This window comes from Bos indicus x Bos taurus, chromosome 9 (genome assembly GCF_003369695.1).
Source record: "Bos indicus x Bos taurus breed Angus x Brahman F1 hybrid chromosome 9, Bos_hybrid_MaternalHap_v2.0, whole genome shotgun sequence".
NCBI classification, from domain to species: Eukaryota; Metazoa; Chordata; class Mammalia; order Artiodactyla; family Bovidae; genus Bos; species Bos indicus x Bos taurus.
In genome coordinates this window covers 53273428-53334375 of record NC_040084.1, presented here as the reverse complement: position 1 = coordinate 53334375, position 60948 = coordinate 53273428, and the positions used below count along the sequence as shown (strand labels likewise).

General features: G+C 37.9%; 1 protein-coding gene across 1 annotated transcript; it reads left to right on the top strand.

Annotated features, from left to right (window-relative positions):
• The first annotated feature begins 336 nt into the window (after positions 1 to 336).
• On the top strand, positions 337 to 56986 carry FHL5 (four and a half LIM domains 5). The gene is made up of 6 exons (XM_027551374.1): positions 337 to 544; positions 38656 to 38826; positions 39617 to 39791; positions 41587 to 41756; positions 46218 to 46404; positions 52542 to 56986. Exons 2-6 carry the CDS (start codon positions 38668 to 38670, stop codon positions 52703 to 52705), a joined length of 855 nt encoding a protein of 284 aa, XP_027407175.1. The 5' UTR covers positions 337 to 544; positions 38656 to 38667; the 3' UTR covers positions 52706 to 56986.
• Positions 56987 to 60948: the final 3962 nt, after the last annotated feature.

Sequence of the window (60948 nt, the reverse complement as noted above, 5' to 3'; positions counted from 1 at the left end):
ACAGCAACCCATAAGAAGGATTCTGTCACTGAAATAACAGCAACAATAACAACCAAAAGAAAAACAAAAAACAGGAAATACATCATTGTCTATAGAAAAAATGTTTTAATTTAAATATACCCTCAATTTAGCCTAGGCAGTGGGAATTTCTTGAGTGTATGTGAATGTCTGTATGTGCACTTTATACTTAAAACTTTCTGGAGATTATCTAGACGTTTCATGTACTAATTCTGGCAGGATTTCCCTTTAAGGATGTCCTGCAGAGAATTTGCTACTCATAATTTTAAGTAAAAATTGACGAGTACTTTTTCAGCCCAGTAGGAGTCAGCTATGTACATGTCACAAGACTTGGAGGAAACCCACACACCCTCCTATTTTCTTCCACAAAGTTAAAAAGGCTGCAGTTGGGAGGGACCCTCAGTTTTGGTGGCCCATTCTGTACCTCTTGGAGGTAACATATGAATGTGTTGGAGGGGAAAGTAAATCATTATATATTCTCCTTTCATCCTGTTTAAACTGTTGGAAGAAGCGGCTTTAAGAAAAAGTAAGTTTTGTTTTCTTCTCCTTAATGTTGTCTTTGCATTTCTAATTTTTTTTTTAAGTGCAGGAGATTCTTATAAACTTTCTCATGGCTACTTAAAGGAAACTTTGTGGTGACTTGGTTTTACTTGGCAAGCAAGTATATATCTTGAAGTTTCTTAGAAACTTTTTAAAAGGCATTTGAGCCATCAGTTATCAAACTTTATATGCTGAGCTTTTCAGATTTCTCAATTTGATGCCATGTGTATAAAGGCAACGTAGTAGCCAGATAACTCTTTTGCGTTGTCTCCTGAGTTCTGAAAATTGTCTATAATTGGAGATACAACTTCATTGTATTCATAAAAAAGGGAATGACTTGATTCTAGGGTTTTAATTGGCTTAATTTATTTGAATGACTAACTTTATCACTAAGGATATTTTATGGCTGGATTTATATATCCAGAGCACAATTTAAAGTCATTTACAGATTTTGAGTTAGTGAGATTCCTGCTATTAAAAAAAAGAAAAACTGCCTATTTTTCACAAGCAGGCATAAAGACAATTCCTAATGTTAGGCTTTCTAAGATTGAATTAAAATGTCTGTGTGTCTGACCCATGTGTAATATGCTGAATGAATCTAAAGCACTGCTTCTTGAAACAGATAGTATTATGAAAGCAGAAGTATGCTTCCCATATGTGTTTATACTTTTTCCCTCTCTAATCAGATTCTTTTTGGTGTCTGTTATCCATTTGAAAACCAAATGCAACTCAACTTGTCAATTTGGGTTTTGGAAATGTGGGAACCAAAAAGAATCATTAATAAAATGTGTAATTCTTATAAATAAAATGTAACAAGTCATTTTAGCTGTCATTTCACATTCACAATATTATCATGTATAGGTTCTAGGATTTTTATTAGCAACATATATGGGTTAAAATTTAGCACAAACAATTGCAGATATACACATCGCACAGGATATTTCTTAACATATTTGTTATGGTATGTGCCTAAAGCCATAATCCAAACTGCTTGGTGGGAAAGGTAAACTCTGACATCTGTTTTCTACACTTGTTCTATTTATTCCCATGTGTTGTCATTAGCTGCCAATTCCGGGACTGTTCTACCTAAATAAGAGCAGCAGATTTGTGCTTTAATGTAACATCACCTCACTGACAAGTCTACCTCTTATTTTTATTATATTTGCCAACAACATTCTGAGTAAAGTTGGATTAGTTTGGGTTGCTTAAGCAAGGCTAGCAACTTTCTACTATAATTTTGAAAATAAAAATTTTTCTAGAACATGCTGCATAAGCTTAGATTTGTTTTTTCACATTTTCAATCTAGGAAATGACCTCTTTAGAATTGAAAACCAAATACTTGGGTTCACGTGGAAAGTTCTGAATCAGATGTCAGTTAAACAACCTTATATTTCCACGTTCTTGTAACTCTCTTTATCCTTTCTGATTGTCATCATTTTTCTTGGTTACCTTTTGGCCCCCTGGAAGGAACTGTGAATAGGAAGGGAAGGAGAAGGAGGATACGGGACTCCTTCCTGCCACAACAGCTCAAATCCCTCCAAAATTATCAGCTTGAGCACTATCTCCACAATAGACTTGGGATCACAGATTCTCTTAACAATCTGAGAATCAATGGACATGTCTCAGAAGAAAAAAGGCACATGGTATATAGACTTTTTATCCTTAACATTTCTGGGGTTGATACACTCTTGAAACCTGTTCTTGAGTATTCTTGAGGTGTCCTGATTATGAACTACTATTCTCTATGAAACCTGGAGTTGGGTTTATGCAATCTTTAAATGGATTAAGGTGGAAGTATGTCTGACTCTCTCAATTTACCCAAGGACAGGAAAGGTTAAGGCAAAGATTTTAGCTGAAGATGACATTTAAGGGTTAATTTTTGAAGTAGATACATAGTCATACTTGTTCTGGACAGCATGTCCACTGATATAAAAGTGGAAGATTCAAATATCAGAAGTTTCTTCTGTGGAGACTAATGCTTAGAAAGGAAAGGTGATAGGACTAAGCCTCTAGAGACCCCAGAATGTGGAACAGGTGACTGAAGGGGGACCTACCTATTCTCTGGCCATTCTCCCAAATCCCCATACCGACCTATTGGTAGATTGGGGCATAAAAGAAAAGATCTAAACCAGTGCCCATTATCTCATATCTTCTACTTCAGGGTTCACACACTTTAATCTTTCCTTCTTTATTGGCTCCTCTCATCATCATATACTTCTGCACACAGTATATCATCTATGAGGACTTGTCTAATCATCGCCCAGAAAGGGTTCGGCAGGGCAAAGTCTGGATGGCTCCTTCCAGCTGGTTTATAGATTGTGCGATGTCCTCTGAGTTGCTCCCTCTTGACAACTGAACTCGCACAGTGTGATAACCTAGTGATTGCACTGTTTTCATCAGTCACGTTTTTACAAATGGGTAGACTCATTCATCGGAGAAGGCGATGGCACCCCACTCCAGTACTCTTGCCTGGAAAATCCCATGGATGGAGGAGCCTGGTAGGCTGCAGTCCATGGGGTCGCGAAGAGTCGGACATGACTGAGCAACTTCCTTTTCACTTTTCATTTTCATGCATTGGAGAAGGAAATGGAAATCTAATCCAGTGTTCTTGCCTGGAGAATCCCAGGGACAGGGGAGCCTGGTGGGCTGCCGTCTATGGGGTCACACAGAGTCGGACACGACTGAAGTGACTTAGCAAAAGCACAAAATCATCATTTAAGCATATTCAAATCCCCCATCTTGAAAAGCTTCTGCTTCATTACCAAGCTTTTCCAGTTTACCCTCATTCCTAAGCTTTATAGATCAATGTCCTGAAAGTATTGTCTACACTCTGTAAAGAATCCCCATTTTCTTAGCCCTCACTTCTCAATCTATTGCTGTCTGGCTTTGATCCTCATCAGTTTTCCCCAGCTCTCACTGAGGTGATCAATCGCTAGTGTATTGCTAAATCCAGCAGAATTTCTTATTCTCTTCTTACTGTTTCAGAACCATTTTACCTTAGTCTCCACTTTTCCCATCTTGAAACACTCTTTACCCAGAGCTTCCATCATGTCCAACTCCTAGTTTTCCTCCCACCTCTAAGACCACTACACTCAGTCAGTTTCACAGATTCTTCTTCCTCTTTCCTTTATCCTAGACTTCTTTTCTCTTTCTGAGCAATGTCACAGCATCAGTTACAGTCTATTCTATATGCTTAGGTGTCTGAAATCTTTATGTCCCGCTAAGATATCTTTCCTGAGCAACAAACCTCTATGTCTGATTGTCTGCTGAATATAGGACTTCCCAGAGCAGGTGTAGACCTTAGTGAATACAATGGAGTAAGTGCAGGGACATGAAGGGCAAGCCGGGTAGAATTTTGACCTAGAATTTGCCCTGGGATCCCTTTCAAAATGTCCAAGGAATTTATGTGGTTTCCTCACTCACTCTTTGGACCTGACTGAATAGCTCTCCTTGACTTTCCCACAGTCCTCTCAAGTCTCATTTTAATCTAAAAGTAAACTCATCAACCAACCGCCTCTCATACTTTCCACCCTCTTCCCCCAAGTATCCTCGTACAGAAAATGACACCATGATACAACCAGTTGCTCAAGCCAGAAACTGGAGGTGAACTGACTCCACCTCTCCCTCAATTTATATGCCCAAAGAATCTCCAAATTCTGTTCACACTACCTCATCCACTCACCAGCTTCCCTCCTTCGTCACTGCCATCGCCCTATTTCAGGCTGCCATCCTCCTTTATTTGGTGAACAGTAGTCCTTTCATGGGTCTCCCTGACTCCAGAATTGCCTTCTTTGGCTTCACTCCCCATACTGAAGCCAGAGTGATTGACGTGAAACTATTGGTCTAAAAATAGATTTGATTTTGACCATCTCTTACTTCAAGCCTTTTCCTGACTCTCCACTGGCCTTAGGATAATGTCCAGATTCCTTCTCAAAGTTAAAGAGAAGCAGCAGAGTTCAGTGGGCTACAGCAGAAGTTCCAAAACTTTAAAGTGCTCAGGAACCACCTTGTTAAAATGTCTATTCTGATTCTGTAGGTCTGGGTTGGTGCCTCAGTTGTTGCATTTTTAACAAGTTCCCAGGTGATACTGATAATACTGGTTCATGGACCGTACTTTTCATGCTAGATTGGCTGGAGCTCAAGTCTCTGTTGTATTCCTCACTAAATCTGATAACTTAGAAGAGTCACTTAGTGTGCACACGTGTGTGTGTGTGTGTGTGTGTTATTGTCCTTGTATATGAAATGAAGATCAGGACAGTATAAAATTTTCTTAGGTTTAAAATGAGGAATAAATGTGTTATATTAAAATTACAACAGTGTCTGGCACAGAATAAGTATTAAGCACAAGTTATTTTTCTTACTAGTTAAGACTAAACTGGAGAAGGAAATGGCAACCCACTCCAGTATTCTTGCCTAGAAAATCCCATGGACAGAGCAATCTGGAGGACTACAGTTCATGGAGTTGCAAAGAATTGGACACGACTGAGCAACTGAGCCCTGAGCACAAGACCCTGAATAACTTAGCCTCTATAGTCTTCTCCAAAACAGTTTTTACTGTTGCACTGACGGGCACACCCAGGCATGCACACATGTGCGCACACACACACACATAACACACACATAACACACTCTACTTCTCAGTCACAGCAAATGACCTTCAGCAAAGTAGGAATTGAGCAAATGCCTCTTTTCTGCCAGGCCTCCATGGGCACTTCTCCACAGAGCTCTCTGCCCACAGACCTAACTCACCTTAGTCATATCCAGGTGCTCCTTTCTCTGGAAAGAACTTACAGACCACCCTCTACCCAAATCTATGTTTGGTACCACTTCTTCATATTCTCAAACTGCCAATGTACCCTCTTGGGCTCACATTATAGTCTCATTTATTTCTCTTCTATAAGACTGTATGCTTCATTAGAGCAAGGGACTACGGCAATTACTGCTGAATTTCTAGCATTCTACACTCTGTTGCAAGTTTCTGATGATCAGTAAGAAAGAATGCATTTTATAGACACATTTTCAAAGACCATAAAATGAGACATGGAGACAGGGAACAAAGATTTAAGATCTGATGTAATAGAATGAGCTTCTCTGCAAATGCTGCCTCTGGGTTGCACTGTTAACCCACTGGAAAGGGGTGGGGGGAGTTTTAAATTCATTAAATAAATATGCAAGGCTAAAAAGTCAGTGCAAGAGTGATAGTGTGATACAGAGGAAAGAGTCAAAGCTTTGAAGTCTGGTCCATGTTAAGTCCTCTGTGAACTTGAGCAAATTAGTTCGCCTCACTTCCTTAAATGGAATAAAAATACCCATCTTGTAGAATTTTGTTTTAGAACTATGCTACCCGTAAATTCTGCTTATACAATTCTGCTGCTCCTGGACCTTAAGATTTTCCTTTGCTTATTCATTTTGCCAGAGCAGAATTATCAATGGACCTTGAGTTTTATTTTGCAGTAGACCATTTGGATGTATCAGGTTCTCCCATCTCATTATTTAAGAATACACTTTAGGTTTTATTTTCAATTTAATTGCAATGAGAACATGCACTGTAGATGATGGGGAAATCAGCTTCTGGGATTCTTGCTTTCCAGCTTGATTCTGTTCTCTTTAAAGATCTTTTATATTTAATGATTCTTGCTGACAATTTAAGTAAAATGCCATTATCATGCAATTCCTAATACTTTTTAAAAGTCTATTAATAGCTGTCCTGGTCAAGGTATCAAACAATTTATCATTTTCCTGACAGAGTCAAAAAGTCATGTTCATTCCTTCATGTATTCACTTTCATTCAAGTAAAGTCAGTATAGTATTAATATCTATAAAAATATTGGTCAAGGTTATCATGAATCTCTCCACTGTGCTGATAACCTTTCATGGGTGAACAAGGAGATGCCTATGATAAATTTTGACCAAGGCTTCTCAGTATAGAACAATGCTTTGACTTTATGTAAAAATTTTTTCTTCACATTAAATTCAGCATTTCTTTAGCAGTTCACAGATGTAATTTGCATGCAGGGAGAAAAAATGCATCTGACACCAAGCTATCATGTCACCTAAATGAAGTTGTAAAAATTATTTCTGGCCTTGTAATTACAATCATTCTATTAATTTGATGCCTTAAACATTTCTACACTTACACTATTACAGAAGATTCTAATCACTGAGTTTTTTTTTTTATAAAATGTATTACTACAATCTAATTTTGTTCAATATTTTTCCTTATTTTCAAAGTGTATATTATGCATTGTACAATTTAAAAAGTAATGAACAGTAAAAAATTTTTTTAAAATCTGTAACATTAATCAATAATTTTAACATTTGAGTATATTTTCTTCTAAACTTGTTTTCTACTCTTCAAAAATATTTATGTGGTCAAGATCACATTGATTATTTAATTCCTACTTTTTTTCCATTTAAAGCAATATTAGGAGCATTTTGCCATGTCATTAAGTAATTTTCCAAACACCATATTAATAATTTCTAGTGTTATTTTAATACTCTTGCCTGGAAAATCCCATGGAAGGAGGAGCCTGGAAGGCTGCAGTCCATGGGGTCACTGAGGGTCAGACACAACTGAGCGACTTCACTTTCACTTTTTACTTTCATGTATTGGAGAAGGACATGGCAACCCACTCCAGTGTTCTTGCCTGGAGAATCCCAGGGACGGGGGAGCCTGGTAGGTTGCGGTCTATGGGGTCACACAGAGTCGGACACGACTGAAGTGACTTAGCAGCAGTAGCAGCAGCAGTGTTATTTTAAAAGTCATTTAGTAAATAATTTTATATTTTTTAAGCAGTGTGCAGAAGTTCTTTTCAAACTCTCCAGGTTCGATGCACGATACTGGATGCTTGGGGCTGGTGCACTGAGACGACCCAGAGGGATGGTATGGGGAGGAGGGAGGAGGGTTCGGGATGGGGAACGCATGTATACCTGTGGCAGATTCATTTCGATATTTGGCAAAACTAATACAATATTGAAAAGTTTAAAAATAAAATAAAATTTTTTTAAAAATCTACAAAAAAAATAAAAAAACACTCAACAAAATATAACAAAAAAACACAAAATGTATTTTATGTTTTCTGTAAATGGAAAAGACAGTAAATATTTTAGATTTCAAAAACTATTCAACTCTGCAGTGAGAGTGCAAAAGTAGCTACAGACTGTAAATGAAAGAGGCTGTGTTTCAATAAAACTTTATAGACCCTGAAAATTGAATGTCATATAATTTCACGTATCAAAAAAGTTATCCTTCTTTTGATTTTCTTTGATCACTTAAAAATGCAAAAGCTATGTTTAGGCCTCAAGCCATGAAAACACAGATTGTGGCTGGATTTTTGTTCTTGAGATGGAGTTGGCAACCTGAACTCAGCAGCCTAATACCAAGAACCTTGGCTTCAGCAAGTTTGAAAAAGTTCCATGAACACAAAAATGTGAATATATTCTTAAGGAGAGGTAAATAATTTTTATTAGGTGCTAAGATATTCTTTTGAAAGGATCAAATATTTGTCTTTATTTAAGTAAAGTAGTATTTATCTTTTTTTTTCAAAATTTTTTTTTATTTTTAAACTTTACAATATAGTATTGATTTTGCCAAATATCAAAATGAATCCGCCACAGGCATACATGTGTTCCCCATTCTGAACCCTCCTCCCTCCTCCCTCCCCATACCCTCCCTCTGGGTCGTCCCAGTGCACCAGCCCCAAGCATCCAGTATCGTGCATCGAACCTGGACTGGCGACTCGTTTCATACATGATATTATACATGTTTCAACGTCATTCTCCCAAATCTTCCCACCCTCTCCCTCTCCCACAGAGTTCATAAGACTGTTCTATACTTCAGTGTCTCTTTTGCTGTCTTGTATACAGGGTTATTGTTACCATCTTTCTAAATTCCATATATATACGTTAGTATACTGTATTGGTGTTTTTCTTTCTGGCTTACTTCACTCTGTATAATAGGCTCCAGTTTCATCCACCTCATTAGAACTGATTCAAATGTATTTTTTTAATGGCTGAATAATACTCCATTCTTTAGCTAAAAATGTTTAAAAATTACTGCTGTAGATAATAGACCCGAAAGCACTTTGTAAACCACATGTGTGTGTTAGTCGCTCAGTCGTGTCCAACTCTTTGTGACCCTATGGACTGTAGCCCGCCAGGTTCCTCTGTCCATGGGATTTCCCAGGCAAGAATACTGGAGTGGGTTGCCATTCCCTTCTCCAGGAGATCTTCCCAACCCAGGGATCAAACCTGGGTCTCCCGTATTGTGGGCAGATTCTTTACTGTCTGAGCCACCAGGGAAGCCCTTGTAAACCACAAATCATTATTAAAATATCTATTAGTACTTTGCTTATGATACTTTTCATTCAGACACCAAGTGATCTGAAAAAAATTGATTAATGAAAATAAATGTAGGCATTATCAGAATTCAATCTGAAAAACTGATACTCAAAATTCAAAAATCTTATAAACTGTAATCTAAAGAGGGACTAGATAACAAGTTAAATTACTAAAGACATTTAAAATAGAATTAATGGTTATTCTAATCGAGGTAATTAAAATATTTATTGTTTTTTGACTGAGTCAAGAGCTTAGAAACACTATTCATTTCTTCACTTAGTTTTTGTTAAGTTTTAAACTACAAAGTTAAAATAATCAGAGAATCCTAATTTACCATTCTGATTAATAAAAACTAGCCTGTGTATGGAGAAGGCAATAGCAACCCACTCCAGTACTCTTGCCTGGAAAATCCCATGGATGGAGGAGCCTGGTAGGCTGCAGTGCATGGGGTTGCTAGGAGTTGGACGTGACTGAGCAACTTCACTTTCACTTTTCACTTTTCACTTTCATGCATTGGAGAAGGAAATGGCAACCCACTCCAGTGTTCTTGCCTGGAGAATCCCAGGGATGGGGAAGCCTGGTGGTCTGCCGTCTATGGGGTTGCACAGAGTCGGACACGACTAAAGTGACTTAGCAGCAGCAGCGTGTGTGTGTGTGTGTGTGTGTGTGTGTGTGTATTCTGTCTTTTCTCCTCTCCTGCCACATGCATATGCACACAGCACAACAAAAGGACTTAGGAATAAAGCCACCTTTATTGGAATGTATGTATGGATTTGAAAGTCCCACTTACTCATGAACCTCTCCTTTCAGAGTTCTAGGACAATTGTGAAATAGATACAGTGTCATATATGAATCAATTTATCATCAATGTTTTTATTGTTAAGGCTGGGTTAGAAAACAGAGCTATTCCCTGAGACTGTGCCTCCCAGCCTGAACTGAGCTTATTTGCAGAGAGGTAGAGAACTTGGACTCAGTGCTCCTTCCTATGGCTGGGTGGCTGCAGTGGGCTCCCTCCAGAAGAGCAGAGTTCAGGGCTATGCCTTGGCAAATCCCACTGGAGGGAAGTGGGAGATACTTGAGTGGGGTCCTTTGCCCAGTTGCTTCTCGGTTAAGTGACTCCCCAGGTAGAACAGAATCAGCAAGTGAAGGGACAAACATTTCACCTCCAAAACTTTCCAAAGACAAATTCCTTTACATGGCCAGTATAGAAATCTGAGAGAAATGAGAGATTCCTTAATATGATTTTTAATTCAAAAAATATTCCTGCTTCTTTGTATAAATGTAAGCTCTGCCAGAATTCCAATAAGGATGATGCTATTAAAGTGTTGCACTCAATATGTCAGTAAATCTAGAAGACTCAGCAGTGGCCACAGGACTGGAAACAGTCAATCCTCATCCCAATTCCCGAGAGAGTACTAAAGAATGTTCAAACCATAGGACAGTTGTACTCATCTCCCATGCTAGTAAGGTCATGCTTAAAATCTTGCATGCTAGGCTTCAGCATTACTCAAACCAAGAACTTCTAGATGTCCAAGTTAGGTTTAGAAAACGAAGAGGAACCAGAGATCAAATTGCCAACATTTGCTGGATCATAGAGAAAGAAAGGGAATTTCAGAAAAACATCTACCTGTTTTATCAACTACACTAAAGCCTTTGACTGTATGGATCATAACAAACCGTGGAAAGCTCTTAAAGAGGTGGGAATACCAGACCACCTTATCTGTCTTCTGAGAAAGCTGCATGCGGGTCAAGAAGCAAGTTAGAATGTTGTATGGAAAAACTGGTTCAGGATTGAGAAAGGAGTATGACAGGGCTGTCTGCTGTCATTCGGCTTATACCTATATGCTAAGCACATCATGAGAAATGCTGGGCAGGATGAGTTACAAGCTGGAATCAAGACAGGTGCAAGAAACATCAACAACCTCAGATATGTGGATGATACCACTCTAAAGGCAGAAAGTGAAAAGGAACTAAAGAGCCTCTTGATGAGGGTGAAGGAGGAGAGTGAAAGAGCTGGCTTAAAACTAAATGTTAAAAAACTAAGATCATGTCATCTGGCCCCATTCAGTTCAGTTCAGTTCAGTCGTACTTCAGAAAGAGGAAAAGGTGGAAGTAGTGACAGATTTCCTCTTCTTGGGCTCCAACATCACTGTGGGTGGTGACTGTAGCCATGAAATCAGAAGACAATTGCTTCTTGACAGGAAAGTTATGACAAACCCAGACAGTGTGGTGAAAAGCAGAGACATTACTCTGCTGACAAAGGTCCATATAGTCAAGGCTGTGGTTTTCCCAATAGCTATGTATTGGTGTGAGAGCTGGACTGTAAAGAATGCTGAGAGCCAAAGAATTGATACCTTCAAACTCTGGTGTTGAGAAGACTCCTGAGAGTCCCTTGGACTGCAAGGAGATCAAGCCAATCAATCTTAAGGGAAATCAACTCTGAATACTCCTTGGAAGGACTGATGCTGAAGCTGAAGCGCCAGCAATTTGGTCACCTGATGCCAACAGCTGACTCATTGGAAAAGTCCTTGATGTTGGGAAAGATTGAGGGCAGAAGGAGAAGAGGGCGTTAGAGGTTGAGATGACTGGATGGCATCACCGATGCAATGAACATGAACTTGGGCAAACTTCGGGAGATGGTGAGGGACAGGGAGGCCTGGCCTACAGCAAGCAGTCCATGGGGTTGCAAAGAGTCAGACACAACTTGGCGACTGAACAACAGTAACAATTGTAATTTTAGTTTAGTATAAATTTAAGTCATCAATGTAAATTGTTGAAATGCCAAATAAGAGAGATTTTCAGTTGAAGGTATACGTCCCAGGCCTGCTTAACAGTATGGTCTTCAGTTGACCAAGAAGAAAACAGTAGGCTAAAATTATTCATAGCGATGTGTAGCTGAGTTTTGAAAGTTCTGACGTGTAACAGTAAGTGCACCTATCCAGGTATGGACTACCCTCCAAGTGTGGTCCCTCCACAGCTGTAGCAATGATCTCTGGCCTAGTCCACACCCCCACCTACTGCTTCCCTCACAGCTGTGTGGAGTCCTTGCTGCTTCTCCCCACCTTTACTTAAAGACTCGTTTTTATTCCACCTTCAAGCTACAGATCTAAACATGCACATGGGTGCCCAGTTGTGTCCGACTCTTTGCAACCCCATGAACTGTAGCCTGCCAGGCTCCTCTGTCCATTGGATTCTCCAGGCAAGAATACTGAAATAGATTGTCATTTCCTCCTCCAGGGAATTTTCCCTACCCAGGGATGGAAACTGCATCTCCTGCATTGGAAGGCAGATTCTTTACCACTGAGTTACAGCTCTGGAAGAAGCTTTAACTGACATTTTCTAGAAATTTCCTAATTCCAGGGCATCCTGTGCCTACATCCAAGTATGTCCAGATGCCCTCTCCTTTCTCCTTTCACTGCCTCTTATCCACAACATTTAGTGAGTGACCAGCTCGTGTTGATAATATGCTAGACACGAGCTAGTTTGGGGCCAACATAGCATCTGTCCTGCCTGAAGCTCCGCTGAGCAGGAAGGACAATTAACTAGGGCTGTGGTGCACAGTGTGTGCTGACATACGGAGAGCCATGGAGTTTTAGAGCCAGGACTCTGGTCTGGTGGCAGAGGGATGGAGTAAAGTGCTTATTTGTAAGTCTCTCCCATGCCAGAGTAGAAGTTTTGCACAAGGAGAGACCCCGTTTTACCTTCACTGCCAAGCACTATGTTAGGCACTCAAGAGCTCTTTGTGAAAACTATAGAAATAAAGTTCACCATGTTCAGAGAACCGTTTGATGTTGTTGGGTTTAAAACTGAAGAAATCAGGTCAACGCAGATGCCAGAGTTTGAAAGGTCTGAAACTCTATGCTAAAGAACTTAGACCAGGGATAGGTCACAGAGAGCAATGTGATTCAGACAGTCATTTAAAGACTCTGGCTCAGTCTGATTTCTAAAGTGGGAGGGGAGTGGCAGTTTGACCCTAAATAGTTAAGATCCTATGGCCAAAGCTTCAGCTTTCTTCCTGCATTCATTCAACACATACTTAGGCCAGGCTCTCTTTCAGGTGCCAGGAACACAGCCTGAACAAGGCAGAGGGCTCTGCTACGGCTAGTGTGACAGGTTGGCAGGCCTTAAAAATTCACACATCGAGTGAGGCCTGGGGTGAAAATGAAAATAAAATCATAACCAGTACTTGTCAACTAATACTGTGAACATTTGGTTTCCAAAGGAATGACAACAGGTTTCCCCTTTGCTTTATACACAGAATTAGCACAAGTAACCTGAGATCCACACACTGTATTGCCAAAGCTGTAACCCACAAGTGCTGAGTGAAGGTGTGACTACTTTGGGTCCAATCATTTTCCTTCGACAGATACCAAGAACTGACTCTGGTTAAATCTCTGAGACTGAGAACAGATAAAAATTAAAGCTGATTTTAAAGATTACCCTATAACTATTTCAGTGGCCACCCACTCCATCACCAACAAATTTGAAACTGTCAAGAGAGTAGCTTGTAATTACTGATTAGTGTTATCAACAAAGTATAGGATATAACCCTGCCTTGTATCTTTTTAAATCACATTCTGGGTAGGAAGATTATTTTGCTTCAGGTATAAATACTAGGAAAATTAGTTAGCCTTAATCTCCACCCCTTCTCCAACCCAAACCTAAACTCCCTCTTCATGGCACATAAACTCACACATACATACACACAAACACACACACCACACATGCACACACATCATTACCTCAATTTTTTAGGTGAGGATGTGGAAGATAAAGCTTTTCTTCCCAACTGCACAGTTAATCAGTAATAACTATAACAAAGGGCTTCTCTGGTAGCTCAGAAGCTAAATAATCTGCCTGCAGTGTGGGAGATCTAGGTTTGATCCCTGGGTCGCGAAGAGCCCCTGGAGGAGGGCATGGCAACCCACTCCAGTATTCTTGCCTGGGAAAATCCCATGGGCAGATGAACCTGACTGGCTATAGTCCATGGGGATGCAAAGAGTCAGACACGCTGAGCAACTAACACACACAACTATAGCAAAAATCAATAGAAATTGAATTGTCTCGAATGTTCGGGGGAACATGTACTTGCTTTTGAGGCTAATGACATGGTTTTGTACAGCTAGTGGCAGCTTGCCTTGAGGCATGTAATGATCGTCTCTCTTCATGCATGTGAGGCTGTAACCTGGACACAGTGAAAAGGTAGAGTGCCAGATACAGATAGTGCCAGCACTAAAGAGCCTCTTGATGAAAGTGAAAGAGGAGAGTGAAAAAGCTGGCTTAAGACTAAACATTCATAAAACTAAGATCATGGCATCTGGTCCCACCACCTCATGGCAAACAGATGGGGAAACAGTGGAAACAGTGACAGACTGTATTTTCTTGGGCTTTAACATCACTGCAGATGGTGACTGCAGCCATGAAATTAAAAGACACTTGCCCCTTAGAAGAAAAGCTATGACAAACCTATACAGCATACTAAAAAGCAGAGACATTACTTTATCAAAAGTGTTTCATCTACTCAAAGCTATAGTTTTTCCAGTAGTCACGTAAGGATGTGAGAGTTGGACTATAAAGAAAGCTGAGTGCCAAAGAATTGATGCTTTTGAACTGTGGTGTTGGAGAAGACTCCTGAGAGTCCCTTGGTCTGCAAGGAGATCAAACCAGTCAATCCTAAAGGAAATCAGTCCTGAATTCATTGGAAGGACTGATGCTAACGCTCCAATACTTTGGCCACCTGATGCTAAGATCTGACTCATTAGAAAAGACTCTGATGCTGGGAAAGATTGAAGGCAGGAGAAAGGGATGACAGAGGATGAGATGGTTGGATGGCATCATCGATTCAATGGACATGAGTTTGAGCAAGCTCCGAGAGTTGGTGATGGACAGGGAAGCCTGGGGTGCTGCAGTCCATGGGGTCGCAAAGAGTTGGATGTGACTGAGCAACTGAACTGAAGTGAACTTCACCTCTTCTCTTTTTTAAAAAAATCACAGCAGTAACCAAAGCTGTCATTTCATACAAAGTTTTTGCCTGTGTTTGTATGAAAACAGCCATAGCAAATGGCTTCTATAATGAGCCTGGAGATCTGAATTCTGGATGAAGTTTTTTCAGTGACCACTCTGTAAGCTTAAAAAAAGTCAATTTGCCTTCCTGGACTTCAGTTTTTCTCACATGATAGATGAGAGGAATAAAGTAGAGAATTTCAAAAATCCCTCTCAGCTCCTAGATCTAGTGGTACTGTGAAATGGGCTGAAATCAGAAGCATTTTTTAAAGAGAACAAAAAATGTCAAAATGACTGCAGTACTAGATGCTTTCTCTCTAAATATCTTATTGTATCTATAGGGGATTCCTTTCTCCAAGTTTCTCTATAAATCTTCTACGTCTCCACATCTTCCTTCCTTCTTTCTCTATCTTTCCTCATCCTTGTCGTAATGACTGAGATTTAATTATTTTAGTAAACTATTGAAGTAAAGATTGGCTGGTTGTACAACTAATATATTGGAAAGTGGAAGTCAATTCTTTCTCTTTCTTTTAGAGAAATGAGATCATGCAGAGCAAAGTTGAGAGACTATTTGTGAAATTACCAAAACGGTGGTACATGTAAGACTCTTTAAATGGGTCACAAACTGACATTAAATTTTGGCTGATTTTAAAGAAAATCTCATTTCTATTTAACAATTTGGTCCTAAAGTTCAATCTTTACTAACTAGTAATTTAGTCTGAATTTTATTAAAATTTGTTTTGATTAGCAATGTGGGTATTTCCTTTTAAGTATTTACAAAATTTTATTTGGAAGATACATTCCATTTTTCCAGAAAAAATACTAGATCTATAAACATCCTCTTTGGAGTTTAGTTTCTATCCCTGTAAAATAAGGAGCTAAAATTCATCTATCTCTTCTAGTCCTTATGTTCTATCATCAAAAACAAGTGACTTAAGTAAGTTTAGTCTTTTGATTTGTGTTAAGATTTCATTTAGTTTTTAAAATAGGTCATTTGGTACAAAATTCAAAAGGTACAAAAGACTATATACAAGCAGAAAATAAATCTCACTACCTTCCCAGTCTCTTCATCACTGTTTTGAGTTTCTTCAAGAGTGACTAGGTATTTTTAAGTTAAATGTTGATTAATGAGAAGGTAAGCTTTTTTTGATCAGTACCAAATGTTATAGCACTATTAGGATAACAAATTATATATATTCTTAAATTTTTCTATCTACCATTAATTCCTATATATTTCAGCAAGGTTTAGTTTTCCATAACTCATAATGGTTTTAAGGTATTTTGATATATATTATCTAATTTGCTTCAAAGCACCATCTATGGGTATGATTTACAATATTCTACCTTATAAGGCAGAACACAAATGTCATATTTTTCTGCCATATATGTATTTAGATGCTGCCAAAATGCCAAATGGGATGATTTAGGGTAGTTTTATAAACTGGTTCTTTGACTTGTCCATGCAAAGGTCATGAAAATGATCAACTGAGAGTTAAGAATTTCGAGAGTGAGTGGAATTGTATTCCTATGAAAAGGGGCACTTATGCCTTACGGTCAGCCCTCAGTGGCGGACTCCTGGGATTGCCACCCTCACCCATGGTCTGTGAAGGACCAAGGAGAATCCCTACTAGAGGTTCACAGGAATATAAAGGCAGCAGTGACTATTACTGTTGAAAACAGAATTAAAAGGTCTAAAGAGGCATCTACTCCAAACCTGTATCCATCTATTAAACTGTTGGTAGACTTGCAAAGACAAGACATTTGCTACCCTCTGACTTGCCCTACCAGTTCAGAGGAAAAGAAAGAGTATCCAGTGTCTCCTCCTTAGAAATTAAGGGAAGATAGTTTATACCTGGCATGCTTCTAGTCTCTAGAGATTCATAAGGATGCCTTCCAACAGAATATTCAAAACGGGAGGTACTTCAGCTTATTTTCTTGATCTTGAGTCATCATCACTTTCAGTAAAAAGTGACTGTAAGTTTTATCTGAGACACTTTAAAAGATCATCCAGTAAGTGCTGGACACTTTCAGGCTCCATGTGGAGTGCAGAAATGAGTAAGATAAAGATACAAACTTAAGTGGGTCTCTGGAAGCACTACTAAGAACAAAACTAGTGAAGGTGATGGAATTCCAGCTGAGCTAATTCAAATCGTAAAAGATGATGCCGATAAACTGCTGCACTCAATATGCCAGCAATCGGGAAAACTCAGCAGTGGCCACAGGACTGGAAAGGATCAGTGTTCATTTCAATCCCAAAGAAGGGCAATGCCAAAGAATGTTCAAACTACTGTACGATTGTGCCTCATTTCACATGCTAGCAAGGTTATGCTCAAAATCCTTCAAGCTAGCCTTCAGCAGTACATGAATTGAGAACTTCCAGATGTACAAGCTGTGCTTAGAAAAGGCAGAGGAACCAGAAATAAAATTGTTGACATTCATTGGATTATAGAGAAAGCAAGGGAATTCCACAGAAATGTCTAATTCTATTTACTATGCTAAAGCCTTTGACTGTGTGAATCACAACAAACTGTGGGAAATTCTTAAAAAGATGGGAATGCCAGACCATCTCACCTGCCTGAGAAATCCGTGTGCAAGTCAAGCAACAGTCAGAACTGGCCATGGAACAACAGACTGGTTCCAAATTGGAAAAAGTGAACATCAGGGTGTATATTGTCACCTGCTTATTTAACTTATATGAGGAGTACATCATGTGAAATGCCAGGCTGCATGAATCACTAAGCTGGAATCAAGATTGCCAGAAGAAATATCAACAACTTCAGATATGCCACCCTAGTGGCAGAAAGTGAAGAGGAAGTAAAGAGCCTCTTGATGAAGGTGAAAGAGGAAAGTGAAATGGTTTAAAACTCAATATTCAAAAGTATTCAAAAAAAAACTAAGATCATGGCATCTGTCCCATCACTTCATGGCAAATACAAGGGGAGAAAGTGAAAACAGTAACATATTTTCTTTTCTTTGGCTCCAAAATCATTGCGGACAGTACTGTAGCCATGAAATTCAAAGACACTTGCTCCTTGGAAGGAAAGCTATGACAAACCTAGATGGCATATTAAAAAGCAGAGACATCACATTGCCAACAAAGGTCCATCTAATCAAAGCTATGGTTTTTCCAATAGTCAGGTATGGATGTGAGAGCTGGACCATAAAGAAGGCTGAGCTTCTTTGATGCTTTCAAATTGTGATGCTACAGAAGACTCTTGAGAGTCCCTTAGACTGCAAGAAGATAAAACCAGTCAATTCTAAAGGAAATCAACCCTGAGTATTCATTGGAAGGACTGATGTTGAAGCTCCAATACTTTGGCCACCTGATGTGAAGAACTGACTCATTGGAAAAGACCTCAGTGCTGGGAAAGAGTGAAAGCAAAAGGAGAAAGGGGCGACAGAAGATGAGATGGTTAGATAACATCACCAACTCGATGGGCATGAATTTGAGCAAACTCTGGGAGACAGTGAAGGACAGGGAAACCTGGCGTGCTGCAGTCCATGGGGTAGCAAAGAGTCAGATATGACTTAGTGACTGAACAAGAACAAAGATACAGTGCTTGCCCTCGGTGAGCCCACATTATGGTCGTAAGGAGTACAATAACCCCTCCTCCTCCTCCATAATTTACAATAGGAGTTAGAATATAAAAATTATCTAAGAGAAACACAACTTGTAAATGTAACTCATGTACTTTACATATACATTATAATGTAAATTCATATATCTTAAAATGCAAAAATGTCTGCAGCTTTAAGTTAATACTTGAAATAGAACTGTTGATAGATTCTATTTCAGAAGGCCCAGAAAAGAGCTCCTCTTCCATCATTATGTTTTATGAATTAGAAGAAGGTCATAAACCAAAAGAATCTATAATACACATTAATGCCAGGATACATAAAAACCAGTATATTATATGGTTAGACTTGTCTTATTGTCAGAAAAGAACTGTGTGGTTGATTGTGAACTCTTACTTAGTGCCCTCAGTTAAATGACTGAAAGTTCTTAATTTGTTTAACTGGAGTTGTCATTTTTAAGCCGTTTTTTGACTTAGAAAACTACTTTATAGGGTCTATTAGATAAAGGATACATTTATCATTTTATATTGGCCACTTTCCAAATAAAGCATACTCTTCACTTCATTGGAGAGTTTCTAATATTATTTTTCATCAGAATAGAAGTGGTTTCTCATATTTTAAAACATATTTATTGGAAGAAAAATCACGGAAAGCATTTTTTGCTTGATTCTTCTATATTCTGAGTAGCATTACTTTTAGGTTTTCATGATTACATGGAGTTAAGATGCATTGACCAGACTGTTGTGATTAGAGCACTCAGCTCATCTTTCCTAAATTTCTGGGTCCACGGTTATTACCCTAACCTGCTCTCAAGCCACTGTGTAAAGTGAATATGCTTATCATCTTCTTAAGGTGAATTAATTGAGAAGGATAGAGTTTTCTCATTACTAATTATGGAAGGAAATTAGAGTTTATTTTAAAACACCAAGAAATGAAAAGAGCTGTCTTGGTTTTATAGTGATCAAATCACAGTGTCTTTATAACACATGACATAGAACTCAAAAATTGAAGGAAAAAAGGTACAAAAGACATTGCATTTCCTGTCTGATGAAGCACATTCCACTAGGCCATAGAAAAATTCTCCTGTGATCTTGTAAATTCAAATACCTGGCCCTGTAAGGAATTCAGCTGACTAGCATGTGTTAGAGATTCAGTCCTTCTAGAGTAGACTTAGTTTCTACAGTGGCAGGTCACACTTCTTGCTAAATATACTTGTATTTCTCAACAGATGCAAGAAGCAGCAGGTAGAAACAGTGTTAAGTAGACAAATCAATGAGTTCCCTCCCCAATGCTGAGAAAACTACTCCGGCTCAGATGGGGTTTCCCTGGTGGTGGTAGAGGTAAAGAATGCCCTGCCAGTGCAGGAGACATGAAAGATGTGGGTTCAGTCCTTGGGGCAGGAAGATCCCCTGGAGCAGGAACTGCCAACCACTCCAGTATTTTTGCCTGGAAAATCCCAGGGACAGAAGAGTCTGACCAGCAATGGTCCATGGGGTCTCAAAGAGTCAGACATGACTGAAGCAACTTAGCACAGCATGGCACACAGAGCTCAGATACTGACAGTAGATGGTGAGCATGAAGAAGATGACCTCAAACAGAAAAGAAGACCAACCAAAGCAAAACAAAACAGAACCAAAAACCTATCACAACTACTATCTTCAGTATTCCATACAGTACTTGAATTTTTCAAAAAGCTTAGAAATGGGTAAAGGAAATATTCTCTAATATTTACATCAGATCTGGAGTTATGTTTAGATTAGAATCCACTTCCAGGAAATGAGGTTGATTTGGGGGATTCACAGGCAGGAAATACCCTGCCACTACCATGTGCAGACTCGATGTGAAACACATTTACATAAACTACCACATTTAGTTCAGTCCTTGTATATACCGGGATTCCCTGGTGGCTCAGAGGTTAAAGCATCTGCCTGCAATGTGGGAGATCTGGGTTCTATCCCTGGGTTGGGAAGATCCCCTGGAGAAGGAAATGGCAACCCACTCCAGTACTCTTGCCTGGAGAATCCCATGGACGGAGGAGCCTGGTGGGCTACAGTCCACGGAGTTGCAAAGAGTCGGACACAACTGAGCGAATAGTCTAGTCTTGTATATACCAAACCCCAGCACTAAATGAGAACTCAAGACTTTGAGGAGATCCTCAGGGAACCTAGGAACAGTATTTGCTCTTCCAGAACAACTTTCACAGAAATAACAGCAAGTTGACAGGGAGTAGAAGGGAAGACAACCTATACCTATTGAAATGATAGTGGTACCTTCAGGATAAAAACTGAGACAAGCCTAATGATGGATTTAAAAGCAGAAATTTGGTATTTCAATAGGCAGAGGCCTAGATAATGCAGTTTCACCTTAAAAGTGGTATTCTTTATGTCTTGAAATTTTTCTTATATCCCAGTGAGGAAAAGACTCAAGGATGGTATTAAAATCATGTATTTTTAAGAGCCCTACTTTTTCTATTTTGTAAAGAATATAACATTTGATAAAATATGGTTATTCTTACATAGTACCATGAACTACATTTTACCTCTGTGTCAGTAATAGCTGCCATAACTACATGATTCTGAAAGTAATCCCTCTAAGAATACAAAGCAGTTGTTTTCTTTGTTAGTATACACAGAACAAATTAACCAGATGGAAAGCTCTTGTCAGCTGTTTTGTTTCATGGGAGAGCAGTGGCATCAGCTCTCAGGAGAATTCTCATTTGACCTCTCTACACAAAACATTCAGCTTCCAACAAACTGAGCTTGTGAATACACCCCTAGAGACTAATATCAAACATTCCACCACAATTCTATGATGCTTGTTTTAGGTTATTTTTGATTAATGGCCTGAAGTTATGGCTTTAGTTATTTTTAAAATTGTTTGTTGAGTTTTCAAAAGTAGTGTTTGAGGGGTTATGAAAATAGCCTCCTTCTTCAAAATGGGAGCTACAGTTATAATTGCACATTTTCCATCAAGTCGAGTACACCTACAGCCAACTCACTCATGCCTTTTCCATCCCAACCTCACTTGATACTTCAGTGGGACCATATGCTGCTAATGATGTTCTCATTTCATAGTTAAGGAAAGTAAGTGCCAGAAAGATTAGATTGTTTCCAGCACTCATTTCTATGCTAGGGCTAAAGCAACTACTGCAACAAACTATAGCCTCTGCATTCCAACCCAGTATTCTCTGTATATTATGTGTTGGGTTATAAGGAAAAACCAGATAATAAAGTATACACAGGTCTACTCAACTCCACCATCAGAACTAGGAAAAGAAACAAAGGAAAAACCTAAGAGTATAACTTTATTAGTTATTCTAACTCCTTAGTATTTTCAAATCTGAGAATTAAAATTTTTCTACTGTCCAGTTCAGTCGCTCAGTTGTGTCTGACTCTTTGCGACCCCATGGACTGCAGCACACCAGGCTTCCCTGTCCATCACCAACTCCTGGAACTTGCTCAAACTCATGTCCATCGAGTCGGTGATGCCATCCAACCATCTCATCCTCTGTCATCCCCTTCTCTTCCTGCCTTCAATCTTTCCCAACATCAGGGTCTTTTCCAGTGAGTCAGTTCTTCGCACGAGGTGGCCAAAGGATTGGAGTTTCAGCTTCAGCATCAGTCCTTCCAATGAATATTCAGGACTGATCTCCTTTAGGATGGACTGGTTGGATCTCCTTGCTGTCCAAGCAACTCTCAAGAGTTTTCAGCACCACAGTTCAAAAGCATCAATTCTTCGGCACTCAGCCTTCTCTGTAGTCCAACTCTCACATCAATACATGACTACTGGAAAAACCATAGCTTTGACTAGATGGACCTTTGTTGGCAAAGTAATGTCTCTGCTTTTTAAAACACTGTCTAGGTTTGTCTATGACAAACCTTCAAAGGAATAAGTGTCTTTTAATTTCATGGCTACAGTCACCATCTGCAGTGATTTTGGAGCCCCCCAAAATAAAGTTTCTACTGTAAAACATCTGCCCTAGTTTACACAGACTGTGAAGGATATATTTCTTCATATATCCCACTTAACTCCACCCAAGTTCTGTCAAATTCAGTCACTCAGATAACACTTCAGTGTAACAATACTTCAGCTAACATCACAGATTTCAGAAGACAATGACCTTGGAATCTTGGTCAAGACATGATTTGTCTCTGAAAATCATATTCACAGGCTGGTGCAGCTTCCAACAGAAAACTGAAGTATCTGATCATAACAGTTCAAAAACTGTTAATGGAAGCTTACTGGTACCCACAGTTTAGAGAGAAACCCTTTACTAATATCAATAGATTAGCCACCTTCTGCTGTTTCCTTGATACCTTCCTCAGCTGGGATTTAAAGGGCATTCTAGCTGACTTCTTCAAAGAAAGTGAAAGGACCCTCCTTGCCATAGACAAGAAGCTTCCTTGGAGCTTCACCTTCTGTTCCCTAATCTCTATCTCAGTCCTTGGATATATTTGCCAAAGATATAATAGATATGAATTAATTTACTATTGAAGTCAACATATGCAAATTCTTAACTTTTTTATTCTTGAACCTTTATCTTTTATGCTGTTGATAGAATCCTCTATGTTTTCATTAGGACTTGTCTTGGACTCCAAGCTCATGGGAAATAGGAAGTTTTCCATTCATTCATTTCTTCAGTCATAAAGCATGTGCTGAAGCCCTGCTGTGCTCAGACATGAGACACATAGAAGCAGGCATCATCCCTCCCTTGAGGAGCTTAGAAGTGAGAAAGACACACAATACAAATGTGGTGAAAACCCACATATGTATGAACTAATGAGAGCAACTTCTGTGTCCTCAGAGATCTGAGAAAGCTACAGAGAAGGATTTTTAGCTGGACCTTGAACCATGAGGAGGTGGACAGGGTAGGGGCTGAGAAGGAGAAGATCATTGAAGATAGAAGAAAAGTCATGTGTGAAGGCTCAAAGGTATAAAAAGACATAGTGCATTTGAAGAATAGGGAGTCACGCATGCATACTAAGTCGCTTTAGTCGTGTCCAACTTTTTGTGACCCTATGAACTGTATTCCGCCAGGCTTTTCTGTCCAAGTGATTCTTCAGGAAAGAAGAATGGAGTGGGTTGCCATGCTGTCCTTCAGGGGATCTTCCCAACCCAGGGATCGAACCCAAGGCTCTCATGTCTCCCGCATTGGCAGGCAGGTTCTTTACCCCTGGGTCATTGGAAATGGCTAAAGCATAGGTGAAAGGCTGGGGTGTGTGTGTGTAGTGTGTGATGTGCAGTGTGTGTATGTGTGTACCACATGGCCCAAGGTTAGGGAAGGGATAAAGAGACAGTGAGGAAAGTAGACAAAGTAGTAAATGGTCTCTATGCTAAGTAATGGACTTGGTTTTATAGTCAAAGAAGTTGTCATGTTTTTCTCCAGAGAAAGGAGATGATCATGAGTCTGAGAAAGAATTTTCTTGAGCATTGTGATGTTCTAGAATTCCCAGGGAAACTGATCTTATTTAGAGAGCAAAAGTCATCTAGTAGAAATGTGCTTGGTTCCACTCAATAGAATGAGAAAATTTTAATAATATCTTCAATTCTATGTAAGCCACTATTGTCCATCAGAGATATAAGGGGCGGGGGGTGGGGGGCATACACAATGATTTAAGGAATGCTTCTGAAGTGGAATCCATAAGATACGGTATGGCTTCCCTGATGGCTCAGTGATAAAGAATCCGCCTACCAATGCAGGAGATGCAGGTTAGATCTATGGGTCAGATGCAGGTTGGAGAAGGAAATGGCAACCCACTCTAGCATTCTTGCCTGGAAAAATCCTGTAGACAGAGGAGCCTGGCAGATTACAGTCCCTGGGGTCACAAAAGAATCAGACATGACTTAGCAACTAAACACCACCACCACAATAAAGATATGTGGGGGGGAACAGGAAGGGAGGGAGGAGAGAGTAACTGAAACAAGTGCATTGGCAGACAAGCTGCCATGGTTATACATGTATCACCATGGTTTCTGTAACTCGTTATAGAGCATAGAAAAATATACTTTGCTCAATGAGGCTTCCAAAATGCTCTGTACTGACCATCAGCCCACTACCTGCCCTCAGAGCAACAATTCAAATTAAAATACTAAATGGGGAAATTAAGCCCAGGTAAATTCATCTCAGTTCAATTAAGATTCTTCATCCACTTTTAGTCTTCATCCAAGCTCTATATATCAATCACACGTTTCAAAGACTTCAGTGTTTTGAACTAACATTTTTCAAGATCATTTTAATATTCCTTATGCCCTTTGGATTTAAATTCTTTCAACTTCTCTCCTAAAGAAAAGCAGAAACAGATCTACTTTACAGAATCAGTGAAAGACTGGAATGGACAATTGAAGCAGTCATGCAGCACTCCCAGATGAGCAGAGATGTATTAGCACAGGCTGAGTAAGGCTACTATGAATAACCAGATGAAGATTAAGCCAGCAAGTCCAGCAAACTTTGAATTAAAAAACAGTGCACTTTGTGGATGAATCTAGAATCTGTCATACAGACTATAGTAAGAAAGAGAAAAAACAAATATCATATATTAATGTATATATATGGAATCTAGAGAAATGGTGCTGATGAACCTATTTTCAGGGCAAGGGTAGAGAAGAGACATAGGCATAGATAACACAGTGGGGAAGGAGAGGGTGTGACGAACTGAGAAAGTGGCATTGCTATATGTGCACTACCAGCCCCCCTTGGTGGCTCAGATGGTAAAGAATCCGCCTGCAATGCAGGAGACCAGGGTTTGATCCCTGGGTTGGGAAGATCCCCTGGAGAAGGGAATGGCAACCCACTCCAGTGTCATTGCCTGCAGAATCACGTGGACAGAAGAGTCTGGCAGGCTACAGTCCATGGGGTCACCAAGAGTTACACACGATTGAGAGACTAAAACTAACACATTTCAACTTCACCATAAAAAATAAAAGCCCTCTCTTTTGAAGTTTGTAATCTCTAACAGGAAAGCAATAAGACAAAGCTCATGTCTGATTGCCAAGTAATAAGATGAATCTCGTGCACACTGGAACCACGTTTCGGCTTTGCATATTCATGGTAAATGAGTACTGAGAGAGAGAAAACTTTGTCTCCGTCTCCTCCCTTTTGCATCTAAATGGTCCCTCCCAACTCAGTAGGGGGCCATGGTGATTTGATGACCACTTTGTACATGCTTATTTGGTCTATGTATTCCTAGCAAACTTTATGTAAAATATCAGTACAGCATTTGGGTGTATAATCCTCTGTCTTGAAAATGTATATAACTGCGTATTAGACTTGTAACAAGTGGGACATTCCTCAGAGTTTCTGACAGTTTATCTCCTAGGTTATCATTCTCAGGTTGGCTTAAATACGGTTTCGTTTTTCTTCTTGAAAAATACATAAATTAAATAAAATGATCACCCTGAGCAACTGCCCTTTGAATCAGCCCTCAACTATCCTCATATCTTCCCTGTTTGGACAATAAATTCTATAAGCACCATTAGCATGCAAAAATATCCTCAAGATACTGCTACATGCATCTGGATTACTTCTCTGTCGACAAAAAGAATGGTTTAATATATTATAATACTTCTGCACATTTACCACCCACTCATTTTTTAACTATTAAAAATGAAACAGATATATATAAAAGAATATTTCTGTTATATGCAAAGTATAAGAAATAATTTTGCTTAAAGAAATCAAGTATTTTCTATATATTTGAAACCCTCTGACACTTCCCAATTCCAATCTAACTCCAGAAATTAATCTTAAACTGAATCCTGATTTTTGTGTTTATCATCTCTGCTTTAACAGCCTTAATAATATTTATTATGTTTAATAACATAATATATATTTATTATAATTCCAAATAATCAACTTGGGCTGCTTTTTAACTTTATAAAAATGCAATCCTGGTGTATGTACTATTTTATAACTTGTTTCACTCAATATTGTGAAGTTCATCTGTATTAAGGAGGGCACCTGTAATTCATCTGTGTTTACTGCTGTATAGCAGGTGCTATATGACCATACATCTATTAATACTTATTTATCCACTTTTCCTTTGATAGATTTTCAGAGTTTCCTGCTGTTAGGGCTACTATAAACTGCGCCATGAGCATTCTCCCAGGTGATCCCTGCAAGGTTTATGATTCACACACTTAGGCAAGAAATCACTGAGTCATTTGAAAGGCACATGTTCACCTTTACAATACAATGAAAAAAATTGCTTTTCAAAGTAGTTTTGTCCATCCATATTTCAGTTTTATTTCAGTGTGTGAGTTCTCGTTGCTCCTTATTCTCACTAACATTTCGTATTTTCAGAATCGATAGTTTTTTCTGACCTTGTGAGTATAAATTATCTCATCATTTGCTGAACAGGTCAGTTCAAATTTCACTGAGTAGATTGAGCTTCCTTTAAAATATTTTAGAAAGAATTTTTGCTTACGTATTTTGCCTATTTTTCTATTGGTTTACCTTTAATTCTTATTGATTCATGAGAATGTTTTATATATCCTGCATTGTAATTCTTTGTCGGTTATATATGTGGCAAATATCATCCAATAATCTGTTATTCTGTGGCTTGTCCTTTCAATATTAATAGTACCCTTCAGTGAGAAATTTTTAAAAGTATCAATCTTTTTGTTTGTAGCTTGTGCTTTTGCATCTTTCTGAAAAACTTTCCCTAACCTGATCATAGAAATTTACTACTGTATTCTAAGCTTTTCTTTTATGTTGATGATAGAACTGTTTTCAATATGGTGTAAGGTAGGACCCAATTTAGTTTTTTGACATGTGAATAACCAGGTACTTCAGTACCATTTATTGAATACTTTTTCTTTTACTGAACTATTACTGTATGTGTGTAAATGTTTGATCTGATTTTCTATTACATTGCACAGATCTTCTGGTTTATCCAGTTCTAGTACTTTGCCTTAACTTCTTTAAGTTTTGGCTTTCATGACAAGCCCTCCTACTATCAAAATTTTTAGATATATTGTACTACATTTAATACAAGTATAATTTTTATTATTTTAAAACCTTTTAAACATTGTATTCCTGGGGTATAGAAATTCTGTGAGATTTATATATTGGTTTTGTATCAAAGAACTTGCTAAACTCTCTTTCAGTGACTGTTAATGAGACTGAACACAAGTTCATGTTTATCGGTTATTTGAATATCCTCTTTGGTATAGTATCTATTTGAGCTTTTCTCTCCTTTATTGGATTGTCTAGGTTTTTTTCTAATTGATTTGTAGAATTTTTATGTGTTCTGGATATGATTCTTTAGTTGATTCTTGCATTGAATACCTTCTCTGACACTTTGGCTGTCATTTTCACTCTCTCTGTCTCTTTTGAAAAATTTGTTGCTGTTCAGTCACTAAGTCGTGTCTGACTCTTTGGGACCCCATGGACCATAGCCCACCAGGTTCCTTTGTCCATGGGGTTTTCTTGGCAAGAATTCTGGAGTGGGTTGCCATTTCCTTCTCCAGAGCATCTTCCCAGACCAGGAATTGAACTCACATCTCCTGATTTGGCATGTGGATTCTTTACCACTGAGCCACCAAGAAAGCCCTTTGAAAAATAGTGGTTCTTAATTTTAATGTAATCTAATTTATTAAAATTCCCCTATTTGGCTGTTACTCTTTCCACCTTGTTTACGAACTCTTTCCTTGTTACAAGTTAATGAAAACATTTTCCTATATATTTTGAAAGGGCTCAAAGACGAATAACACCATCACAAAAGTAAATTTTGAAGTCCATCAACATAGTACATCTTTATACTTCTTTGAGTTTTATGTTCCTTCAAAGTAGTCTATGTAGAGGTTTTCCACATTCTTATTAGATTAAAATGTAATTGAAGGTCTTTTAATTATATCATAAATTATATATTTTTAAAATTTTCATTTTCTCTGTGTTGCTGTAGGAATACAATTGATTTTTATACATTTTACCCAGCAACTGATAACTCCCTTGTAAATTCTAATAATATAGAATTACTTAGATATTTTTCGCACAAAAATCAGTTACCAGTAAATGAGAGTGTATTTGCTCCTTTTCAATTCTTATATTTTTTTCTCATCTTAGTGCATAAACTATAACTTTCAGTATAAAACTGAACAGAAATATAATCAAGGACATTCTTTTCCTTTTTCTGATCTCAGTAAAAACTACCAACATTTGCCAGTAAGGATAATATTTGCTGTATTTTTTACTGCATTGAGAAAATTCCTCTAATCTTAGTTTGCTAAGCTTTTAATCGTGAATTGAAGTAAAATTTTTTATCAAATGTCTTTTTGCATCTGCTAAGAATATGGGAAGCTAAGAATATGGCTTTCTGTTTTATTTGGTAAATGTGGTAAAATACAATGATTCTTTTAATTTTAAACTAAAACTCCATTCCTGGGATAAACTCAATTTATCATATTAACTTTTTCATATATCACTGGATTCAGTTAGTTACTATCTGTGCTAACTTTCTTGTAATTACTGCATATTTTATTATTAGTAGTATGATTGGCCTAAATATTTTTTCTCATAATGTTTTTAGATTTTGGTATCAAAGTTTTGGGCTTCCCTGGTAGCTCAGTGGTTTAAAAAAAAAAAAAAAAAAACCTGCCTGTCAATGCAGGAGATGGGAGTTCAATCCCTAAGTTGGGAAAATCCCTCAGAGAAGGAAATGGCAACCCATTCTAGTATTCTTGCCTGAGAAATCCCATGGACAGAGGAACCTGGTGGGCCAGAGTCCATGGGGTCACAAGAGAGTCAGATGACTTAGTGACTGAGACAACATCATCAAAATTTTAATGGGTTCAAAATTAAATGGATCATGTTTTTTGTTTTTAATTATTTGGTATAGTGTGCTAATATTATTGCTATTTCTTCCTAAAAGCTTAGTTAAATCCACTGGAGAAGCCATGTGAACTTGTATTTTACCTTGTATGTAGACTTTTAATTTCAAATTCAGTTTCTCTAATAGTTACCAACCAGTTGAAATTTTATATTTCTTCTTGTTCACTTTTAATGTTTTACTTATCTTAGAAGTTTCCCATTTTGCCTAAATTTTCAAATTCTTTAAAGTTGTTCTATGTTAATATTTATTCAGATTCATCTACGTATTTATAATTTTGGTTGTTTTTCACCCATCTATCTCTGAGCTTCAGTCAGAGCTCAGTATTCTTCTCCATGAAATATACTGTTAAGTATTTAATAAGGATGTGCTATTGATATATTCAGTTTCTGATTGTCTGAAAAAAGTCTTTTTTCACCTTTATTATCAAAAGATAGACTTCTAGGTAAGCTCCCATTTTTTTTCCAGCCATTTTATTTTTCCATCATCTACCTTCCATTTTTTCTGTTGAGAAGTAGGTAACTTCTCAACTTATTGTTACTCTGAAAAGTAATATTTTTGACCTATTTTTAAGATCTTATTCTTCTTCAGTTTTTAATAGCTTTATCCAGAGAAGCCTACGTTGTGTGTCTGCAGTCTGGGTGAGGTTCATAGTTTTTGCTTTGTTTTTTAAATTTGTAATGTGATGAATTTGTTAGGTTTAATAGATTGGCCATTATTTCCTCAACAAAAATTCTCCCTCATATTCCCACCAAAATATATAAAACAACTCCTTTTACATGGAGATAATAATATTTTTAATATAAATTTATTTATTTTAATTGGAGGCTAATTACTTTACAATATTGTATTGGTTTTGCCATACATCAACATGAGATAATAATATTATTTGTAGATTAAATGGAATATTGAAAAATAGACTCCTAATCAGTTTCCTGTCTGTGGTGTATCTACCTTCCAATCCTGTCACTATTCCTAGATTAATTTTCACAGATCTCAGTTCAAAACACTTCACTCATCTATTCTCAATCATCAATGATTGTACCTTTTCTATACAAAAAGTAAGCTCATCTCTAGTTTGAAGCTTAAGCCACTAATGATCTTACCCAGGCTACCTTTTCAAACTTGTCCTCCAATTTGTACCTTCTCATGGCCTACCAACCACTTCAAATAACTTACTTGCTGTTTTCCATTCAGACCTCACATATAGAGTCTAAACACCTTTCCTCCTAATTATGTTGGTCAGTCTCAATGCCCTTCCCCACATCTTCAGGAAAGGAGAGGTTTATGCAGGCTCAGATCCTGGGCTTCACTTTCTGACAGGTGGAGGTTTAAATCCTAGATTCAGCATTTTCAAGCGGTCTTGGCCTCTCTAAGCTTTGGTTTTTTTCACCTGCCAAATGGGAACCACAATAGTGGACCCATCCTACAGGACTGTTGTGAGGATTAATAGAGAATCTGCATAAAGTGGTTAACACAGTACTTGGCTCTCAAGAAACGCACAGAAACATTAGCTCTCATTGTTAGTATCTGAACAGTCCCTCCAAGGGTGGCAGAGGCTGCTCTCTGCCCACTTCAGTACCCAGTCTGCCCCATAATCCAGAGGTCAGAAACTTGCTGCTGCCATCAGTACCACTGCCACGACTGTCTCTCACAGCCCCAAACCAAGCCCCTGGCCCCTGGAAAACCTGAGTCCAAGCATTCTGAGTGGTGGAAACCACACACCACTCTATGACTCAGCCCGCCAGCAGCAACAGCAGCCAGAACACGTCCTTCACTTCGCTTCCGCCTGCCCGTGTACACACCTGTTTGGAGTTAACAGCTAAATTTTCATCCTGAATATTAGCTGTAAGAGGTTCCAGGAGAAATCTCAAGCTGTCTGACCTCTCCAACCAGGAGGAGGATAGAACCAAGTTGGGAGAACAAATCCATAATACCTACCACACGATCCATTCAAATGCCATTTTCTCTAAGTTGTTTCTGAATTTTTCCAAGCTAAAAGTAATCCCTTTCCTCTTCTTAACTGGGGCTTTTTTATTCTCACTGGACTTTAGAACTTCCTGGGAGCTTAAAGATACTTGTTCTCCTTCCCTACCCCGCAAGAAATTCTGATTTCATTGGTTTAGGATACAGGTGCACTTTGGGGGAAATTTTAAAAATTCTAATATGCATCGTGTTTAGAACCATTGCTCTAAATTATTATGAATTTTCATTTCTCCTTATCACTTCCAAATTTTTGTTTAGTTATAAAATGTCCTTCCTCTTTCTACTAGATTATAAGCTCTCTGAGGATAGAATTTGAGTCGTCTATTTTTACGTCCTTCACTGACTTCTAGGTGATTACTTTGCAAATAAAAAAGGTTTACCTATTTATATAATGAATGAGTGAATGGTGTGTGATGCCCTGAAAACACAAGCATGTTAAAGATGACCTGCATGGCCTCAAGTCCCTGCCTTTCTCCTGCTTGATGTTCTCTGAAGTACACTTCTTGTGAATTTATTAATTCTCTTCAGCATAATAAAAATATAAGTGAGTATATTGCTCACAGCATTTGCCTTCTAATCATTAACTCACCATATAACATTACTTGACACAAAATTATTCCTAGTTTTAAAAATAACATGTATCCAACAGCATTCTCACTCATGAAAGCTATGACCTTAGACTCACATCCTTTTAGGCAAAAATCTAAAATCTAAAGCAGAGAATTGGAAGAAGAAAGCCAAGTCCATCCATGACATTGAACTTCTGAGCTATTTATCTTCATAGGTTTTTAGATGTATCAGTGTATCTCTAAATCAGTCTCCTAAAACCTCAGGATACAGTGATAAAAATTCTGTAATTAAAGTGTTGTGTAACTGAGGAATGACTTTGAAAGAAGTTTGACAAGAATATATCTACTCTTATCCCATTGAAAAGCTTGACATGAGTGTCTAATTGATATTGATACTAACATTTCTAAGTTCATGCCTAGAAAAGTTAAATGCTATCCAATTGGGATCTACTATTAAGATTTCCTATGACTCATAAATCAGCTCTGCTCAAGGATTTTAAATATTTGGAAGCAAACATTTTTAAATATCTTTGCCAAATTAACCCTCAGATGGGGGCTCCTAAGATAAGAATCACATGGTCCCTATCCCCTTTCCTACAGTTTTACCTGTTAGAAAATGATTGAAAACAAGCCATTTGGTCTGTTCTTGTGGGTTATGACCAACCCAGACAGCATATTAAAAAGCAGAGACATTACTTTGCTAACAAAAGTCCGTCTAGTCAAGGCTATGGTTTTTCCAGTGGTCATGTATGGATGTGAGAGTTGGACTATAAAGCAAGCTTTTTAATTGATGCTTTTGAACTGTGGTGTTGGAGAAGACTCTTGAGAGTCCCTTGGACTACAAGGAGATCCAACCAGTCCATCCTAAAGGAAATCAGTCTTGGGTATTCATTGGAAGGACTGATGTTGAAGCTGAAACTCCAATATTTTGGCCACCTGATGCGAAGAGCTGACTCATTGGAAAAGACCCTGATGCTGGGAAAGATTAAAGGCAGGAGGAGAAGGGGACGACAGAGGATGAGATGGTTGGATGGCATCACCAACTCGATGGACATGAGTTTGAGTAAGCTCTGGGAGTTGGTGATGGACAGGGAAGCCTATCATGCTGCAGTCCACAGGGTCACAAAGTCAGACACGACTGAGTGACTGAACTGAACGGAATCATTATTAATTTTATCAGAGGTTCAGTCACACATTTGGTAATGCAGGAAAAAATCTTGTTAAATAGGCAGAATACAACATAGTAACATTAATAAGGTCATAAGTAAGTATTTAAGCTAAGAACTTACAATCGGTGCACCCCAGTATCTCCCCAGGTTATCTGACCAGTTTGTTCTGCACCAGTTTTTGTCTTTAAGGGAAATGATATATCAGCATTGTATGTAAAGTTCATCGAAGATGTTTCCATGTAAGAGGGTGAGCATGACCCTTTATGGGATTGAGAAAGAAATGTTGTCTTCTAAGGAGTTACATTGTTGGCACCAGAAAAAGAAAAACTGGTCTTTATGGCTGGGCAGGTATTTCTGCCACTGGGCTGGTCTGGATAATGCATAGTGCAGGTGTACATGGCACTCTGAGTTTGGATGGACTCCGGGAGTTGGTGATGGACAGGGAGGCCTGGCGTGCTGCGGTTCATGGGGTCACAAAGAATCGGACACGACTGAGCGACTGAACTGAACTGTGGGTACAGATTATTCCCTGATTATTCAGAAATAATAATGAAAGGATTAAAGAGGAGGAAAACAGGCAAAAAAAAAAAAAAGTACAGAATTATGTTTAGGAGAGAATAAGGTAGTAAAACTGTGACCCAGTTGGAAAAATTCATACTCTTATATTTTTGCCTACCCCCAACCCTATTTAGAACTGTTTGTATTAAAGGTTCAGATCAGTTTAGTCGCTCAGACACGTCCAACTCTTTGCAACCCCATGAACCGCAGCATGCCAGGCCTCCCTGTCCATCACCAACTCCCGGAGTCCACCCAAACACATGTCCATCAAATTGATGATGCCATCCAACCATCTCATCCTCTGTTGTCCCCTTCTCTTGTCCTCAGATATTCCCAGCATCAGGGTCTTTTCCAATGAGTCAGCTCTTCGCATCAGGTGGCCAAAGTATTGGAGTTTCAGCTTTAGCATCATTCCTTCCAATGAACACCCAGGACTGGTCTCCTTTAGGATGGACTGGTTGGATCTCCTTGCAGTCCAAGGGCCTCTCAAGAGTCTTCTCCAACACCACAGTTCAAAAGCATCAATTCTTCGGTGCTCAGCTTTCTTCAAAGTCCAACTCTCACATCCATACATAACCACTGGAAAAACCATAGCCTTGACTAGACGGACCTTTGTTAGCAAAGTAATGTCTCTGCTTTTGAATATGCTATCTAGGTTGGTCATAGCTTTCCTTCCAAGGAGTAAGCGTCTTTCAATTTCATGGCTGCAGTCACCGTCTGCAGTGATTTTGGAGCCCAGAAAAATAAAGCCAGCCACTGTTTCCACTGTTTCCTCATCTATCTGCCATGAAGTGATGGGACCGGATGCCATGATCTTAGTTTTCTGAATGTGCAGCTTTAAGCCAACTTTTTCACTCTCCTCTTTCACTTTCATCAAGATGCTTTTTAGTTCCTCTTCACTTTCTGCCATAAGGGTGGTGTCATCTGCATATCTGAGGTTATTGATATTTCTCCTGGCAATCTTAATTCCAACTTGTGCTTCTTCCAGCCCAGCATTTCTTATGATGTACTCTGCATAGAAGTTAAATAAGCAGGGTGACAATATACAGCCTTGACGAACTCCTTTTCCTATTTGGAACCAGTCTGTTGTTCCATGTCTAGTTCTAACTGTTGCTCAAATAGCTTTAAATAGTTGGAAGGTCTTCTTTTATCCTGAATATACCTGGGTGAAAATCTGTTGGCAAGACTTACCATTTCCCAGCTTTGGATGTAATCCCATGCCTTCTCTCATTGTCTTTTCTCCTTCCTTCCCTGCTAATCAAAATCCTTGTTCTCTTCCTTCCTTCCTAACAGATTTGCAAAAGATTAACTTCTTTAAAATCTTTCTAGGAAGGTCTTCTATGCTGTAGCTCCTCACTCCTTTCTAAAATCACTAAGAATTCTATGGTTCTAGTGGAATGTGTATCATATTCTATATGGTAACACTCCTGTTTAAGAAAACTCTATGTGGATGTATTCCTATACCCATAATTAAATGACAGACTTCATAAAAATGAGGACTGGATTTCTTAGTGTACTTTTCCCAACCAAAAATGAGAGAGTGAACATTCAGTTTGTTCTATCTCAAATTATATTCACTATTACCAAGGTAAGAGCTAAGAGGATCCAGACTTCTTGAGGGCAGAGAGTTCAGCTATTACTGAGTAGATATTTCAATACACATTGACCTGGACCAAATGCCTACTCGCACTGTATCATTCTATGAAATACAAAATTATACAGTTTTGAGATATTGGACTGACTCTTTCACCCTCCCCAGCTTCTTGACACTGCTTTTAAAAAACAGGTGGAATAAGATGTACTTTCTCTTTTAAAAGAAACTGAGGAAAATATGGTCCATTTTGTTAAGAATTTTTATGGAGCAAGACTTATTATGTAATTATAATGGAGATGGGGCAGAACCGTATCTTCCCATATTTACATTTAGATAAGTATTTATATTCATTGATATATACTTCTATATTAATATTTATAAAATATTTAGAGATTTAGATTTTATATTTAGACAACTGATCACCAAATGAGGTACAAGTATGATTGTATTTAAAGTGTGGTTTAAAATAAAAACTTGAAAATCTGCCAATTTTGTGATCCCTTTGGTTGTTTATTCATTTTATAATATACTAAAAGCCTCACAAAATGGAAGTAGCCTGGGAGTTTCTAAGTTCTGAGAGGCTATGCTTCATGGTGCTATCATACACATCTGCTGCTGTTGCTGCTAAGTCACGTCAGTCGTGTCGGACTCTGTACGACCCCATAGACGGCAGCCCACCAGGCTCCTCTGTGCATGGGATTTTCCAGGCAAGAGTACTGGAGTGGGGTGCCCGTGCCTTCTCCATTATACACATCTAAGACTAAAGAAATACATGACTAATGAAAATGGCATTTTCCATACGAAGTGATGAAAGTTAAAAGTATATATTTTATTTCACTATTAAGAGATAAAACACTTGATCACTGTAAACATGAACAAAATTTGAGTTTTAAAATCTTTCAAGGGACTCACATTTATTTCCTCCTGTTTCCAAGCCCTCAGCAATCCTTTTAGTGTGTGTTGTATTTGTGTAAAAGGGACATTTCTATGGAATTAAGCAAATAGGGGATTCAATATTCTTCGCAGATAATTTTGGCATGTTCCATTGGGAACTTCTAGTCTGAATTTTCGTCCTTCCTTAGAAAAGACACACATGTTCCAAATCCTGTCTTTTCTCTGTTACTGAAGGTCTACTATATACGGACTTAATGACAGTGTACATTTAGCAAGACACTCAGCTGAAATGTTACCATTAAAATAAAAGAAGGCAAACTATGTGGGAATGCAATGTAAATATAGTAAATAAAAACTAGCACTAAAAATTCTGTAAAAAAGCATCACAATAGTGGATTTTCTCATTTTGCTAAAATTGCAAAAAAAAAAAAAAAAAAAAAAACAAATTTCTGAGATGGAGAATTAGAAAGTATCTATAGTTCATAATATATTTATTTTCCAAGAAAATCAGTGGTACTGCTTTTGGTGACAACTAAAAACTCGTGTTTAATCCTAATTAATTGCCAACATCTGTTGGATCATAGAAAAAGCAAGAAAATTCCAGAGAAACATCTACTTCTGCTTCATTGGCTATGCTAAAGCCTTTGTGTGGATCACAACAAACTGCGGAAAATTCTTAAGAGATAGGAATAACAGAGCACCTTACCTGTCTCCTGAGAAACCTATAAGCAGGTCAAGCAGCAACAGTTAGAATCAGACATGGAACAACAGAGTGGAACACTTTCACTTTTCATGTCAAGGCTGTATATTGTCACCCTGATTATTTAACTTATATGCAGAGGACATCATGAGAAACACTGGGCCGGATGAATCACTAAGCTAGAATCAAGATTGCTGGGAGAAATATCAATAACCTCAGATACACAGATGACACCACCTTAAGGCAGAAAACAAAGAAGAGTTAAAAGAGCCTCTTGATGAAGGTGAAAGAGAAGAGTGAAAAAACTGGCTTAAAACTCAACATTCAGAAAACTAAGATCATGGCATCCAGTCCCATCACTTCATGGCAAATAGATGGGGAAACAATGGAAACAGTGTCAGACTTTATTTTCTTGGACTCCAATATCACTGTGGACAGTGACTGCAGCCACGAAATCAAAAGATGCTTGCTCTTTGGAAAAAAGCAATGACAAACCTAGACAGTGTATTAAAAAGCAGAGACATAATAATTTGCCGACAAAGGTCTGTATAGTCAAAGCTATGGTTTCTCCAGTAGTCATGTATGGATGTGAGAGCTGGACAATAAAAAAAAAAAGGCTGAGTGACGAAGAATTGATGCCTTTGAACTGTGGTGCTGGAGAAGACTCTTGAAAGTCCCTTGGACAGCAAGGTGATCAAACTAGTCAATCCTAAAGGAAATCAACCCTGAATACTCATTGGAAGGACTGATGTTGAAACTGAAGCTCCAATTCTTTGGCCACCTGATGTGAAGATCTAACTCACTGGAAAAGACCCTGATGCTGGGAAGATTGAATGCAGCAGGAGGAGGAGATGACAGAGGATGAAATGGTCGGATGGCATCACTGACTCAATGGACATGAATTTGAGCAACTCTGGGAGATGGTGAAGGACAGGGAAGTCTGGCGTGCTGCAGTTTATAGGGTTGCAAAAAGTCAGACATGACTGAACAACTGAATAAAAGCCTTTTGAAATCCATGGATTTTGTTAAATGGTTTTCCTAAATTTACAAAATAACTATAATTCTTCTCTTAACCTTGGCTTTATATTTTTCATTTTATAAAATGCTGCTGCTATTTTTCCTTCTGTGTACATGTTAGTTTAGCCCTAAAACTTTAAGAAGCCTATAGCTCTTTTCTACCACTGATGGTTTTGACTGCATGTCTACATATTGCTCAATGGCAGGTACAACAGTGTAGTTGGGGAGGGTGAAGCCACAGGTAAGAAGGATGTCTCAAGGGACCTTAGAACTAACTAATGTGCAGAAATCAAACCTGCATCTCTTAAGTCTCCTGCACTGGCAGGCAGGTTCTTTACCACTAGCACCACATAGGAAGCCCAAAGATTTGGGAAATAAAAGGATGGCATAGAAAATGACAATGTACTTGATTAGTAATTTCTATTTCAGTTAGAAAAAAAAGACTTATTTCCATGGAACTCCACCTCCAGATCTCTACAACAAGCTAGTAAGTGATGACAGTTAGTGAAAGCTCTATCAACAGTTCATATTTATATCCTTGAGGTGAAACCACCCTATTTCAACAAATATCACTTTCTCATTGAATTCCACATTAGTGAATGATGAATACAAGATGTTTTTTCACACTCCGGCTGCTGGCTTGATGCGTTTTGCTAGCAAAATACACAGGAACTGCCAAGATGGGAGAGTAGCCTTTCCTAAATCCCTCCAAGTGTCACCATGACTACAGCATATTTCCTAAACTGGTGGGTGTTCATATAAGAAGATATAAATCCATTCAAGTGCTTGACTCATGCTGTATTGGGGCTTTATAATTTGTCAAAAATTTTGCCTTTATGTATGTGAATTATTTTTCTATTCATAGGATTAAGGCAAAATGACAACTCCTCAATTTTATTGCCAATACTGCATGGCATCACTTCTTGGGAAGAAATATGTACTAAAGGATGACAATCCATACTGTGTTTCTTGTTATGATCGTATCTTTTCTAACTATTGTGAGGAGTGCAAAGAACCAATTGAATCAGGTTCCAAGGTAGGTTTAATTCACAGAATTATTGCATATGATCAGCAGAAAAATGTGTTGTGATTCCTATTTTTCTTTAATAATCTAAGGCTCTGCTACTAGATATAAGGATTTTCAAAGCTATCATCAATCAAGTTGATGTTCAAGGCACTATGCTCAGCACTGTGAAACAGAACACATGCTTTAATCCTTACAGTGATCTTGGAAGACAGTTTAGGGCGCTAAAGATTAAAGAAGTTATTTGACCAAAGTTACACAGCTAAAGTGTTTTTTCTAGAATGACAAGAGTATAAATGACTAACTGCATAAACAATTGGAAGTATAAAGATTGAAAAACCTTTATTTCCTAACTTTGAATCAGTTTCATATTCATTAAAGACATTGTGCCCTGACACCTCTCATGCATATAGCCCGTTCCTACCAGAACGCATATTGTTGTCTATTTTCTCTTTTTTTTAATCTTTGCTTTAGGTAAGTAGTGTTGAGATTTTGTTTACTTAAATCTTAAACAGTAATAGGATGTTATCATCTAAAAATAAAAATCATCTCAGGAAATTGGAAGAAATAGGAGAGTCCCCTTATTTTCCATCTATCTTTTGTGACCAACCAAGGAAGCAGGCTCTAGCTCCTAATTGTGGCAGAGTCTCCTCTCTCCAGGTAATAGTATCAATAACATCATGCCCTCAAGCTAACAGCAAAACCTACTAGCACCAGAGCCCCAGAGTGTTTAGTATTGTCTTACAAAATGGCCTGTTTGATCATAAACACATTTAATTAACTTTTACTCTCTGTCTCGAAGGATCTTTGTTACAAAGGCCGTCACTGGCATGAAGGATGCTTTAATTGCACCAAATGCAATCACTCTTTGGTAGAAAAGCCTTTTGCTGCCAAGGATGAGCGCCTGCTGTGCTCGGAGTGCTATTCTAATGAGTGCTCTTCCAAGTGCTTTCACTGCAAGAAGACCATCATGCCTGGTAAGATCTCAAGGCCTTTTGGTCTATAACTGAAGCTACAATGCTTTAAATTAAACCCAAGCACAGGAAGAGTGTAGTGCATTAGTACCCCCATTCTCCTTCCATGGTTTCACTTTTTGTGGTTGTAGTTACCCAAGGTCAAAAATGTTCAGCCTGAAAATATTAACTGGAAAATACCAGCAATAAGAGTTCCTTAAGTTTTCCATTGTGTACTGTTCTGAGTAGTGTGATGAAACCTCCTTGCACCTGTTCCATGACATGAATCATCTCTTTGTCCAGAGCATCCTGCCCAGTAGTCACTTAATGACCACCTCAGTTACCAGATCAGACTGTTGCTGTATCACAGTGCTTGTGTTCAAGGAACCTTTATTTTAGTTAATAATGGCCACAAAGTGCAATAGTAGTGATGCTGGCAATCAGGTATGCCGGAAAAAAGCCATAAAGTTCTTCCTTTAAGAAAAGACAGTTCTTAATTTAATAAGGAAATAAATCACATGCTGAGGTTACTAAGATCTAATGTAAGAACAAATTCCCCATCCATGAAATCATGAAGAAGGAAAAAGAAATTTATGCTAGTTTTGCTGTCATGCCTCAAACTGCAAGTTACGGCCACAGTGCATGGTAAGTACTTAGATAAGATGGAAAAGGCATTCAATTCGTACAGCAAGATATTTTCAGAAAGAGAGACCACATTCACATAATGTTTATTCCAGTATATTGTTATAATTGTTCTGTTTTATTGTTATTAATCTCTTGCAATACCTAATTTATAAACTTAAACATAGGTCTGTATGTACAGGGGAAAAAACATGGTATACACACACGCACACACACACACACACACACACACACACAAGGTTTGGTGCTTTCTGCAGTGTCACACATCCACTGGGATCTTGGGATGTATCCTTCACAGATAAAGGGGACTATTACACAAAATCCTGCTTTTCAGATAGACATATTTCTTACTATCTCTTTATCTCATTTAGTGTACTTTAGAAATGAAAAGATTATACTTTCTGTTTCCAATGGGCCAAGTGTACTGTCTTTTATATACTGTCATAAACATAATTCATAGAAACATTTTGAACCAGAAACTGAACCAGGGAATAAAATCTACACCAATAAATAATGCTAAAACTGCATTAAACACCCTGTCCTAGGCAGAACCAATAGCATCAAAAAAGCACAGCCCATCATAGGAGAATGGAATCAAGCATCATTTTGTATCTCAACAAACACTGGTCTGAGGGTCAGTCATCTTTCTTTTCTCTCAGGGAAAGCAAGGATCCATGTAACCTGTTACACCTTTAGGCAAGTAATAATCCTCTTCACTGATCCTCTTCTCAATACCTATGGACAGCAGCATAAGAACAATTCTCTCTCATTTTCTTATTATAGATTCAAAGTTTTTCTAGGAGACTGTAACTGTACAACATCAATCTCAGGAGTCTGTGCCCTGGGCATTCCTAATATCCTTGTAATTCTTATTATGGCCCAATTTATCTAAACCATGTGCAGCCTTTCAGAGTCTACTTTTATAGTCCTTTCACATCATAAAATTATGAAACAGCACAAGAATTTCCAGTGAAAGAGTGATTCACCATCATTGTGGCTGAACTCTATTGACCTCTTTTTTCAGATAAATGTTTTGGAAACCAAACACTATTTTTTTTCTATGTGGCTGATTAGTTTATCACCTTAACATATAGTTTAAGTGATGTGATGTATTACTGCTTAAAAGAAAACAATGAAACTTGATTTGTACTAATAGACTCTTACTTTTGGGGTCCAGGTTCCCGCAAAATGGAATTTAAGGGTAACTACTGGCATGAAACCTGCTTTGTGTGTGAGCACTGCCGACAGCCAATAGGAACTAAACCTTTGATTTCCAAAGAGAGTGGCAATTACTGTGTGCCATGTTTTGAGAAGGAGTTTGCTCACTACTGCAGCTTTTGTAAGAAGGTAAATATCTATAGAGCATGAAGCTTATGAAATCTTCCAAACCATTGCTTTTTAGCAACATTATATATTTGCTGATACTATCATATTATAGCCATCTTTGCACACTCACGTTGGTACTGAATTCCATCAAGTTCAAAAGCACTACCTGTCACAGTGAGGAAGCCCATCTATTTTTATCACCATAAAATGCCACCCAGAACATGAATTTAATGTTTCAAAAGCTCAAGTGATTTGATATTCCAGTTCAATTCACTGATGTTCATGCAAGATTTCATGTATTCTGGTGAAGGACCCACATCTCTCTTTGAATACAAATATTTCTTAGAAAATTTTTGATCCATATAATTTCAGAGGAAGATGGATTTGTCTCACAGAGTGACTAAGGGAACCAATTTAAACAGGATATCTCACTCCTCACTTTATATCCAAGCAATGTAAATGTCTTCTTGGCTTGAAGCTTTCATATTTCTAGCAGTAGACAGATAAGAGAATGATACTCAAGAGTGACAAGATCATTAGGGAAACTCATTCATTAGACAGAAAGAAGGCTAAGCACTGCAAGTGGTTTCCTTCGCCTCCAGTTGCAAAGCTTCATGTAGGGCCTTTTAACTTGGATACCCATTCAAACTTTTCCAATAGGAAAAAAAGTCACATTTTTCAAGTAAACTTGGTACAATTCTTTTTTTATCCTCTAAGCTTTTATATGAAAAAGTCACTCATCTCTATCACCTTGATAACATATCTGTAATCCATTAATATATATTGATGTTCTCAAAGAAATCCTTGACCTGTGAGGTATCATAAGTTTCAAATACCCCTGTAAGTTGTGATCAGAAAGCCTGAATCATGGTAACATGTACTAATTCAGTACAGTGGTTTCTAAACACTTTTGATCTACAGGCTACTCTGCTGCTGCTGCTGCTAAGTCACTCCAGTCATATCCAACTCTCACAACCCCATAGATGGCAGCCCACCAAGCTCCACCATCCCTGGGATTCTCCAGGCAAGAACACTGGAGAATGGAACACTGGAACAATGGGTTGCCATTTCCTTCTCCAATGCATGAAAGTGAAAAGTGAAAGTGAAGTCGCTCAGTCGTGTCTGACTCTTAGCGACCCCGTGGAGCCTACCAGGCTCCTCCATCCATGGGATTTGCCAGGCAAGAATACTGGAGTGGGGTGCCATTGCCTTCTCTGACAGGCTACTCTAGCAGATCTCTTAAGACTATTTGCATATTTGCATCCAGACAGCTAGCATGTCATTACCACTATCTACAAATTAACACACACAGTGAATTTCTACATATATTTAAAATACTGATACTGCATTTGAGGAGGCATCGATAAACTCCTAAGTTACAATTATTAAATTACACGATAGTTCAGTTCAGTTGCTGTCCGACCCTTTGCGACTCCATGAAATGCAGCACACCAGGCTTCCCTGTCCATCACCAACTCCTGGAGCTTGCTCAAACTCATGTCCATTGAATCGGTGATGCCATCCAACCATCTCATCCTCTGTCTTCCCCTTCTCCTGCCCTCAATCTTTCAGGTTCTTTTCCAATGAGCCAGTTCATATCAGGTGGCCCAAGTATCAGAGTTTCAGCTTCAGCATCAGTCCTTCCAATGAATATTCAGGACTGATTTCCTTTAGGATTGTGATGGCTGAAAATTACAACTGAAAGTAACATGACATAAAACCATCTCAACCATGGAGACTTCCATTACTCTATCAGAAATACTGACTTAGAAAATGACTTTACAAGAAAGTTAGACTCTATGACCCTGAGACAGATGAAGATGAAGCTCTGCAAAAGTCAATGAAATGCATTTAGAAAGAGATGATGGAAATAAAACGGACAGATTGACCTGTTTTGAGGGACAACTAAATTGGCCGTTTTTAGGCTGTGTTTCTTAAGGACTCACACTAAAATGAGACTTGTGGGAGTCATTTTAAAATCATTTCTTGGGCACACGATGTAAAGTTTCCTTCAATGCTATTCAAGATTCAAATATCTTCTCTAGTATATCATAGCTGAGCACTGTCTGGGGCCAAAGCCCTGATGTTTCCCAGGTTAGAGGAGCCTGCCCTATATTTAGGACATGATTTTAAGTCCCCAGAAATTTATGAAATGTTTGTATTGGGTAGTAGACAGATCACAACATGCCAGATTATTTTCTATTTAATTTTTTAAAACCACAAGTCCTTTAAGGAAAACTGGATATAAATGTTTCTAATCAAGATGATCCAAGCTGAAGAAAAACAATTTGTTTCAACCCAAGCCAAAGACCAAATATAAAACAAAAGAAAATAAGCAAAAACTACTTGACAACCAGCCCACAGAATTTTTTCATAGATTTTATTTTCTGAAACTAAAATGTATTTTCTACCAGAAAGGAAGTAACCTCAAACAGTCCTTTGAATTCAAACTCCACAAGTTTCACATGTTCTAAAATTGATCAGCTGTCATCCACTGAGTGCAAAATCATTGTTGACTCCACTTTGCCAGAGAAGAAACATGTTCTAAATCCTGGGATCAATCAGTATCAAAAACCAGGCTTGGATATTAGACTTCATCTTAGCCTGTCTGCCTCTTCAAAAGGAATATAATCACAAACAAGCTATTTTTTAATGTTCCAGAGTTTCATCTCCGTAATGAAACAATCTTTAGTGTATACATCAAGTTTCATTTTGCTGTGAATACAGTTTTCAAGTTTTGAATCTTTTAAGCCTTGCCTGCTAATCATTTGACCAAACAAATCAAAAGAATCCTGAATTCTGCTGTGCCTGTTGTAAGGCATTTGAAGTAAGGCATTTGAATGTAAGGCATTACTGAAGTCAGTAAGGGGTATTTTAAATTGCTTTAGTTCACACACACCATTATGTTTCCCATTTACTTATTTAGAACAGTATATATTTTTTTCTCATTTACAAAAAAATAACTTTATATCAAATTTAATTATTAAGGTATTCATTGGAAAAATTTTAAATATCTTTAGGATAATCTTTTCAAAAGCCTACAGCATAGACAGTTTAATTTGTCACAATAGAACGGCTTAGAATAGACTTTTTCTATATCTAGTTAATTTGCATACAAAGACTACAGGCGCCATCTCAGATATCACATTGCTTCAGTCATTAGAAGACATTTCTATGAATGCTTGCCAGGTTCCTCAGCCACCCCCAAGAGCTCAGTAGCCATGGATTTGAAAGATGCTAGGACTTAAAAATTGCTACACAAGTAAAGTTGTCTAATATTTTTCCATCTGATTTTTAAATAGAGATATCTCAGTCTTTTAAAAGGTAGAATCCATGGATTAAACTGGGTTAGAAAATATTTTATGGAGGAGTAACAAGCATCTCTGCAAAACCCTAACACATCACACATTACGGTTCAACATACAGCACTTATGACTGAATCCTAGCGCTGAAAACACGCAGTTGCCCACAGTCATCCCGTTTGTGCTAGGACATACTAGAATCGCTTTCAAACATTCTTCCTTTGGTGTTTCTTCATTCATTCAACAAAGATTTCTCAGTGGCTTATCAGTGCAAAGCAATCTCATCTCAGTACTATGTTCGTGGTTAGGCACACAGATTGTGGAATCAGGCTGCAGGTTTGAATTCTCACTCTCTGTGTCCCTAGCAAGAGATGTAACTGCTCTAACTCTCTGGAGTGGTTCATCTCTAAAGAGGGAAGATACTGTGTCAGGATATTGAGAATGTTAAGAACAGGTTAATCACAGGACTAAAGACTGAAAAAACACCTTAGAAATATTAGTCATTATCAGCAGATGATGCGTGCCATGCCAAGTTCCTTCAGTCACGTCCAGCTCTTTCAACCCCATGCACTGTAGCCCACTAGGCTCCTCTGTCCATGCGAATTCTCCAGGCAAGAATACTGGAGTGGGTTACCATTTCTTCCTCCGGGGGATCTTTCCAACCCAGGGACTGAACCTGAATCTCCTGGAGCTCCTACACTGGCACATGGGTTCTTTACCACTAGCACCACCCGGGAATGGTGCTGAGCAAATCCTTTCAGGGTTGCTCCTGCTGAATAAAGCATTCAGGAAAAAATAGCTTTTTTTTAGGATTCTTAGAAGTTATATGTGAACATAAGAACATAGCATAGAAAGTATCTTAAGTCTAATGGCAGATCTTTGAAGACCAACAAGAAAGAGAAAGATGAGCAAAGAAATCAAGGGCTTATATCTTTTCATCTTCCTGAGCTCATCATGACCCTGCTTCTTTCCTATACCACTGTAGGAGAAAAATTAGGATAATTCTCGTCAGTTCTATTTGATCGAGATAGCCTTTTGTTTTACTTTGGTTCAAAAAAATCACAGGAAAAAGACATCCTGACGCAAGGTGATAGGGTAGCTCGAAGAACCACTTGTGGACAAAGCAGAGAATCACAAAAGACATTCCATGGCCATCGCCTTTTTTGTGATCACTTCTCAGGTCATAACTTCAGGTGGGATAACGTTTCGTGACCAGCCATGGCATAAGGAGTGTTTTCTGTGCAGCGGCTGTAGGAAAGAGCTCTGTGAGGAAGAGTTTATGTCCAGAGATGACTATCCATTCTGTCTGGACTGCTACAACCATCTTTATGCCAAAAAGTGTGCCGCCTGCACCAAGCCTATTACTGGTAAGTTTAATATAGCCCTAGCATGAAAAAGTACGGTTCTGAAAACGCTATACAGTTAATTTAGGAAATGTCATTTTAAAAAGGATGATCTTTCCCTTATGTCTCCTTTTGAAACAAACATGAGTACTTATATATAAATATGAATATTACACAGAACCCTCAAGGTAAGTATAGAGTATAATTAAGGCAGCTAGGCTCTGTAGAGGGTCATTAATACTAAACTTCATGGTACTGACTCAAAGTAAAGCAATAGTTCAAGAAAGAAGGAGAGTAAGATGAACACAGAAGACCTTCACAAGGAGGCCTGAGTTGTGTGTGTGTGTGTGTGTGTGTGTGTGTGTGTGTGTGTGTGTGTCAGTTGCTTAGTTGTGTCCGACTCTTTGCAACCCCATAGACTGTAGCCCACCAGGCCCTTCCATCCATGGGATTCTCCTGGCAAGAACACTGAAATGGGTTGCCATTTCCTTCTCCAGAAGGAACTACAGAAAGAAAGAAAGGGAAGTTACTCAGACTTTTTGCGACCCCATGGACTGTAGCCTACCAGGCTCCCCCATCCATGGAATCTCCCAGGCAGGAGTATTGGAGTGGGTTGCCACATCCTTCTCCAGGCCTGAGTTGAGGTAGAACTTTAAGAAACTGAGTGGGAGAAAGGGATACTTATAAATAAAAATGCTGCTCAATTCTAAACAAGCGTAAAGGAGCCTTAAAATAGAAAAAATTTTAATTAAATGCAAGTACTGTGCAAAAATCAGAAGTTATAATAATTATGATAGCGTAGGTGAGGAATTAATTAAACTTCAATTTAAGATGATTCTAACAAATGTATTATTCTCTTTTCATTCTGTTCACTTACAGAATTATCTAATTATTGAATAGATAAAACAAGATAGCATTCTGTTGAACAAAATATGTGTGATATGATTTGAAAATAACATAAATGGTAAATCTATCTGTGCTAAATGAGTTTTCAAGGTAAAAAGCACATTGTATTTTCCCCAGAGTTACTTCTAAAATGCTAATCCTGTCATAAGAGAACTGACACTCTCATCCCTGAGAGACCCAATAGCTCTTCTTTTTTTCTCTCCTTTTTAAAAATTTATTTTCAATTGAAGGATAATTGCTTTACAGTATTGTGTTGGTTTCTGCTAAACATCAACATGAATCAGACATAGGAATACCTATGTCCCCTCCCTCCTGAAGCTCCCTCCCACCTCCACCCCCATCCCATCCCTCTAGGTTGTTTTAGAGCCCTGATCTGAGTTCCTGAGTCATGCAGCAAATTCCCATTGGCCATCTATTTTGTATATGGTAATGTATATTTCCATGTCACCTGAGTCATGCAGCAAATTCCCACTGGCCATCTATTTTGTATATGGTAATGTAAATTTCCATGTCACTCTCTCCATAGGTCCCTTGTCTCCCTCCTTCCCCGGCTCCTGAATCCATATGTCTGTTCTCTGTGTCTGTGCCTTTGTTGCTGCCCTGAAAATAATTTCATCAGTACCATCTTTCTAGATTCCATATACATGCATTAATATTATGATATTTGTTTCTTTCTGACTTACTTCACTCTGTATAACAGGCTCTAGGTTCATCCACCTCATTAGAACCAACTCAAATAAGTTCGCTTTTATGGCTGAGTAATATTCCATTTCAATAGCTATTCTTTTAGGTATGGTCACCAAATAACATGGCAGAACTGTATTTCTGTTCTCCATTCCTAGTACTCTTAGATCATATTTCACTTCTGGCTCAGTTTATGTAACATAGGATTATTACAGATTATTTTATTATACCTTTTCTCCTCCTCTATCTTCAGATATATCACAAGTAAAATTGAATATTTATTTATCTTCAAGTAAAGAGTTTTGCTGCAAGCCCAGCTTTATAGGTTTCACTTTTTTGCAAGGGAGGAAGTTTCCTAGATAAACAGAGCATGGTCTTGTTTCTCCATACAAGGCACCATATTTTTTAGAATCTCACACTGGCCCATGGGCTACATCTGGCCAGCAAGCATGTTTTGTTTGGCCTGCATAAGCTTGGAAACTAATGTAAAATCCATCTCTTCAGCCAAAAAGTAAATGAAGAGCCTGCCCGAGGTAAGCATACTGCCCTCACACTCCTGGTCAGGTCACTGTCACGGGGAGCTGAGTAACTGGCCCACTGTGTAGGGCATGCCCCCTTTGTTCCTCCCACAATCATTCAGCTATGTCACCTCTGCAGCCCTTTCAGGGACATACACTGGCGATTTTAGACCATAGGGCTCCAAGGCTTGGGCTGTTAATAACTCTCCTCTCCGGCTTTTGCATATCTGGCAACTCTTGCAGCCAAGGGAATAAGCCACCCTCTCTACTGGTTCTAGTTAGAAATGAAACTTCCAAAAATGTAACAGTAACTGGAGCTCAAAAAACTTAGTAGAATATGCAATCACAGCTTGATGGACTCAGACAATTTATTCTACACTTTTCTTGAATTGGCCAGAAAAGAGGGGGGCGGGGGGGGGGGGTTGGAGGTGGATTTCCATGAAGAAATGAGAAATTTTAACAACTTAAAAATGTTTGAAAACTTCCAGGGACTCAAATGGCTAGTATGGATCTTAAAGAGCCTATACAAGCTTTGAACTTGATGAGTTTCCATTCTGATCCATCACCGCAAATGCATGTGTCTAAGTGATTTTTCTGATGGACTGCTGCAGGTCAATTACTGAACCCAGCTTTTTAAAATCAGACAGAAAAACCACATTTTCCACATGAAACATAGGGATGATCAGGAACCAAAGATGTGTCCCAAAAGTAATCCAAATGCAGGATATATATTTAGAATAATCAGTCTGTTGATCATTATCTTAATCTTCTTTTGGCTCTGTGATTGAGACACACCAGAAACTAAATGCCTGCAAAAACTTCCAACTCACTTTAGTATGTTTTGATCTGATTTTTAAATATATATGGGCTTCCCAGGTAACTCAAACGGTAAACAACCTGCCTGCGATGTGAGAGACCTGGGGTCGAGCCCTGGGTCAGGAAGATCCCCTTCAGAAGGGCATGGCAACCCACTCCAGTATTCCCATCTAGAGAATCTCAAGGACAGAGGAGTCTGGCAGGCTAGAGTCCATAGGGTCATAGAGTCAGACATGAACTGAGCAACTAACACTTTTAAATATATATATATATATATTCTCTGTAGTTGTGCTTCTTTAAAGTTGAGCTATTTGAACTAATGTACCACAGGGAACTATACTATTAATACCAAACATTTATCTTCTGAAAGTTGTACATTCAGGCAAACGATATGTCATCCCCAGAAACTATGTTAGAATTGTTTTTAAAACATCATTTTAAATTAGCTAGATCTATAAGGAACAATGGAGAAGGCAATGGCACCCCACTCCAGTACTCTTGCCTAGAAAATCCCATGGATGGAGGAGCCTGGTAGGCTGCAATCCATGGGGTCGCTACGAGTTGGACACAACTGAGTGACTTCACTTTCACTTTTCACTTTCATGCATTGGAGAAGGAAATGGCAACCCACTCCAGTGTTCTTGCCTGGAGAATCCCAGGGATGGGGGAGCCTGGTGGGCTGCCGTCTATGGGGTCGCACAGAGTCGGACACGACTGAAGTGACTTAGCAGCAGCATAAGGAACAAACTCAAGATGTAACTATAAGTTTTTTCTCCTCCTCTAAGATAGGATTTGCCTTTCTAAGGAGATAAATGAAGCCGCTTGACCTAGTGGGAAGAGCACTAATCTAGGGAGTAAAAGACCATGGCCTTGTCTCTGCCCCTTATTACTGTGTGACTATAGGTATGCAACTCACCTCCAAGGTCCTCATTTGTCTTCTTTGCAAAATGAGGAATTAAATAAGATCACATCTTTGCTGTTTTCTATTTCTGTTTATTTTCAGTAAAGTGAGTTTCAAACGTTGACTTCTTCAGACAGGGATGCTAATATTTCTGGTTATGTTCTTTAAGAAAGAAAATTCAGACTTAATTTGGTGAAGTTGGAAGCACAGACTCTGAAACAGATGGCCTAGGATTGAATTCCAGACCTGCCACTTAGCAGCCGGGTGATTTGGCCAAGAGGCTAACCTCTCTGTTTGACAATTACTATCTGCAAAGTCGGGTTGATGGTAATAACTACCCCATGGAGTGAGGTGTGAGCTGTATGAAGTAAAGGGCTTGGAATAGTGACTGGTTCATCTTTAAAGCTCAACAAAGGCCAGCTTTTAGTTTACTGAATTTTAGGAATAAATGAAGCCAGATAAAACAGGTGTCAGAGTCCTGTTTCCTGGTTGACTTTCTTATTGAAAATGACCCTTATGATCTGAAGGAGTAAACACATCCAAAATCAAAACAGTTTATAACCATCTCACATGTTAAGTCAAGACTTTCTTATATCCCTGCTACCAGATGTTTCCTTTTTATTCTTCTTTGTAAAATTCTAGAAGAATTATTTTTACATTTGCCACCTGTACAAAGCTTAATAACAAAATCAAGAAAATTTCATATGCATCAAAATGCTAGATGTGTAATAATTAAATTAATGAACAGAAGTGGTTTATGTATATATGGAACATTATTCTTGCAATCAGCTTATTAATGTCTTGAATAACATTTAAGGGGATTAATTGGTACATTATTGATTTACTCTCATTAGAAGGTAGTGATGGCACCATAAATAAGCTATAAATTTAATCAAGAAAAGTACAAGAATTTGATGTAAATGTATCCCTGAACTAGTAAATTATATGTGAAGGCATCAAAAAACATTTCCAGGAAGGAAACAAAAGCTCATTATCATATCTAAGGAGAATTTACCTGAAATAAAATATTTATTCACCTTTTTTGATTTACCATCCCAAATAAAATATTTGGAAATTATATGTGCATCAGCACATGAACTATTTTAGCCTCACTAAAATAGTGTGATGAGCAAACCACAAGAATTTCATAGCACTAAGATCACTTGGAGAAAAGCTGGCAAGTGAAGATTCAAGTCTAGGGCATCCCAACCCTTACCAGACCTTAGACTTTTCTCCTTTTTAACAACTTCTCAAAATCAGTTCCTTGAACTGTACCCTGGATTCATATTTGGAGTATAGAGACAGAGTCTCATCAAAGACTCAAATTCTCATACCTTTCTTATTAATAGAAACCCTATGGCTCAAGTAAGGCCCAAGTTGAAATGGGGGAGCTGATTTCATTGGGTAACATGGCTTCAGTGGCCACAGGAATCAGATTCAAACATCTTTGCTGCAAGCCTACATTGTAGTCAACTCTGGGCAAGGTAACAGGGTTATCATATGAGGCTAGCTAAGGACAGTTTGGATGGAATTCTCTATTGGAGCCTTTTGGAAATTGTGTCTCAAGCCACAGTATGACTGTGGGACTTTATCTTGAATAAAATTAAACATGGGAAAAGAGAGAAAAGAACTAAAAGTCATTAAAATATCAGATACCAGGCTGGGAAGTATTCATTTATTTTACCTTAACTTTGCTTCAAAGTAAACAGGGTCACGAGGAAGGAAAAAATATTCTTACTTAGATAAGCAAGTAACTAAGTAAGTAACTTACTTAGATAAGATGTGGAACTTTGAAGTTCTGACTTCAAAACTTATTCCTTCTTCTCATTGCACTACCCTGAATTTCTTTATGTCTTGTGAAAATTGCTCAGCCATGTACAACTTTGCGACCCCCTGGACTAATACAGTCAATGGAATTCTCCAGACCAGAATACTGGAGTGGGTAGCCTTTCCCTTCTCCAGGGGATCTTCCCAACCCAGGGATCGAACCCAGGCCTCCTGCATTACAGGCAGATTCTGATCCACAAGGGAAGCCTTATGTCTTAGGCAATTGGGAACTGTCTCCAAAAATATGTGCTTTGTATACCCAAGTTCAACATTCTTACGCAGATTATGGGACAAAATTGACTGGGTATCTGGCTGGATCTCAAAGGAAGAACCTGTGGGTGTCATTCCTGAATAGATACAGGCCATTGCAGGTGGCATCATTTCTTGGTTACTTTCTTGATGCAGTCTTACTCACTGTTTTATCTCCAGCTCCCAGAAGTGTACCTGATAGAATGCTCCATCTTTTTGTTGAAAGAATAGATTACTCTTTTTCTCCAATTGCTTTACAGGTCTCAGAGGTGCCAAGTTTATCTGCTTTCAAGACCGCCAGTGGCACAGTGAATGCTTTAACTGTGGGAAGTGCTCGGTCTCCTTGGTGGGGGAAGGCTTCCTGACTCACAACAAGGAAATCTTCTGCCGCAAATGTGGCTCTGGGGTGGACACAGACATCTAGAAGGAGACAGTCCCTCCCCACCGGAAATCCACCTTGCTTTTGTTCTCACTAAATCCAAAACTCAACTGACATTGCACTTGACTTAATTTTTAGGAAAAATTCATGTAGAGTTTATAGCACAAGTGTTTTTGCACACCTTTTAATTGAACTATAAGGGCTCAGAAAAAGCACAGTCTAACAGAAATGAATACACTCTAAATCACAAAGACACCTTTTCTTGCAAAATACTGCACTCTGCTGTTAGAAAATATGGGAAAATATTTCTTTATTGTAATCTAATGTATAACCTATGCCTAGAAGTCATGGATTTTATTACTGAAAACTGATGTTTTTCAAAACTGCAAAGTAAGAAGGATACCAAGAGATCAAATTGAAAGACAAATATATGAGACTAATGTTTGCATTCCTCACTAGTTATACGTAACATGCTTGGCTGTTAATGGTAGAACAAAAATGGTCAGGGAAAACATCAGTAATCATCATATTTAGGTATTTTGTCATTTTATCATTCTTTTATTGTTCACAAGTACTAACTTTGGAGTTGAAAAACAAAGCTGCAATTTGCCCTCATCCTCCCCACGTCCACAAGTAGTTGGTTACCATATTTAATCAAAGGAATTTGAGAATTCTGGGCACCATGCCCCTCATTCTCTGCATAGATACAAAGGTGTCCTTTCCCCCCAGGGATAGTCGAAGCATAGGTTTCAACACATTTTGTGTTGAAAGCATTTCAAAGTCCACAATGAAATTTTTTTTCCTAAATATTTACATATTCCCTGAAAGAAAAGTCTATTCTTTCAAAAGAGCAAACCAGGATAATCATTGTCCCCAAAGGCAAACCTTTAAAGTAAATTGATCATTAAATCATCACTTGTGGAAATGAGTTTTAGGGAAGGGATTGTGTGTTGGAACATGACTTTCATCCAGATATCTAAAGGCATAATAGAATGCATAATTAGCTCTGAGCCTCACGCATTTTGCCTTCCAACATTTCACAGATGATTAATGAGGAGACATAAAAGTGAGTTTTAAAGAAATCTAGTAATAATAAAAACCTAAAAAGAATAACTCACTGCTGGTAATTCAGGACCTGTGAAGAAGCACAACAGAGCACTAAGGTCTGTAAATGAGGCTTCCTCCACACCTGGGCTATGCACATCACCTGTGCCGCTTACGTCATCCGTGTTACCTCCATCACCGTGCCTAGAACTTCAGTCTCTTACATCGACTCTGAGGGGCACTCTCGACCTCCAGGAGCCATTCTCCAAGTAAACCAGTGTGCTTACTGGTCACGGCCTCAATGAAAACCTATCACTATATGTTTATCTTTATACCACACATCTATTGATGATGGCCCTAACTAGCTGCCCCTGGACAAAAATTTCCACATTATGTAGGATAAGTGGAAATCAACCTCTGCTCTCATTCAACTGTGACCCTTGGTTATAGCGTCACGGGTGCAGCAGAGAGAGGTCAGGAGGAGAAATCCAGACTGACACGACATTTTTATAAGTGTCTACTCTCATATTAGTGCACTAAAGGTTCTGACTGAAGTCTAATTATTGCTGTGGTTGATTACAATGATTAAAATAGCATCACAGAAGATTCAATTAAAATTGTTATGGAAACACAATTTTTGAAAAAGTTTAAAATGCAAGAACATTTGGAGATGTCAGCAATTTAGAGATACAAATAAAAGGTCAGGCTTCATCAGCTATTTGAAAGACATAATTGTCCTTTTCTGGGTATTAACAATGCCAAGATATTTTCTCATATTAACATTTAAATGTAGGCAAAAATACCAATATTCTTCCTGCATTGCTTGAAATTGCACATGTAGAACTGAATATGCCAATTGTTCAATGCTTTAGAATAAACAGTGAACCATATATTTAGAAAGCCAAGCCATTCTGAATCTATGTGGATATACAATATGTAATACTGTCTCAGTTAATCAATTAGAAGTAAACATACAAAATGGTTTTTCTTAAACAATTGGTATCGTTCAGGCATTTTGCTGTGTGAGACTGGGGGGATGTGAGTATGCACATGATGGGGCATTTTACTTAATTCACAGAACCATTTCCAAGACAGAGATTTTGTCATCCTTTGAGAAGTGTAGCTAAGTATATCTTATCACTAAGCTACCTTCTAAATGTGGAATTATCTCTATTTTTAGAAGATATTTCTTCCATATTTAGTGGGTAGCTTAGTCATCAAACACATATTAAAGATGTACAATGCACAGTTAGAGCTCAAGTGCTATGATTCTGGGGTGGTGGGGAGGTAGATCAGGGTATGGAAGCATTGGAGTGCCAGATGCAGAGAGCTCATAAAAAGCACCAGTATAGACATAACACAGAGCAACAACAACTGAGAAAAGACACGATTAGACTGAGAAAAGACACAATTAGACTGACACATAAAGATAAAAGTAAAAATCATACATAATATGTGGTAGGTGGTTTAGGTCAATAAAAAGAAAACCCTCTAACTGACTTATCACAAGATAGAATGGAGTGTCTCAGAAAGCAGTGGGCTCACAAGATTCAGGGCATGACATCTGCACAAATAAGGAAGCAGTTAGAAACCAATCTGTGTGCTGAGAACAACCCAATGGCTTGGAAATAGCAGAGTAACTGTGCCAAAGAGGAAGAAGAAATGGGATTGCTAAAGAAAAGGGTCAGATGTGAAGGGAGAGTATGAACTCTTAGGATAAATGGTTTATACTTAATAGAATAGGAAAGAGAAAGTTAGTTACTGTTCTTAAAAAGAAGAGAAAAACATGTAAAGAACATTGTGCTAAGCATTATGACAATGTGTAAAGAACCTTGTGCTAATGATCGTATGTGGCCTAGAACAGAAGAGGGCAAGTTTCTGAAGGTGAAGATATACCTCCAGTAATACCTTTGATTAGTGGCTGCAGAAGTGAAGAAAGGGGCAGCAATAGGTAATGCAAACCAAGAACTAGATTTAATGATATAGATGAGTGAACAAGTCAATCAAATATTTTATGCTGTCATGTTGCAGTTAGAGATGAAAAAGAAAAATGCAGAAAAGAATTTCTGCTTTCATCGTAAGAGGAAGGGTGCCCAAGTCTTCAGTTTTCACTCAACAAAACCATAACACATCATATGGGCCTACTGGTTAAGTGAAGTGTAATGGTGCTACAGTCATGGGTTGAAAACTTACTTTTAAAAAAAGAAACATTAAATTGTACTTTGGAGGGAAAGATTGCTCAACCATGGTGAAAATGAATCACACTGTCAAAAAAGACCTTGGTTAAATATCACTGCAAAATTTAGTCCTACAAATGAAAAATTAACCTAAAAATGTACGTCTGTTTTAGTAATAATAACATCATTTTTTAAGGAAAAATTATTTTTTAACCTACTTTTGGTATATTGATAGCAATTCATGTTTTAAATAGGAAAAGATGGTTATAATATGCTTGAGGTGTATTTCATTGAGCACAGAAATTATTCTCAAATACAATCATAGATGTTCATTATTACAATAATATCATTTTTGCTTGTTTTACAAATTCTGATCTTCAAAATTTTATTATGCTAAATAAGTTTTCATAGTATATAGTTCTCAAACTGTATTTAGAGATTTATTTTTTACATTAACTGTGCAGTAAGCAAGATAGATATGGAGTAACTTTATAGTGTTTATATATGTCTATTACATAGTTATGAATTTTATCTTCACTTTTACAACACCTAAATTAGCTATCTGTTCAAATATCATTTCAGGGTATTAAAACAGGAATAGCATAATTCAATTCTGTCTGACCCAAACAGTAATAACTCCATATCTATGTTCTGTCTTCTAATGATCACATTTTAAAATATTCTAAACTAAGAATTATTTTAATTACTATATCTGTGATTCTAAAAATATTCTGTCAGAGATATCTCACTTCAGTTGAATTTTCTTATTTCTTATTTTGAGGTAGTCTTCTGCTAATTTCATTTAGGTACTGGAGGAATTTGTAAGACTCTTACTGCTTTTAATCTCTTCTTAATTTTGTCTAAAGCAAAATCTATATCTGTAATAGACTTCATGTAACTTCAGCTAATCCATACTACAAGCATCAGTTAAATTCTCTCTAGAGTTACATTAGACGACTCATTTAATGTCAGAATGTATTCCACAAAGAAACATTCAGAAAAATATCTCTCACCAAACATTTCCAGAGCATTTTTTTAAGTCATAGGGCTTTGAAATATATGATGAAATTCTTATGAATACTCAATAAACATTTACGTCTTGGAATGGTATTTCTTCAGTGAAATGGTCAGAATATTACTAGAAATTATACTTGCAGGGATAAACCTTTATCATGAAGCTCTTCCCCCAAAACTATCAGATCTTTAGATCTTCACTGTCTTACCAGAAACATTCCATAAGTCAGCTGGAATAACTGTAAAGAAATGTTTGGGGAACTTTGTGGTCCTCTTTCTAAGAAGAAGTAAAGGAAATTGATCGGGCTTCCCTGGTGACTCAGCAGTAAAGAATCTGCCTGCCAATGCAAGGGATGTGGGTTCGACCCCTGTATCCAGAAGATCCCTGGAGAAGGAAATGGCAACCCAGTTCAGTACTCTTGCCTGGAGAATCCCATGGACAGAGGAGCCTGGCAGGCTACAGTCCACGGGGTCGTAAAGAGTCACATATGACCGAGCACACCCATACACACCTGTTAAATGTGGGGTTGGAGGAGATATTTCTCAAACTGAGAATCAAAAAGGAGGGGAAAGGAATGGAAATGATTCATGCTCAAGTTTCAGTTTATACAGGAAGTAACAGAGTTTATGTTACTCTGAGTATTCAGAATGCCTGGATTGTATATCTCTGTGGTTGAGAAAGGAAACAGCTCACTGTGATAGAATTATGATCCATGTCACAGAGAAGCAAAGAGTATTTGGGTCAAGTATTTTCCCACGAATGGTAATAAACTTATGGAGTGGATGTCCATAAAGGGTTCTCTCAATGAGGAACATTAATGAGCTCAACAGACATCCATTCAATGACTCAAACAGTGACATTAAATGCTATTCCCATCACATCTAAAAACAAAAATTAGGTTTGACATTTATGGAAGTCCGCACACGGAATCCCAAAGGTTTATTCTTTATTTATACAAGTTACAACCTACTCCTAATTTGCCTCTGTAGCATCATTTACGAAGATATTTATCTGAGAACTCTAACCCAAGGAAATAAATGAGGGAATACGAATAAAGAAGAAGTGAAGGAAAAAAGAGTGGTAATAAAAAATTAACATTCCTGAAAAAAATAGAAAATTTAATTGATTTTTAAAGACATTTTTCCCTATAGTATAATAAAACATTTTCAAAACCACAAGGCATTTGAAGAAAGCAAAATAAATGGACAATGGAAAATAAAATTTGATAAAATTTGACAAGAGAACTACAATTTGATATCTGTCACCCAGGTAGCTCTAGTAGTAAAGAACCCACCTGCCAATGCAGGTGACGTAAGAGACACGGGTTCAATCCCTGGGTGGGGAAGATCCCCTGGAGGAGAGCATGGCAACCCACTCCAGTATTCTTGCCTGAAAAATCTTATGGACAGAGGAGCCTGGCGGGCTATAGTCCATAGAGTCGCAAAGAGTCAGACACGACTGAAGCGACTTAGCATGCATGCATAACCTCTCTCAAGGAAAAATTACTCTCAAATACTACCAACAGATACGTAGTCACCAAAGTCAATAATATTTACAGTTCCAATGCTGTCGTGAGGTATTTGCTATTGTTGGTCTTCCACTGCTCCTTCAAAATCTGACTATAGTAATATTTTCACTATATATATATATATATGTCTGTGTGTGTGTACTGATAGAGATGTTGATTTTTATATGTATCTATCCAATTACCATGTAGTACACCTTAAATAATTTTAAAAATTAAAAACAAAATTCTCCAGTTAGTGTCATCAATAGGGGCTCATGGCAATCTTGCAAACAGATCTCCTAAAAGAATAACAGTGTTAAATATTTTCCTTATATTTATGAGATAACTTTTCATGTTTGATACATTTGGCTCATTATTTTCATACACTGCTAGAGAGAGAAAGGTACTTCTGGAAAGAACTTTGGCAATGTATATAAAGAGTCTTAATGTTTTTTATATCCTTTTAACAAGAAATTCCAATTTCTAAGAATTTATACTGGGAAAAATCATTGGATAACCACACAAATATTTTGCACTAAAAGGTTTACTTCAGTATTCTTTAATAAGGTCCAAAATAAGAGAATAAATTAATTACGGTATCTATTCATAATTACTTTAAATTAGCCATTAAAAAATAAGACTAGGGACATGAAAATGCTCATGACTCAAGGTTGAGTGGAAATAAAATATTATTAAATATGTATGATATGTCCATGTTACTAAGTTTATTAATTTATGTGTGAAGAAAAACACTGCAAGGAAGTACAATAAAATATGAACATTAGTAAAATTTAAAAATTGTCTTCCAGTGGCATCTATGGCACTTGTTTCTCTTATGTCTCCTAAAGTCATACCTCCCTTTATCCATTTCTTTAAAATAGATATTCCTACATTTTCTCTGTCAATTAACTCATCTAGTTTCTTGACTTCAATTGCCTTTTCTATGTAACTGAGCCCAAATATACATGTCTTGCCTTCAATTTTCTTCTGAGTTGCAGACCTGAGTTTTTCTCTGCCTTCTGAACATCTGCAATTCAGTATCATGTGAACAGCTCACAACTTTATTATTCTTCCTACAAATTCCACTTATTATGTTCTGCATCTTAGTTAAATGTATCATCCAGACAAGGTCTTTAGATTTTATATCCTGGGCATTAGTCATTAAGAAAATGCAAATTAAAACCACAAGGTACCATTTCACATGGACTAGAAAGACTGTGATCTGTAAGTCAGGCAATAACAAGTGCTATTAAGATGTAGAGAAATAGGAACACTCATACACTGCTGGCAGGAATGTAAAATGATGCAGCCACTTTGGAAAACAGCTTGTCATTTTCTCAAAGGGTTAAATATAAAACTATCTAACAGCCCAGCAATTCTACTTCCACTTATCTACCTGAGAGCTATGAAAACATACATCCACATAAATGTTCATAATAGCATTATTCCTAATAGCCAAAGAAGTGGAACCACCCAAGCATTCAATTGATGAATGAGTAAACAAGCATAGCATAACCATTTAATGGAATGTTAGTCAAAAATAATAAATGAAGTGCTGACACTCGCCACAACATGTATTTTGAAAACGTTGTTCTAAGTGAAAGAAACCAGACAAAAAGATAATATATCTATGATTCCATTTATACAAAATGTCAGAAAATGCAAATTTATAGACAGAAAGTAGAGCCATGGTTTCCTAAGGCAGGGAGAAGGAATGAGGATATACTATAAATGGGCATGAAGGATCTTTGTTGAGGGGAATGAAAATATTCTAAAACTGACTTATGATGATGGTGGCACCACCACTTGGTAAAATTACTAAAAAAAAAAAATTATTAAATTGTATCCCTGAAATCAGTGAATTATCTGATACCCAAAGTACACCTCATAAAGCTTTTTTTTTTTTTTTAATCTGCCTTGGATCCCACCCCCTCCCGAATCCCTTATACCTAATTCTCATAAGAAAAGCCACAATTTAAAAATTTTCTCTTGCAAGCTTTGTCATTCTCCACAGGCTTCATTCCTTTACACTTCCTACACCTAGGAGTCTCCTGCCTGTCAAAATGTTAATCAACCTCCAAAGCCCAAAGTTATCACCTATGTCAAATCTTTACTGATATCCCTTAGAAAAAAACTCACCATTTTCCTCAACTTCTTTTACAATTTTGTGAGCAGTTTACATAACTTGATTTACATTACAGTCAGAAATGGGAGAAAGTCTAACTAAAAGATGATGGTCTTTGGAGCCAGGCATACCAGGTACAGGGCTCAGCCCTGCCACTTCCCTTGGTGTGTGACACTTGGTAGTTACTAAACTCTCTGAGTCTCGATTTTCCCATCTTGAATTGGGGATCTGTAATATAAGCTTCAAAATCCTGCTCTGAATATTAAATGAAATAGATGCAAGCTGCTTCACATCTACCTAAAACATTTCAGTTACTAAAAAACTAAATGTCAGTTATTGTCACCTTCCTTTCTACCCCTGCCCTACCCCTAGATAATGCTTTTGTTCATTATTTATAAACCCAGAGCTTAACAAAATGTC

Excerpts from the sequence above, each read along its gene's own strand:
- FHL5 (XM_027551374.1), top strand. The coding sequence starts at position 38,668 with ATGACAACTCCTCAATTTTATTGCCAATACTGCATGGCATCACTTCTT. Across the intron at positions 39,792-41,586 it reads CAAGAAGACCATCATGCCTG|GTTCCCGCAAAATGGAATTT; the intron begins GTAAGATCTCAA and ends TTTGGGGTCCAG. Across the intron at positions 41,757-46,217 it reads ACTGCAGCTTTTGTAAGAAG|GTCATAACTTCAGGTGGGAT; the intron begins GTAAATATCTAT and ends ATCACTTCTCAG.